Raw genomic sequence first — 72,089 nt, 5'->3', positions numbered from 1 at the left:
ACAATGTTCCCTAGAAATCTGACCTCCTTAAGCCAGAATTCACTCTTACTAAACTTGGCGTAAAACTGCTTGTCTCTCAAGGTTTGTAAAACTGTTCTCAAATGTTTTGCGTGCTCACTCTCATTACGTGAATAAAGCAATACGTCATCGATAAAAAAGACGACGAACTTATCTAGATATGGTCAGAAAATGCGATTCATTATGTCCATAAAAATCGCTAGGCGTTCGTTAAGCCAAAGGGTATGACGAGGAACTCATAGTGCCCGTACCTTGTCCGAAATGCAGTTTTCGGTACATCTTACTTCTTAACCCTTAACTGGTAATATCCTGACCTTAGGTCAATCTTGAAAAATACAGTGGCTCCCTTCAACTGACCGAATAGGTCATTGATCCTTGGCAAAGGATACTTGTTATTCACAGTTACCTTGTTGAGTTGTCTATAGTCGATATATAACCTTATCGACCCGTCTTTCTTTTTTACAAAAAGTACCGGAGCACCCCACAGTGAATAGCTTAGTCTCACAAAGCCCTTATCTGTTAACTCTTGCAACTATACCTTCAACTCTTTCAATTCTATGTGAGCCATCCTATACAGAGCGATCGAGATAGGTGCCGTACCAGGGACCAATTCGATACCAAATTCAACTTCCCTAGCTAGAGGTAATTCAGGCAACTCTTCCAGAAACACATCTATAAACTCACAAACCACTAGCACCGATTCAATCTTCGAGTCAGAAACTTGAGTATTCAGCACAAAAGTGAGATAAGCCTCATATCCTTTCCTCAAATACTTCTCAGCAGTCAAAGATGATATAATCATGGGCAAGTTATCTGATTCATTTGGCCAAATTCGAAGAATATTCTCGTCTTCACATTTTAATTCGATAACTTTTCTCCCACAGTCCACTACAACACTATGAGAAGTCAACCAATCCATCTCAAGAATTACATCAATTTATTAAACTGTAATAATATCAAGTTAGCCAGAAAACAATGACCTATAATTGTCAAAGGACAATTTCTACACACTTGGTCTACTAGAACATGTCTGCCTAAAGGGTTGGATACTTTTATCATAAATTCAGTGGACTCTACTAGCATGTTCATACGGGATATCAATTCCATACAAATATAAAAGTGGGTAGACCCTGGGTCAATTAAAGCAACAACAGACATATCATGGATAAAGAAGGTACCCATGATCACGTCGGGAGACTCTGCCTCTTTACGGGCACGAATAGTGTAAGTCCTTGCAGGCGCTCTGCCCTCAAACCTCACTGTAACATCTTTTGGTGCACCTCTGCTGATAGCCCTGCTTCTAGGGTTCCTTTGTGGTCTACCCCTCAAAGGAGCACTACTTGCTCTCATATCTTGCTTTTTCTCATTGTCATCAAGCTTAGAACAGTCTCGGATGAAGTGGTCCAATGACCCACATTTGAAGCACCCTCTTTCCTTGCCTCGACACTCGCTGAAATGGCGCCTACCACATTGTGGACATTTTGGCCTATTTGGACGAGCACTGCCAACACTCGCGACAGAAGTGGTCTGGGCTTTAGAAGCTATGTTCTGCAGGTTCTTGTTCCTATTCGAGAACCCCACTGAAGCATTCGATCGGGTGTTAAATTCCTTCGATCTCTTAGATGAGGACTAATGTGATTTCCTCATCTATCTTTTCTTTGAATCACGTGACTCAATAGCCGCATTCCTCCTCTTTTTAACAAACTCCTCTGCTTTGCATGCTCTCTCAATGAGTATCACAAATTCCCTTAATTCTAATATGCCAACAAATACTCAGATATCCTTATTTAAACCATCCTCAAACCTTTTACACATGGTAGCTTCAATGGATACGCACTCCATACATACTTGCTGAGTTTCTCAAACTCACATTCATATTCTGCTACTGTCATACGGCCTTGCTTTAACTCTAGAAATTCTTTCCTCTTTTGGTCTATGAACCTCTGGCTAATATACTTCTTTCAAAACTTTTCCTGGAAGAATTCCCAAGTTACTCTTTCTCTCGGTACAACAGACACGATAGTATTCCACCATTGGTAGGCCAAGTCTCGTAGGAGTGACACCACACACTTCACGCACTCTTCAGGCATGCACAACAGTTCATCAAATACCCTGATGGTATTCTCCAACCAAAACTCTGCTCTCTCTGGGTCATCATCTATGTTAGCCCGGAATTCCTCTGCCCCTTACTTTCGTATCTTGTCTACCGGGGGCTTTTCCTTCCTAAACATGTTCGCTCATTGTGGAGCTACAGGAGCATACTAAGTAATCGAAAGAGGTGGGGGAGGTAGAGTGTTTGGATTTGCACGAACAAACTTCGTGTACCAAGCATCCATCATTCAGAGATAGGCTTCTTTAGCCCCTCCGTCTTGGCCCATATTCATGGGCTCCCTCTCAACTGGCACGGTCCTTTCAGTAAGAGCCGCGCGTTACTCTCTATGCCATCCGCCATAGCTCTATCAAGTTCCATTTACTATATGAAAATACAATTTATAATCGTCAGTAGTCGTCACACTATCAATATACAGTTATGGCTTGTATAGCTAGACTTGTACTCATGCTAGGTTAGTTTAGAACCGACTAAATCGTAGCTCTGATACCACTAAATATAACACCCCACACCCATACCCTATGCTCGTGTCCTTTGCCTGTGTGGAATTAATTTCAATTTTGAACCTACAGGGGTTTTCATACGGCCTGGCACACGCCCGTGTCCTTGGTCCGTGTCCCTCACACGGCCATGACATGCCCGTGTTCTAGCCCGTGTGCAAAAACCTAGACATTCTGTTTCTAACGTTAGCAATTCTTAAGGGTCACACGACTAAGGCACACGCCCGTGTGCTAAACCGTGCCCTTCACATAGCTAAGACACACGGTCGTGTCTCTGTCCGTGTGTTTACTATCATACGTACTGACTTGCAATTTTTACGTGTATGAGACACACAGCCAGATCACACTACCTGATCATACTCCCGTGTGCTTACCCGTGTGGGAAAAATGAGGCTATTTACCAAGCCTCTTTGCCACCCTTGCATACATAACCTGTATAAAATCACTCTATGCCAATACAATGATACATCACATAATCAAAATAGCCACCATGGACAACATTTCATTTGTGCAATTTACTTATCCATGAAAATATCATCTTCAATTTATAAATATCAAAATGAGTATTAACCATTATCCATGGCCCTATACAAAATAAAGGGATTTATCCCAAGCCAACACATTTGGCTAATTTCTCAATGACACAAAATATTAAAGTCTAAGCCCTATACATGCCATACGCAAAAACAAGAATTCTAACTATACTGAGTGTTCAGAATGATAGTGTGATCATAACCTCCGATGTCCGATGATTCTCGAGCTATGTAGGTGACACTATAAGAAAATGGAAAAGAGAGGGAGTAAGCATAAAGCTTAGTAATAAGCATTCAAATACATAGCAACAACTTACCATTCATCAACATACTCTTAATATAAAATAGTTATAAGCACAACTTACTCTTCACATCCTACTACACATCATATAATATATTTTGAACTCACGTCTCATACATACCGAATAAGTACATGTACCATTTACAACACGGTTATACTTTTCTCTAAATTTTAAACCATAACTCTCACCGTTGAACCATTCAGAACATTATTGGATATTCAATAAACCTCAACATGGGATAAGATGCCAATGCCATGTCCCAGACATGGTCTTACACTAGCTTAACTCGTAACCGATGCATGTCTCAGACATGTCTTACAATAGCTTACATCTCGAGGCTGATGCATGTCTCAAACATATCTTACACTAGCTCTCGTCTCACTGCCAATGCCATGTCCCGAATATAGTCTTACACTGGCTCTCGTAATGTGGCCGATGCATGTCCCAGACATGTCTTACACTAGCTCACAATGGTTCATACATCATGGCATAAATATCCGATTTATTTCCTATGGTTCAAACGAGAATTCTGCTATCTTAATTAGCATCATGCCTTCTCATTTCCAAAATCAAGTAAATCATGCTAAATTAACTCAGCGCATATAATGACAATGTAGTTGTAATATTTGCATACAACTTACCTCGGTTACAAAATACGGTGTCTAGACGGTTTAATCAATTTGTTTGGCATTCTCCCGGTCTAAGTTCAGATTTGGTATTCCTTGATCTATAATAAAAAAAATTTACAATTTTAGTCACCTTATCGATCTAGGCGCCCAATAATCTATACTTAGGAAAAATGACCATTTTACCCCTACGCCTGAAAATTAATTTTTATCGAATTTCCTCCTATAAAAAGCCTATCCGAACCATTTTTACTCTTATAGCAATCCAAAATTTCCACTATCTTGCACATTTATCATAAAACTTTCAACTTATGCAAAATAGTCCCTACTAGGGTTTTCATGAGAAATCCCTTCACAAAAGTTGTTTATTACACATCTACTACTCATATTCTTTCATAAAATTTCAGAAAACTACACATATAATTTCATGGAAAAACCCTAAACTCTCAACCATTTTGCAAAATAGTCTCCTTAATAGAAAGCTTATGCTTCAAGGGGTCCAAAAATGTAAAAATCATCAACAAAAAGTATACAAATCACTTACTTGCAAGAGGAATAAGTTGCTAAAATTTTTGAAGCTCAAAACCCCTAAAAATGGATGAAAAACCAGTGGGAGAAGTAAGAATTAAAGAAAGAAAAGATGATAGCTAGGTTTATGCATTATTTTATTACACATTATGTCATCCCTTTACCTAATGTTGACTTTTCAACATTTTTTTGTCTCACATGGCCGGCCAAGCTAAGATATAAGGATATTTTTTACCTTTAAAACCCCCCAAGTTGAGATTCATAACAATTTAACACCCTTAGCTATCAATTTAAGACTTTTGCACTTTATGCGATTTAGTCATTTTTTTGCAATTGGGCTCATAAACGTCAAAATTAACTCATCAAATTTTTCGTACACTACTAATAACTTGCTATGACTCCAAAATAATAGTAAAATAATTTTTTTGACTTCATATTTGTGGTCCCGAGACCACCATTTTGATTAGCCCCAAAATCGAGTTGTTACAGTATTCTCCAAACTTAGGAACTTTCACGATTTGTAACACAATTATCTGAAGTTCGAATGGATGACTTAAATGTCATGTTTATCAAAAGAAATTCATTATTTGAGTTGAGAATTATGAACTGACTAGCATTTTTTCAACCAACAAATCCAGTATCAGAATTTGCCAAAGGACGAACCCGCTTGGGAATTGTTCCAAGATCAATCAATAAGGGAATCTAACAAAGGTAAGATTCGTATGTAGATCAATCTAAGAGATCAATTATTATAGGAATTTGTCGAGAGTGGTTTCGATATGAAGATATTCTATGAAATGCATCAGTTTCTATCTCCAAAGAGATTGTGAAATAGATCTGCAATGACAAGTGAATATTGTAGTTCGTCAGACAGGTGGAATAAATGTATGACCAGCAAGTGTAGAAACGAGCGTATATGAATTCTCCAAGAAAAAGGGAAAGTAACCGCCAACATTAGAAAAGAAATTCAGAACTCTTCAAATGGAGAAGATTTAACGAAAAATGTTCAAGGTAATCTTGGTTAAAATTCACTAAGTTCATGCAAACTTATAAACGTCTATTTATGATGTAAGTACCGAGAAACAGGTCAGTTATTCATGAGAGACCAAGCCAAGAATGCGCCATGGAGGCTGCTCAAGTGGCGTTATTATACATACAGAGGACATTGTAGGGATATAGCAAATTGTATTCTATGCCATATTGGAGTCCATCTTTAACAAAGTTTTATATTGGAGTCTATCTTTAACAAAGTTTTAAGTCATAATGAATTGTATACCATATTTAAGTTTCAAGGTATTTAATGAGTACTTCTTTTTAATAGTTGTGAAGAAATAAACAAGAAGTTTGTTGTATTTAAGTTACTCTAGTTTTAAAATATTTATTAAGTGTTTAAGTCTTGTAGCACCCAATATTCGGATCCAATAATTCGGTTCGGGTAAAAGGTGTAACATTGTAACACCCCGATACTTAACCTGATTGTCGGGTCTCAGTTACAAGATGTCACATTCATTGTCGAAGTAAATACGATCAATCACATTCAATTTATACCATTAATGCTTAAATTAGACCAAAATATAAATTTAATACAATATACATTCATCACCGGGTCTTACACAAGGTTATGAAAGCTCAAATAGTGACCTAAAGTTAAAAAAGGACCAAATTGTAAAATTTTCAAAATATAGTGTTGACATCGTGACGTCAACATTTGCACATCATGACGCCGCTAAATAGTTTGTCACATCATGATGTCAGACCACTCGACATCGCAATACCACTTACTGTGTTGGCCTCGTCGAGACGACAGGGTTCCTCATCTCACTATGACATTATAGGTCTTTTCTTGTCACAACGGCATTCAAACGACGTCACAACATAACATAGTGTTTTTGCAATTTATGCAAAACAAAAACTTACAATTATTTCAACCAAGTTTTAACTTATTCAAAACCTATACCAATTAATAAATTCAACATTTTGGCATCAGCTCATGTGTATAATTACCTAATTCATCAATAAGCAAATTTCTTATACCTATAAGGTAACAACCTAAAGTATTACTTTCAAAACATGCACATTCATACCAAAATCATCAAGGCTTTTAATATTATGGCATCCATATATAGTCATACCAATGTAAGTCATTTTACCAACTATATCTAATCAACCAAACTTATACATTAGTCTTTTGAACCATAAATGTATATAAACATAAAGTGTACCAAACTTGACTCAGCCTAGCTATATGCCTTAAAACCAAAAAATGAGATCTATACAAACGTTGTTGAGTTCGGGATCTTGATTGGATACTAAAGTTGATGCTTGGGATCTCACTTTAAACCTAACCTGCGCACGAGATATAAAATCGTACGTTGAGCGACAAAGCTCAATGGTATTCCTATAATTCAAAAAGTAAATGCAAGTTAAATAATTTAAAACACTTAATCAACATGTAATTCAAAAAATTTCCAAACATCATGAAATAAGGTAACATTTGAATAATGTAAATTATTCAATTCACATTTTATCTACTACACTTCGTTGTAACACGTCAAACCCAATCCTTTAGGAGGATCTGAATGTGACGTGTCACTACTCGGAAATCATTTTCTTAAATTGTTTCTGGCGTAAACATTATGAAACCATAGTGTTTGAAATAAACCTTTAGTAAAATATGTAAAATAAAGTATAAGCCAAATGGCGTGTAGGATTTCAGTAATATATATTTTATCAACCTAAAATAAAAGTACTTTTAAATCATTCCATAAATTTTAATGACACTTTATTGATTCGTAACTTTTCAACATCAGTCTTAATTACAATTTCTTTCCAAAATACAATCAAACATCTATTGGAAAAACGAGTTTAGAAGACATAGGGGAAAATAAATTTAGGGAAAAAATAGAGTTTTAATTTTTTTTCCAAAAACAAGATCTTGGTTGTGATATCTCAAGTAATAAACACTTAATCAAAATTATACCTTTTCGATTCATCTAAAATGAGCACTTTGATCGAGTAGTCTTCTCCGCTATCCTCAAGCTCACGTCTATCGAGTTTAAACTAGCTTCGAATCAAAAAAGTTTTCACAAAAATTACCAGTGGGGTAATTTTGCAATTTCTCTAAACTTTTTGCTCAAGTCATAAATTAGAAAAATATCTCTAGAAATTTTCTAGAATAATCTCTTCAGAGCATTTTCTCTCTACAACTTTCTCTTGAATTCAAGTGTGTGTAAATAATTACCCAATGCTCTCTTTTTATATGGAGAGTTTAGAGAGTTCAACAATGATTAAACTTAATCACTTTAATATTTATTAATATAATATTTATCAAGTTAAATATTAGATTAAATTTAATAGTAAATCTTATTAAAATAATAAAATATTTATCTACAAGGTAAACAGTAAATTAAATTTAATATTAAACTATTAAAATAATACTATTTTTGAAATAGTTAATCTAAAATCAAATTCTCTGGTGGAGTCCCAGTAGGAGTGAAAGTTTTCCACTACTCAACCACCAATGACCAAACGCCACCGGCCACCAAGACGCCGCAGCCGCCAGCACCACCGTGTCCGGTGATGTACGTGCTACACCCCCGAGTTGGTTCGACTACCGCCAATTTGGTCCAGGTCAATGACGACCTGACCGATCCGGTCTAGCCGCCAGTTGGACCGTTGGCCCAATTTTACATACAGTGCCTTGTTCGACCATTTTTTGGGTCCTGGTTTCAGTTTTGGGCTCCCGGGCCCAATTTACGATCTTAGGTCTAATTTTCAACTTCACTTACTCATTAGGACAATTCTTTGACTTGAAAATTAACTTCAAAAAATGTCATATTAATTTTAATTTATTTGATTAATTTAATTTCACTTGATCAAAATTAATTTTTCCAAAAATCACTTGGACTTTCCAAATTAATTTTTCAAGAAAATTCTTTAATCAAATTCTCTAGTTGAACAATTCTCGTGACCACCTAATTTAATTCCACATTGAATAAATTGACTTAATTAAATTATTCCCAAAGTCGTAGAATTTTCTTCTGATTCAAATGCAATCCAACTGAGCTTTTGTTGAGCTAGCAAAGAGACCAATCAAACATATACAATTAGGCTCTGGTGATTTCAATTATGTCCAGAAGTATCGTTCCGATAATTCACAATTACTTAGTCATGGAGTTAGTCCAGAAGTACCATGATTGAAAACTCATTATTATATACTCTTTACGAAAGCAATTCATTCAACTGCTTTGTCCAATGACCTCGTCATATGTGTGTTACCCTCATATGATATCCTTGATTCATTTGAGTTAAATCCGTTCACTTAATACAATCTTATTTTATCTAATTGTTACCATTGTGTCTTCTTAATGATTAATATGATCACTGTCAACAAATGGCTATGGTAAATTGATTGTCCAAGAACAAGCAACCCGTGGCCACGTTTCATATTTATCAATCCACACAATGCCAATGAGAGGATATCATTAACTCTTTAATTGAGCTATGAATTCCACTGTTGCTAGTAAAGCCATGCCATACACAAGTCATGTATCCAACATACTGGTTATGGGCTCGATCATCTTTAGAGTAGAAGCCTCCACTTATATCAAAGCACATGAGTTGCATATGCATGGTTAGTGACTATCTCAGGATTTAGGTAAATCACACTATGAATGTCACAAGTAAATTAATTCACAAATAGATTCAGAATTAATTCATCTTGGGTCCAGTCTAATGTATCATTCTACCAATGAATACATCTATGTTTCTACTCGTGGAGTCAACTGCACCGATAGTCAAGACTAGCCATCTGCCCAATTGAAAATTTAGACGACATAATAATCCTTTTTAGTATTTGAATCAAATTATCACTTTGATTGTTTTACAAGATTGTGGACTCATTTAGATTATCTACTGATGTAAGTTTTCTTTCTCGCAAACATTCTTTACAATGCTACTTATCTTCAATTTGAACTTTAAACAATCAATAAGCTAATATTTACTTGTCACAATTTCACTATGCATGAAAAATATAAAAGATAGAAAGTACAAAAGACATAATAGTGAAATGTGAAATTAACTTTATTTATTTATTCATCTTTCAAATAAATAGAAAATAGTTACATGTCTACTACAATATGGGCACATTTCCCAACAACATCACCCTTATCATGCATATACAAAACAACAGAAGTCTTACAGCAGTAGATGTCCTCCGACGTAGTCTAACAGAATGTCTTCTTCAATAGTAAGCTTGAGAAGGAAAAAGGGAAACATTGTAAGTTCAAAAAAACTTAGTGCGTTCCAAAAAAAGTCTTATCAATAACAACTGATACTTCAAACAAATCATTTTAAGAGTCAAACACAATCACACAGTTCACTAGATTGCAAGTACCATACAAAGATGCTATATACGTCATTTTACTATTCCTTTGGTGCATGCACTATGCCCATATGACTATACAGATAAACCTTTCCCATGCCATCAACATACTCAAATCCTCTGTCAGATTCATATCATATATTTCATTTATATTCCTTTGTTTGTATCCTTTATCGTGATTTACCAATATGGTTTGCAACATATATTTGCCCTATCAAAGGCTACACAATTATTTTCATGTATCGCGATCTGCTAGTTCAATGTACATTCTATTGAAGGCATCATCATGATTATTTTCCTTAACATCATTTCCATGATTCAGTCCATATCATTCTTGTCAAAAGCAATAGGTGGTGGCTTAAGCATGAAGAATGGTTCTTACACTTTAATACAGGCGTTACAGACCCAGACTGACAACTCTAAACAACCACTTTTCATATACACACACTTTACCGTTATAGAGCATGAGCACTTACCCTACACGAAATATCCTCATATATTTAAGCACAAATCAAATTATTCCACTAACACTCTTGATTTTCGTGATTAAGTGAACTTATCATCATTTAAGTCCTATCAACTACAGTATCCTAGTTTCATTCTAACCAGTTCTCACTTGGCTAACTAAATAATCTTATTAAAATAATAAACAAATCGATAAACTGCAAACTTAACGAACTAACTTAAACATCTGGGATGGCGTATACTTAACAAAACACCTGGCCATGCAAATTCATCATCAAATGTCCGGGTATTGGAAGATGGCATAGAGTATCCCAGCAAAGATGTTTTTCTTCCTGCACTGAAGGGGTACAGTTTCAAGAACGGCGTAAACTATCACGTCATAAAATCTCATTCGGAGAAATTCAAGGAAAATTATGCAATGTGCGACAAAAGATCAAATGGAAAATCATGGCATCATTTTGGAAGAAGATAGACTTCTGAATGATAAAGAAGTATTCTGGTCTATATACTTGTGTTACAATAAGTACGCGATGTGATCACTCGATTTTGTAACATAATGTAACCTGATTAAGATATTCGTTTTTTCTAAAAACATAAATTCATACGTATACTTTGCATGTGTAAGTCAGGATAATCCAAGGCTAGACTCCGACGTGAAATCTAACATAATTCTACCTATGGTGAAAGCGAGTCCCAAAATTCTCATCCCGATGTTGATTACCAACATTCATAGCCAGTATGATTTCACGTCATCATACTATAAGATGGCGTGAACTATCACGTCACAAAATCCCGTTCAAAAAAATTTGAGGGAAAATGTGCAATGCGTGACGGAAGGTACAAATGGAAAATCATGACATCTTTTTGGAAGAAGACAAGTTTGTGGACAATAAAGAAGTATTTTGGTCACATACTTGTGTTGAAGTAAGTATGCAATGTGATCACCCGATTTTCTAACATAATGTGACCTAACCAAGGTCTTCGTTTTTTCGAATAACATAACTTTATGGGTATACTTCATAGGTGTAAGCCAAGATCATCCGAGGCTAAACTCCAACATGATATCTAACATAATTCTACCTATGGTGAAAACAAGTCCCAAAATTCTCGTCCCGATGTTGATTGCCAACATCTGTAGCTAGTACGATTATATGTCATCGTATTATAAAGCATGGGTCACAAAACAAAAGGCTATGGATAAGTTGCATCATGGTTAGGGCAGGTCGTACAACAATTTGTGGTAATGGTTTCAAGTACTAGATCAGTATGTATCAGGTTTCATAACCGATCTAGAAACGTACCCAACGTACTTCGATGATCGTCTAGTCCCTGGGAAAAGAGTATTCCACCGATTCTTTTGGAACTTTGATTAATGCAGGGAAGTTTTTTGGTACTGCAATCCTTTGGTACAAATTGACGGCACCTGACTGTATGGGAGGTATGAGCACCAGTTATTGATGGTCATTGCCTAGGATGGTAATCGTAAGATTCTGTTGATAGTGTTTGCAATAACTCCATCCAAAAAGGTAGATGATTCAGATTTCTTTCTTAGTCGATTGTCCCATTACGTTTGCCCGCAACCCAACATATTTGTCATATCGATAGGAAACCTGAAAACTTGGTTGCTATTGAACAACATGGTAGCCTTTGGGATCACACACACTATAGGTATTGTATACAACATGTCGACTCCAACTACCATGCAAAATGGCTTTCAAAAATTGAGCAAAATCTATGCATTGACAGAGGTACGTAGCTGCCACTATTTCTACAATCATGTTATAATATATTTCATTCATTATTTGCATTCATGCATATACTTTTCTCAATAGGGTACGAGCTCGTCCAACTTCCTTTTCATGAAATGTTGGATAACTTACACACCATTAACAGCACCGATACGAACTACCCCCAACATGCCCTTTGAATAGTGGACATAATTGTATGACGGGGGTTTACGGTATGGTCACATGACAATGAACCTAGCGAAATGCATCAATTTTGTACTAAAAGGAACATGTCACCAATAACCTTGATTTTCAAAGAAATATACTATCGTCTAGTTGCCTTATTTCCAAAACTGGCGGCAGTATATGCTGGGTAAATAACGGTTTGGTACGAGGATGTCATGAAAGAAATTAGATGAAATGCAAATAGAGCGAACACTATATATGTAGTGTGTCACTCGCGTCCAAACCTGAGATTTCGGGTCATGGAGTACGTTAGGCTCGACCAAGACATGTCAAGGGCATCATACCGTGTTGACCTACCAGAAGGGACTTGCAATTGTGGGAGATTTCAGGTACTTCGATTCCCAAGCACACATGTAATTTCCACATGTGCAAATGTACGAATTGAGTACACACATTATATTAACGAGTGTACAGGCTGGAAGGCATGCACAATGTATAGAGATCTGAATTCTCACATGTCTTAAATGAGAGTATATGGTCACCAGTGTCTAATGCCCCCTTTGAGTTGGCCCCAAACATGAACTTACGTCACATCTCGAAAGGTTGTTCGACTTTCACTTAGATACGCACAATATAGATGTTCAGGAGAAGGACAATCAATAGAGGTTATGTAGGTATTGTAGAAACCCAAGACATACAAAGGAAACATGTTCCATATTTTGGAATACACTAAGGCCTCAATATCGCTAGCATTCATTTTTTTCGATATAAAATTGATTATAATGCTTCTTCTTTTTTTATACAAAATTTGTTCTTTTTTTTATTTCATTTGTATTTACCACTGTCTACTAACATTCATATAGTGGAAAAATTGCTACTTTAAGTACTACTTCAAGTAGCAATTACATTTTCTCTGGCTATTGAACTTTTACCATTTTTATGATTTAGTCCTTGTACCATAATTACTCACTAGTTCGATAAAGGTACTTATCCAAAGTTACATATTTCATATCAAATATTATATATGGAAAATTACGTATAACTTACATTAGAATTTAACAAAAAATATGAGTTATAATAGAAATATAAAAAACTATTTTTTATGTCATTTATATTACATCACAAAAAGTACATGAAAAATACCTCATCGGAGTCATCGGGCCAAATGTGTGCCACAATACGGTGACTAACGGTTGTGCATAGGATTTCTACATACAAGTTGTGGTGTCGACTCCTCTTTTTGATCGTTATCATCATTCTCATCTTCTTCGTCTTCACCTTGACCCTTGTACTCATCTTCATCTCCACCATTGTCTTCATCTTCATCTCTACTATCGGCTTCGTCTTTATCGCCTTCCTCCATGCTTGAGTGCGATGTCATCCTAACCTTCCATCGTGTTTCACTCCACGAGAAAGTGGTTGCACTGATGACCCACCTTGATAAAATAATGACGCGGTGGGCGTTTGTAACACTACTAGCGAATAACCGTACAATGTCACAAAACTCGAACATGTTAAAATTGATGTAGGCATTAATAATTGTATTGGTGTCGCTATCGGGGTCAGTACATGCGTTGCCATTTGAGTCAACATTTGCTTTGACATCAACGTCGACATCATGTAGTATGCTAGGGACGGAGGTGCCTTGAAATACATACCTACAGGAGGTATAGGTTCAGGGTGTTGTGGTGGTGCATAGTGTGGTTCAAAATGTGATGCTAGTGAATAAAACATGAGATTAGTGAAATGAATAGGAACAAATTTAGGGAACTGATCAAGATGTGGTGTAGACATTGGTGGAATTTGTTAGGTTGGAGTCCGGGACGAACCCGTTACGGCACCTCCTTTGGACCTATGCTGTTGGGTGGTCATCATGGCCTATTTTGATAAAGTTGCCTAATCCTCGCCTCCACCGACAGTAGATATAGTTTACCAGCAACTCTGAACTAAGGCATGTACACTAAACAGGTCTTCATGTCCAATAAGATAAAAGGCTCGCAGATGGGTAAGAATTTCATCCTATAACCCAAAATTTCGATGTACTCCTTGTGGTAATCTCACCAATTTTCGTCAGTCTTCCCCCGCAAATCAAGTTTATGCAGTGCTTTCATGTCTCGCGGTGCGGCGAAATTTTTTGTCTCCACCCAAACTGTCGCATCACTCGATCTGATTCGTGAATCTCCACCATCGCGTACACTATCAATGGCACATTCGCATCCTACATACTTTGAATAGCCAAAAATTTGAGTGGGACACATTCTATGATATCCGAATCAGCGTATGGCATCCATTCAAACTACAGTGCACAATTATAAATTATGTTATGTACGAAATTTTAAATTTCAAATCATTGCATAATTATTATAGGTTTGAAAAAAATCAATAACTAACCTCAGCTTTCGAGCGCTGATCTAACAGCAACTGTATATCTTCGAGCTGCTCTGGTAGTCTTACATAACTCCGCCTATGGTTCCACCTATTCAAGTGATATGTTAATTCAAACATATAATAAATAAACAACACTTACTAAATTAACTACATATTATTATCAAATTATTTTTATCTTCTCACCAATGGGAGCGTATAAGGGTCGTTCACTCGGGGATGTAGAAATGGTAGCTACCACCACACCTATGACTGAAGCAAGAGAAGGCAGCCATTGATTGACATCTTATCTAGTTCCATTGGCCGACACAACTCTCGGTACAACGTGACCAACATAGTTGATCCCCAACTTAGTCATTTGCATTTTTTAAAGTCAACTAGGCATAGTACCCACCTTATGTGTACCAAATTTCAAGATTTATCAGGCATTAGAATGCCCTCGATTAACCTCAGGATGAATGTTCGAGCTTTTTTTTTTGACGAATGGCACGTCCTTAGGAAGTTCTTTCAAATTATTCTCCAACCACTTCATATCTATCTGACCACGTTGAAACTTGTTCGATACATTTCCCAAAAAATACCTCACAAAGGTCCTCTTTATCAGGAACAATCATTGACCCTGTAATAATTGGCCTATCCATCGATAAATCGAGTTGTAAAGCTACGTCCTCGAGTGTGATTGTACGCTCACCACATGGAATATGAAAAGTGTGTGTCTTGGGCTTCCATCATTCTACAACACGTTGATGTAACACCCCTTACCCGTATCCAATGCTGGAACAGGGTACGAGGCAATACCGGACATAATTGTAAACACACGTACAAATCCAAGCCATAAAATTTCATTCATTTTAAAAACATTCATACATGTGCAAGATGTCCCTTAAACGGGCCTACGAGGCCCTAAACATACTTTGAGAGTGGTTAGGGACTAAACCAGGTACTTTAGAAGGATTCGGGAAAACTTAGGAAAGTTTTCCAAGAAACAGGGTCATACGCCCGTGTGCCCAGAACACGTCTGTGTCCTCAGGCCGTGTAACTCTCTGACTATGATATTAGCAAACAAAATTTAACACACGGCCAAGCCACACACCCGTGTGCTAGGTCGTGTCTCTGCCCGTGTGGCTAACACTTATGCTATTTTCCAAGCCTTTTTGTTACTATTAATCCCTCACATCTTTACACACATCAAAGTTATACATCATGACATCATTTTAATGATTTAGCATACTTCACTAAGGTGTATTCTTAACTTTAACATGCTATCGTTCACAAGTTTCACATACTCATACAATATCAAGTCTAGACACAATAATCCATATTCTTTAACCTTGTCAAGTGACCTTATTTAAACATTAAGCATTCATGTTCAATCATCATCGTCTTATTTCTATACCATACAATTACTTCATGGCTATAACCATTTTGATTGGTCATGAAGCATTTATCATACACACATGTCTTAACACCAATCATGCATGTCCTACAAGCATAAAAATATCATCGCATCGCAAGCATTAAAACTTATCATGGATAACTAGGCTTACAAGCCACAATCATTATAAGCCACATCTCATGGTTATATATAATGAATCAATATAAGCCAATAAATTGGGCTAATCATAACAACATCTATCATAAAAACTAAGTCCCTATACATGCCACTCACTTGAAGGTGCTTAATACACATATGTCAATACTCCAAAGGAGATGGCTTGATAGTATGATGCTGCCTCCGACGATCTCCAACCCCGAGGTAACCTGACAACACTAAAGAAATGAAAAGGAGGGAGTAAGCTTTACACTTAGTAAGTCCATATGAAAATAATAAGCAATATGCCAACATGTTTCTCAAGGTAATACAACCATAATTACACTTTTACTTATATTCTGGTCATGTTGTTTTCTCGAGTCATAGTTACTAAATTATTTATATCTGGAGCTATGGAACTCTAAATTAATATTTTCTAATTTTCCCTAAAACTACACTCGCATATCTTCTTACCATAAAAACTTCAGAATTTTTGATCAAGCCAATAAGTATATTTTATTCCTTAAAGTTACCCTTTTTTTGCTATCCGATAGTTCCAACCCCTCTTCACTAAAAATTAATTATCTCATAATACGGTATTGGGATGATGTTCTTGTCTATTTCTCTTGAAAATAGACTCATTAAGAATTCTAAGCATATAAATTATAACCCATAACTAGTATTATAAAATTTTCAATGATTTTCTCAAATCAGAATAAGGGATTTCAAAATCGTTCTGACTCTGTTTCACACAAATTCAAATATCTCATAATATGAAATTCCTTTACTTACACTGTTTCCTTTATAAGAAACTAGACTCGATTAGATTTAATTCCATATTTCATTCAATCTTTAACCCTCTTTCCACTATTTTTTGTGTATTTTCCAAGTTTTCTTTAACCCTTTGTTCACTATTTTTTGTGTATTTTCCAAGTTGGACTACTGCAGTTGTCCCAAAACTGTTTAACTCATGTCATGGTCTTCTAAAATATGCATTATTGTTTCAGACTACCCATCTTTTTACCATGAAGAAACGAAATTTTGTTTCCAGACCTGAATATAGACTCGGACATAAATATCTCATTTAACCTTTAGCAAGTAATCCACACAGATTGAACAACCGAATCACCCTCAATCATCAATCATTAATAATTCAAGAAATCCCTTCATACTAATAACAAAATAAGTCAAACATACAGCCCTTTTATGATTCTTTCATAACACTAATCAAAATTCTCTATGAACTGGTTTTGTTTAACTAGACCATATGGTCTCTTGCTAATCCCAATAGAAATCAAAACTACCAGTAAATGAAACTCATTACACAATCTGGACTTGAGCTACCACAATCTACACGCTAGTAAATTTTAACCTTTTTTACAAAACCTAGAAAACGTTACATCAATATCACCTTATTTTCATAATCAGGCTAAAGATATAATCATAATAAACACTTTTAACTCTAACCCAAGAATATCCCATACAATGAACCATGTTCGATACATATTAACAACAGGAATGACCAGAGATTCAAGACATTTACCTTCAAGATATGAAGACATACAGAATTTCTGAAATCATAATCTAGAAGAAATAAATAATAAAGATCTTAATGATCCCCCAGAGAAAAGAAATCTAGAAGAGGATACTACCCAGACTCACTGGAATCAAATGCAACAAAGTCCACATCCTGTTCATACATATGTATCGAGATAGAGTACCATCCAGAATAAACAGAATCATAGCTTCACGCACATTTCCTCATCAACTATTTTTGTCATCACAAATCCCATATTATTCTTTTCACTAAATAAGATCAGTTCTGAGGAGATTTCAATCATTACATTTTCTCGACCTCGTACCTGAGTAATTTGATTTACCAAACTAAATTTCTTGTGCAATACTCAAATAATCTTTTTGTCAACCTAATACTTTTCTAGCTCTGGCATACTTATCAACTCATTCTCAATCTCTAATCATATTTATAGTTATTCCTCCACTGAACTCTTTGGTTTCACACTTGTAAGTTTATTCAATGTAAATCTCACGAAATTCCATCATAAAACACTACTTTGATAAGGGAGTGAGGTCGTAGGGCCTCTAACTTGACTCTCATATACATATCCATATGACACAACTTTCATCATCATAGCGACACCATCACAATCATGTCATTCACTTCAGGAAAATTATCGTTCATATTTTTATTTCACAATTTTTCGATTATCTTATTCACTCAAGTTCCATTATGCACACATTCTATGAACTCTGGATAACTTTTCTCGTCACATTCACTTAATTAAACATATCAAGCACATCATATCATATGAGGGCCAACAAACATGGATGAATATACATTACAATCGAAACTTTGACTTCGCACATCATCATATGCATGCCATTACAATCAATAAATCTATCTGAAAAATTAAACGCATTTACTTAAGCTATACGAGCTTGCCAATCATAATCATTCAAATAATTATACATGAACATTCGTTCTACTTGTATTTTTAGTAAGTTATCTAAACACATGCGTACATTCGAACAAATCAATTATATACACCATGGGATTGTCAATCAACCATAGATAAGCTCATTATGTCATTTACACATTCTATTTCATGTTTCTCATATCACAAATATGTATATATACATTTCATGAATTCTTATTTGTACCTTTCTGAGTTTCAACTCATTATAACTGCACTTTATTTGAATACCTTCGTATCTTTATCTACGTGATCAGGTGTAGCTCGGTTGGAGAGTACCTTGTCTACACAAGATAATTCTCATTCACTTCGGAAGACATCACACTATCACGAATCTGTGGCATGTATAGCTAGACTCTTACACGTGCTAGGTTAGTCCGAGAACCGACTAAACTAAAGCTCTAATACCACTAAATGTAACACCCCTTACACGTATCTAAGACTGGAATATGGTACGAGGCATTACCGGACATAATTTTGAACATACATACAAATCTGAGCCATAAAATTTCATTCTTTTGAAAAAAATTCATACATATGCAAGATGTCCCTTAAACAGGCCTACGAGGCCCTAAACATACTTTGAGAGTAGTTAGGGACTAGACCGGGTACTTTTAAAGGATTCGGGAAAACTTAGGAAAATTTTCCAAGAAATAGGGTCACACGCCTGTGTTCTCAGGCTGTGTAACTCTCGGATTATGACATCAGCAAATAAAATTTAACCACACGGTCAAGCCACACACCCGTGTGCTAGGTCGTGTCTCTGCCCGTGTGGCTAACACTTAGGTTATTTTCCAAGCCTTTTTTTACCATTAATCCCTCACATCTTTACACACATCAAAGTTATACATCATGGCATCATTTTAATGATTTAGCATACTTCACTAAGGTGTATTCTTAACTTTAACATGCTATCGTTCACAAGTTTCACATACTCATATAATGTCAAGTCTAGGCACAATAATCCATATTCATTAACCTTGTCAAGTGGCCTTATTTAAACATTAAGCATTCATGTTCAATCATCATCGTCTTATTTCTATACCATACAATTATTTCATGGCTATAACCATTTTGTTTAGTCATGAAGCATTTATCATACACACATGTCTTAACACCAATCATGCATGTCCCACAAGCATAAAAACATCATCACATCACAAGCATTAGAACTTATCATGGATAACTAGGCTTACAAGCCACAATCATTATAAGCCACATCTCATGGCAATATACAATGAATCAATATAAGCCAATACATTTGGCTAATCATAACAACATCTATCATAAAAACTATGTCCCTATACATGCCACTCACTTGAAGGTGCTTAATACACATATGTCAATACTCCAAAGGTGATGGCTTGATAGTGTGATACTGCCTCTGACGATCTCCAACCCCGAGGTAACCTGACAATACTAAAGAAATGAAAAGGATAGAGTAAGCTTTACGCTTAGTAAGTTCATATGAAAATAATAAGCAATATGCCAACATGCTTCTAAAGGTAATACAACCATAATTACACTTTTACTTATATTCTGGTCATGTTGTTTTCTCGAGTCATAGTTACTAAATTATTTATATCTGGAGCTACAGAACTCCAAATTAAAATTTTCTAATTTTCCCCAAAATAGACTCTCATATCTTCTTACCATAAAATTTTCAGAATTTTTGGTCTAGCCAATAAGTACAATTTATTCCTTAAAGCTACCCTTTTTTGCTGTCCAACAGTTCTGACCCCTCTTCACTAAAAATTAATTAGCTCATAATACGGGACTCAGAAGATGTTCCCGTCTATTTCCCTTGAAAATAGACTCATTAAAAATTCTAAGCATATAAATTATAACCCATAACTAGTTTTTTACAATTTTCAATGATTTTCTCAATCAGAACAGGGGATTTCGAAATCATTCTGACTCTGTTTCACACAAATTCAAATATCTCATAATATGAAATTCTTTTGCTTAAACTGTTTCCTTTATAAGAAACTAGACTCAATTAGCTTTAATTCCATATTTCATTCAATCTTTAACCCTCTTTCCACTATTTTTGGTGTATTTTCCAAGTTGTCTTTAACCCTTATTCCACTATTTTTTGTGCATTTTCCAAGTTGGACTACTGCAGTTGTCCCAAAACTGTTTAGTGTAAAATAATGGTAACTAAGCTTATAACACCTTTACAAACAATTTTAAACATGATGGTAAAAATACATATTGGTACATCATAAGCATAGAACTATAATCAGAAGGTCATCAATATTTCATTCTCATAGGCATAGCTTACTTATTTGTATCCTTACCAAAGATGCATCATTTCATGATCGTAATAGTATTTGAACTTCGAGTACATACCTATACCTTTTTAACATGCTCATATACTTACCTTCTCTCTTTCATCATAAGCTTTGAGCAACCCGTTGAACCACTTGGAATACTACAAGATATTCAATAGGCCTCAAACATAGGGTAAGATACTGATGCCATGTCCCGGACATGGTCTTACATTGCCTCACACATCAAGGTCGATGCCATGTCCCAGACATGGTCTTACACTGACTCTCATATATCGAGGATGATGCCATGTTCTAGACATGGTCTTACACTGGCTCTCATCTGTCGGTGTTGATGCCATGTCCCAGACATGGTCTTACACTAGCTTTCATATCTTGAGGCCGATGCCATGTCCTAGACATGGTCTTACACTGACTCTTATAATGTGGTCGATGTATGTCCCAGACATGTCTTACGCTGCCACACATGTCACCCAAATGTTATGGCATGAATATCCAATCTATTCTCAAAGTTCAGCTGGGAGTTTAACACGTTAAGTCATCATACATTTCTCATAGCCACATTCAAACATTTCATTCAAAATTAACCTCAGTACATAATAACGATAAAGTTGTAATATTTACGCACAGCTTACTCGTTTCAAGGGAATATCATATCCATCAAATTTCTAATGCATTCAATCATCACATAAATGTTATTAACATTTGGCATCACTTTTTCATATACAATATCATCAACATAAAATTCAATACAATCATAGCAAGATAGATTTCAAGTGTATCAACAATAACATGGATATCGTACTTATTTAATCACATGGACTTACCTCGAATGCAATTTTGGCTAATTATGCCATTTTAGTCTATAACCTCGTACTTTCCGATTTAAGCCCGAATCTCGATTCCTTGATCTAAAATGATAAAATTCACTACTTTAATCATTACATTAACCAATACATTCCATAATTTATACTTTGGAAAAATGACCATTTTGCCCCTAGACTTTCACAAAAATTACAATTTTACCCCTATGCTCGTAAATTGATTTTTATCGAATTTCTTCATTAATCAAGCCTAGCCAAATTTATTTTAGGCTTATAGTAGCCCACAATTTCATTCATTTCACACACTTATCACCTTTTTATCAACCTTTACAAAAAGGCCCATTTAGGTGTTTTTCATGAAAATCCTTTCACAAAAGTTATTTATTACACAACCATAACTTATTTTCTTCCATAAAAATTTAACAAACAACATAAATATTCACATGGAAAAACTTTAGACTTTCAACCATTTTGCAAAATAATCTTACCATTAGCTAGATTAAGCTAAAATCATCAAAATCACTTACTTGCAAGGGAACTAAGTGGCTGAAAATTTAAGCTCTCAAAACCCCCATGTTTGCTGCCATTTTCGGTGGAAGAAGAAGAAGAAATGAAAAAGATGACAACTTTTTCTTTATTTTATTTTATTACCGAAACAAGTCACCTAATACCACCAAATGTTGACTTTTTAAATTTTCTTGTCCCTATGGTCATCCATCACTTCCCAAATGGCCTATTTGCACTTTAAAGACCTCCAATTTTGGTTCTCTAGCTATTTAACACATTTGGGTAGTAAAACAAAACTTTTTCCCTTTATGCGATTTAGTCCTTTTTCGCAATTAAGATCACAAACGCTAAAATTAATTCACCAAAATTTTCATGCACTCATATAATCATGCTATAACACAGAAAATAATATTAAAATAATTTTTTGACCTCAAATTTATGGTTTCAAAATTACTATTTCGACTAAGCCCTATTTCGGGATGTTACAGTTGATGAGTGTAGGATCGAGTTTGTAACCCCCGAGCATATGAGACGCATGCAAGAATCTCGCATCTTGCAAGTAAACACGAATTTCAATGTCTAAGCTCTTTGACAAATTATGTATGAACCCCTCCAAAACACGATCATCCTCCTATTTATATTGACAAAATAAAATATTTTAAAAATTAAAAAAATTTAAAGTTAACTTAATCGAAAATAACAAATTTTAAAATTTCTCCTTACCATTATCGCTTGAGCAGCAGAAATGTGTTTGTCGTAGAAACAAATCAGAGAGCTTGTCATTCGTGAAAATTTAATCGAAATGAATATACAAAATAATTAAATAAAATTGTAGTGTTTTTAAACAACTGTATAGGAAAATTTCAAACAAAAGTTGAGAAAATTGAGAGAATTGAAGGAGTTGAGAGAATTGAGAGTTTAAAGAGAATAGAGAATTGAATTTGAGTGAAAAGAATGAAAAATGGTCTAGTATTTATAAGAAAAAAATATTTACAGTTGGCCCTTTAAAAAATCTGACCGTTGCCAACATTTAAAAAGTCGTTGGCTCGCTTTCCTGTCAACTGTACAGAAAGCACTCCCAACTAGATGCGTTTTCACATTCTCTAATTTTCAAAATAAATGGCCTAAAAAGACAATTTAAAAAAAAGCATCACATATGGGTAATTTAGCCAAAATCAAGTCAGATCGAATTTGGTAAAAAAAAAAAAAAACCAACCACATTGGCCCGCACCGTTGTGGTTGCCATCCCCAAGAAATAGAAAGACCGTGAAAACAGCAATGTAGGAATGTTCCTGGATTTCAGGATTTCCCAAAGAAACTGAAATAAAATAACACACAGTAATACTCTCAATCTTTGTCGCTTCATTTTTGTGCGTTTCTAATAAAAGCATTGGCTCCCTTTCGTCTTCTCATTTCGTGTTTCAGAAGGATAAATAGAAATAGAAACACCAACACTCGTATGATCAACTACCCTCAAATGAAATGGCAAAAAATCATCATCCTCAATGGAAGAATAACAATTGCACCAAATTTGTATTGCTTGTCACCTTTGCCTGCCTTGTGGGATTGGCTTGCATTTTAAATCTCGCTTCTTCTTTTTCTTTCTACTCGTCTTATCTTAGCTTCACCTCCAATTGGGTGTCTCACAAACCTCCTTTCTTTGTCGTTCCAAGAGCTGGAGAAGACCCCAAAATTTCTACCAAGGTTTTGTTCCCTTTTAATTTACCCCAATATCCCACTTTTTAACTGTTAACACTTTCCCAAATGTATTTGTAGGTAGGAGAGGGACGTAGTTCTCAGCGATTCATATCAGCAACATTTGCGGACATACCAGCACCTGATTTGCCATGGGAACAAATGCCATCAGCACCGGTTGTACGACTTGATGGATCATCAATACAGATTAACAATCTTTTTTATGTTCTTTCAGGATATGGCACCCTCGACTATGTAAAGATTATTTCTTTTAATTGTTTGGTTTTTTTTCATCTTTGAAGGTTTAAGCATTGTCTTGAATGTTTTTGGGTGTCATGCAGGTGCACTCTCATGTAGATGTGTATAATTTCACAGATAATACATGGTTTGCGAGGTTTGATGCACCGAAATACATGGCGAATTCACATTTAGGAGTGGCCAGTGATGGGAGATACATATATGTGGTGTCAGGTCAGTATGGCCCCCAATGTAGAGGCCCCACTTCTGCAACTTATGTTCTTGATACTCAAACAAGGCAATGGCATGACTTTCCTCCTTTACCTGTCCCTAGGCAAGTCACTCCTCGTTCGTATTTACATGGACTACACCATACTTTATGATTTTCCATAACACTGCAGCTTTCAACAATTGAAAATTTCAGGTACGCTCCTGCAACTCAGTTGTGGAGAGGCCGACTCCATGTGATGGGGGGCAGCAAAGAAAACCGCCATACACCTGGATTGGAGCATTGGAGTATAGCTGTAAAAGATGGCAATGCATTGGAGAAAAACTGGCGGTCCGAGATCCAGATTCCTCGTGGAGGACCACACAGGTCTCGCTACTGCTCTTTCAGAGACATTCTTTCAAGATTCCCTTCCCTTCCCCTCCCCTCTCAACCTCCCTTTTTAACATGATCTAATCATGCAACCCAACGTTTTAACAGAGCTTGTGTTGTGGACAATGATCGGCTGTTCGTAATCGGTGGTCAAGAGGGAGATTTTATGGCAAAACCTGGATCTCCTATCTTCAAATGTTCTCGCAGGAATGAGGTATGTTACAGCTAGTTAATGGAGATTTTATGGTATGTTTTTCTATGTTTGATATTCCATTTTCTGGGCTTTTCTTAACCTATATTCATCATCTTTAGGTGGTGTACGGTGATGTTTACATGCTCGAAGGTGAAATGAAGAAATGGAAAGTCTTATCTCCAATGCCAAAACCAAACTCCCATATAGAATGTTCTTGGGTGATTGTCAACAACTCAATCATAATTACAGGCGGTACAACAGAAAAGCATCCAGTGAACAAGAGGATGATACTTGTTGGGGAGGTTTTTCAGTTTCATTTAGACTCACTGGTATGTGCTTTCTCATACTAAAACATTCCTAGTTCGAATTTCAATAGTTCAAATTTCAATATCTACAATCACTTGCGGTCCAGAATTACAACAAATATCATGCAAACCAACTTAAACAGGGTATATAAATTTGGCAATTGCAGACTTGGTCAGTGATTGGAAAGCTTCCTTACAGGGTGAAGACTACCCTAGCTGCTTTCTGGGATGGATATTTGTATTTTACATCAGGGCAACGAGATAGAGGACCAGATAATCCACAGCCGATGAAGGTCGTTGGAGAGATGTATAGAGCCAAAATTAACGTCTGATTAAATCTTTTCCTATTCAATTTTGATTTATAGCAGTTTATTAACAGAAAAAATGTTAGCATCGTTTATTCATATGTGCATTACATAAAGACTACTACTCAAACACAAGATTGTAGCTAGCCACTTGAAGGGCATAAGAGAAAGAAAATTATATGCAAGAAGGAAGACGCAAACGAAGAGTTTATGCATCTTGAAGAACCACTCATTAAAGGCACATCACGGCATCCAATATCTCGGAATAGAAGAACAAGCATGATTCGTTCTCTTAAAGCCTATTAGATCCACCATCAAACTTCCCCTATTCCATATAGTTCCTAAGAGGTTGCAGATTTTTAAATCTACCTGCAAGAATATGAAGAAAAAAGGCACCATGTAGAACATTAAGTCAGAAAGTCAGTGTAAATGTCTGTGCAATGATAATAAAGTATTCAGCAAGTATTTGGCCAATCACCATTTTTGACAGATTTTCCTAGTTTCTCTACCATCAAGATGATATATTCTCAAAATACACCAATTTGGTTAAAGTAGAGTCAATTCGTAGTTGCTAAGGATTTCTAAGGGCTGGCAGAATCATGAAATGCTAATTAGCCATATGGTAATTGCAAGTTCCTTGAACTGACCTGATATATACTCTCCTATTGACAGGGGAAATTATCCAAGTAGCGCAAAGAACTTCCACTATTTTGCCTAGTTAAAACCAAGACTGGTAATACTGCAGACTGTTCATTGAAATATACATGAAAATGAGTAACAAATATCAAGTTGACAGTACAAATACAAGAGAGGAGAGTGGGTGAGAGAAAATACCTTTTATTTCAACAGGGGGGCATAAGGTGCAGGGCATGGAGACACAGTGTGATCAGGTAACTGGTCAATCAGATCCACTGTTGCCTGCAAACATGCATGGAGAATTTTCTTTTCCAACCTAACAAGCTGAGTGGCAACTCGTTTCTTGGGATTCAAGTTTGGATCTAACAACTAATGTAACAAAAACATGTTTGTTAAAACTCACTTCACCATAAGTTGAGATCTAATCATCAACTTGGTCAAGAGAACCAACATTACCAATGACTCATCTTCATTCAGTGTAGTAGGGTAGCCAGCCAAGCGTCTCTTGAAATAATCAGCAAGCTGGTCTAGCACCGCTCGTTCCATACATGAGCTCACCTATTATGGAAAGTACATTTCACCAGAATTTTAGAAGGAAAAGAAAGGGGGGGGGAGAGAAAAGAAAGAGTTCCACTTAGTTTGACTAAATGATTTTTGGAACTTTAATTGCCTATCAAAGGCACAGCTAGAATCATGGTTATACAAAACATGAGCTACCTGACTCACATTTTGGTCATCTAAGTGAATAAGTTAGGATATCAACTTGTGTAGAACTCTCACAAATCATTTATTGCAAACTTGCAATTAGGATTTAGTCATGCAGTGAATAAATTAGGCAATTAACAATTTGCAATAAATGAACTCACCGGGCAGACTGGACCTTGAGAAGAAAGGACAGATTGCATCTCAGAAGGATCTGAAACATAGCCTAATCGCAAATATGGAAGCATATCCGAGACAGCTTCTTTTTCCTTCCCTGCATAAACCTGCAGCATGTACAAAATAAAGACCAGGAGGACAATATCTTACAATAAGCGAACTTATATCGTGTTTGAGTTCATACAGGAAAAGCTTGTACAGATAGTTTTCCATTTCTTTGAACAACCAGTCTCTTGTCTTGATATTGAGGATCCTCAGTATTCAAAGCTGCCTGAACACAGTAAATAAAACTCTGAACATGGATGACTAACAAAAACACAAAATCTCAATCTCATTGATACCATCATCGTATAAGTCTTGTACTGAATCCTACGCATTGCTTTAATAAGTCCTTATCTCAAAATATATAAGATATTTAAGCATGCAAGACATTTATTCATTAAACAGATAAAACGGATGGCAAAGAAATCCATGAAATTGCAATAAGAGTTGGAAAATCCAGATTTTACCTCAACAACCAGGCGATCATAAGAATTATCATCATCAACAAAACCATAGTTTATAAGCAGTTTCGAATTAGGCTGTGGTCCACACCTAAGAAAAGAAGAATGTACTAATATCAAATTTTGTTTTGGTATATACAAATGAAGCAATAATATAAAAGGCAAAGGTTTCAATGCTTGAGCATGACCGAAATAGAAATCAATGTTAGGAACAATAATAAGACATATTTATACCAGACAACAATAGGTTCCCCAGCCTTATATGGGCGATCAACCACTAGTTCAACAGCACCAGCAACAGCACTTAACATTGCCTTGCAATTGCTCCTGTAAGCTAGCAATGGGGGTCCAAGAGGAACTAATGCAAATCTCCGAGCCAAAGGTACTTTCTGAGTACAAACAAGTTTCAGTTTATCACTCAAACATAACGTTTCAAAATTTCCAGTAAATGAGAACAAGAAAAGAGGGTTTCAGTCTATGCAATGCTATCAACAAGGTTTAGCAAACAAGTTTCTAAATTTTATAAATCACAAACAATAACAGAAGTTGCCATCTGGTGAGTCCTCAAGAGTCGACGATATACTTTTTGGAAATTAGGGAAAAACGGCAAAAGGTTATCATCTAAAGAGAATTTACCTGTAAATGCACCACACAAGACTGAACAGCAACAAAGGCTTGTTTGAAAATCTCAAATGGAAAGGCCTCAGTAGGTATATCATAGGGATATTGCTACAATGCAAAGAAATAAAGAAAAATTTTGCGGTCACACTCTAAACTCTTAAGTTTTGAAAAGGAAAAAGAAAAAAGATGAAAGACAATACCTGAAAGAGAGACCCAGCCATAAACCAAACAGTATCAAGCTCATTATACTCTCTCTTTATTCCTTCAGCCCTTTCAACAATTTCAGCCTAACTTGCAAACAATAGAACTCGGTCATGAAATTGAAGGAACTATAAAACAGTAAATCAGATATTGAAAAATAACAAGGGTAAGGGGATAAAAAGACAATGTGTTTTTGCAGCTACCTTAGTGGGGCTACCCGTTAGGTAAGCCAATTCATCATCTGACCATAGAAGTGGAGATTCCACAGCCAGCTGGCCCCTTCCACGTTGGCGATCAAGCTCTCTAATATATGGATACCAGAATGATTTCTTTCCTTGCTTCTTCTCATACATTAAGTACAAAGCTAAGCATGCCAATTCTGACAACTTGTTTGTTGTCAAAAGTTCCGCTGTATAAATTAGAAAAGGTCAGGGTAATTACACAACTAAATTAAGTGCAAAAAAGACAAAAAAAATTCTGAACATAGATGCTCCATTAAGTGCTGCAAAGAAATGGAATCCTACTCTACATTGCTTATCTCCTCCTCTAATCAGTCAACATTTACCACAACGCTATAGAAGTGTAGGTGGACAAACAAATCTCTACAATATCTAGATTTGCAAGTTAGAAATATACACGGCAGACTAGGAACAAAAATGCAGAGAAACAGCTGTAACTACGGTCTAAACTACTATTTAAGTCCGTAATACCCTTTGCCAATTCGAAGAAAATTACCAAGATATTTCATGTATACACAAAAACTCCTCATATAAATCAAGTTTCGGGTATTGAAAGGAATATCCATTGCTATTTGAAATCTTCAACATCTTATATAATGCACCTTACCAACAGTCTCGTTTCCCAGCACTCTCTCAAGCGTTACAACCAATGAATTCGGCACCGAAAAAGCCACGTCACCCGCCTACATAACCAAGAACAAAGAACCCAAAAAAAAAATGGCAATTTTGACAGGATCCCAGAACAGAATACGCCAAACAGAACCAAATAATTTAAGCCATTTTAATTACCCAAAGATCCTCACAGGCAGCGACGTAATGTATAGGTCTATGCTTCTCATCATAAGAAGGCCTCTCTTTGAGAACAACTTTACAGGGTGGCAAGCCATTTTTGTGCATCCAAGATTTCAAGTCCCCAAATTCAGCATCTTTCTTGCTGCTAACTTCTTTTCCGGAACCAGTCACAAGGGTATCAGAAGTTGAGGCCAGACAAAGATTGTTCCTTTTTCTAGAAAAGAATCTGGGGTTAGGGTTCTTGGAGGATGGAAGTGAAAGGTGAGGCAAAGCAGACAAATTGAATTTGTTATGCAAACAAGTGAGCTCCATTAAGGAAGCTGCTTGAAAGAAACTGGAGAAGCGAGAAGAAGGCTGAGGTTTGTAACTTTTCTTGAAGATATTATTTTTGGGGAAGGGAAGGGATAAGAGAAGAAGAGTGGGGTCTCGACTGGGGTATACTTGGATTGTATTGGCTTAGGGGCAAACAAAAATCAGGGTGTTTTTATGTGAACTACGAAGAAACTATGTGGTATTTTGATCTTGATTTCTACCGATTTCTTAGAGTTGAAAGTTGGTAGCCTCTTTATGCATTTCCTAAGCATGATATTTCCTTTAAACCTATTTTTTCTCTAAATTATTGTAGAATTACTGTAACAACATTGTCAAACTTGTCGATATATTTCTTTTTTATATATGGTTAAGCATCTTTTATTTCCTGTTAGTTTTGAGAATTTGAATTAATCCTTCTTATGATCTTAGTTTACAGCAAGTAGCATACACTATAATTATTTAACCACAAGCATCAACTCAAATCACAAATGCTAATTAGATTTTCGTGAGAAAACTTTTTATCAATAATAAAGCCTCAAGCGTGTTTGTATGAACTGTTGGAATTACTTCAACTTTGGAGACCCTACTCTTTGTAGGTGATTTCTAGTATTCAAACCATTTTCACATCAACAGAGCTGCCTCTTCCTCAGGTTCCTTGTTTTTGTTCTTGTTCTGTTCTTTCCCACTAGCATGAAATTTGTAATTCACTTACTATGAAAATGCTTCATCCTCAGCCTCAGCCTCCGTGAATCGGATGTTGTTCAAACTGTTCCATTGCTACACTTAACTATCTAAACTAGTCTCAACTTCAATTATTAGAAAAATGAGAAAAATACAGCAAGGGCAAGAAGTAGTTATATGGAAATCAATTGAATCTATTCAAGTAATGTGCAAAAGCTAGTCTTCCATCACTCTGTTCAATAATATCTCTTGTAAGAGCAAACACATCCCATAGATTAAGTGAACAAAACTACTTCAGAAAATTTGCCACCTCTTTTAACAACTCAGAGCCATTTGAACATATATTGGTATGTCTAGCATCTTTCTAGTTGTCATTTACCGCTCTCAAATATTAAACCTCTGAGGAACACTGTCAAAGTCATCAAAGTCAAACCTTTGTCGCTCTCTCCCAGCCTGGACACAGAAAGGTATTGTATAGTTACAAATCAATGGTTCTTAAACATATTAACTAAAACAATTTGATGAATGGAAATGGCAGGCTCACTTTTCCTAGATACAATGGATCACATGAAATGAGTTCATCCATGACAGTCAGCTTATTTGAGAGGGTCATCAACCTGTAATGGAACACCAGAAAAAAGGGGGAGAAAATCATTTGATAAAGCTTTGTTTATAATTGAAAGTGCCAAACAAATAATCACCAGTGCCCACTAAATATCTATATGATCAATAACATTATGCGTTGCAACTCTTTCTAATGAACCATTGCTCACCCACTCTGGATTTTTGTTATTGTTAGGACATTTTGTTAATTCCCTGAGTAGGTATCACTTGAATCAAGAACTCAAATCCTATCAGGATTTTTGTATTGTAGATTGTTATAAATTATACTAAATGCCAATCTTGAAAAAGTACTATTTCTAAACAAGTATGTTCATAGGCAATAGAAAATTATCTATTCAAGCAAAACAAGATAGCAGTGTCTATTCTATAGAGTGTACCTTTGGATCGATAAGTCAATATGCTCTATCATTTCACAGGTCTTATATAGTTCAGGATCCTCTACGAATCTAACCATCCCATCCTTCTGGTTGATTGTTGCATATATCTCACCATCTTGGATCTGAAGTTTGACATGAACATGTCAACAGTGGAAATATGAAACAGATGATATGAAGCTTTACCCTTAATTAACTAAAACAGAAGATCCAACATTACCATTTGAAGGACATGCATTTCTGCCTCCTTGGGGCTATTCAGTTGCACCGTGTTAGCTATGTCCTGAAGTGAGAGCGTTAAATATGTCTGGGTCAACCTCTGGATGTTTCGCTTGTATATAGATGATACAACCTGCTTCACCAAACCTAGATTGTTGTCCTGGTAAAAGCACAAAACTTCTTTCAGAGCATCAAATAAATAAAGCACAGGAGTATGCATAAATTATTTGATACAGCACTTACACTTCCAAATTTCTCCATGTTTGCCTGTACATAAGTCTCTAAGTCTGCAATTTTCCCATTGTTATAACTATTTGCCAGTTCCATATATGACTACCCAAGGAACAAAAGAAAAATGTTAATCAGTAAACTCAACAAAAGATAACTATTGAAGTAGAGGGATATTTCTTTTTATATATGTACAAAACATTCAACATCATTAGTCTGAGAATTTAAATGTACCAGACATAAGCTCTTCAAGTTTCTCTGAGCAACTCCTGAAGCATACTTGGGGAGACTGGTAGAAAGCTGTAACCAAGGGAATGGAAGAATCTAAGGAAATTTCACCATTAAGAGATGAAGAGCAAAAGACCAAGTTGCAAATGTATATGTGGTCTAAATGGTCAAACGATTCACTTTTTCAAGCCACAGCCTCCAAATTGGGAACTAATCTGTCCATACCTTCTTTTTTCATTTTTAAAGGATTCGTCCATACATTCTAAATACATAAAACAATGTCAAATAAATAACATACCTGTCCATGGTGAATAAGAGAGACCAATATATATTTTTTGTAAGCCTCAACAGCTATAGCGTTGATGGTAGACATTGGAGCAGTCACAACCTAGACAATTACCATAAAGCACATAAAAATAGGATAATTTGTTCTAGTAGCTGGCAAGAAGTGAATAAAAGAGCTGTAAAGAAAGTGCATACATTGTGTAGAAGCTCCAATGCTTTCCGAAAACACTTTTGTCCAATGCATATCATTCCCCTGACGCCATGTCAAACCAGAAACCTATCAGTGATTCCCCTCAATGATGCTAAATTAGTGGAACAAGCAAATCAAGGAGAATAATGTCAAATTTAAGATTGGAGATGAGTAAATCATTATTTAAAGGATATATCTTTCACTTTCAGTAGGTAACAACATTTTGCTGCTTGGTTCTTGTAAAAAATGAATTCATAATGAAAAAGGAAAAAGTTAGATGTAACATGTGGCTATTGAAGGAAGCAAATTTCCTTAAGAGATTAAATGTGTTAAAGGAAAGGATAAGAGCTCCTAATAACTAAGCATCTGAATACACAAAGATTAAATGTAAAATCTGAGATGCAAATTGGACAGTTTTAGAAGCAATGGACCTATAACAGACAAAGATTAAATGTGAAATTCAGATGCAAATGGAATAGTTTGAAGCAACTGACCCATAGTAGCAATAGAGATAAAGGTCCCTTGGCTGATCAACCTCAAAAATATCTTCCTCCAGAATGGAAAGACCGGTTTTGTAACACTTCGCTAACAAACAAAGTAAAAGAAACTCAGGATGTAAAGTAGTCAAATGTTCAGTCGAAGACTGAAGCTTCCGAACAGCAGTTAGCATCGGAGCCACGCCACGCAAGGGTTCCTCAAGCAACAGAACTTGGTCCTTGAACCTCTTACAAACAGATATAACTGCCAAGCACATTAAAATCAACAAGAACATATCAAGTATCAATAACTGACAAGCAAAAACTTTGCCAATCTCGATAACAATCTGATCCAAAGTAAGAGTAACATACACTTATCAGGAGCCAAGCGTATTTGCTCAGCAACACATGAACTGATAAATCTGGCAATGATTAACACAAATGAACTAGCTGATTCTGTTGTAACTGGACCAGCAGTGCAAGCCTCTCTGTTGAATCATTAATAAGATTCATAAATATTACTTTTCCTCCTAAATACAAGCAAACCCCATGCGAAATCACAAAGATTTAGTAAGTTTACACAAAACCCAGATTTTATATTCAGCAAAAACTCTAGACATCAACAAAAACACTCAAGATTCAATGTTCAATTAAACATCAAATTCTAGACAATGCCCAGATCATCTTTTTAAGGGAAAAACAGAAAGAAATCTTCACGAAATTCGACATCGAAAATTTGATTATTTTGAAGACCCAATTTGAAAAGGAACTCACAGGAAATAGAGGTAACCCAGAGAGTGTTTGGAAGGGTCGAGTTGGTCGAGAAAAGGCAACAACCGAGTGGACTCGGCATGGAGGGACTCATCAGCTTGTTTAAGCACATTTTGTAGGGATAAAACATCGGAGGCGGTGCTTGATAGCCCCCGGATTTGAGTCAGTAAACCTTCCACTGAATTCATCCTTGTCTCGCGGCCGAGATAGATGATCCAATCAAAAACCAAAACTGCATTATCCAGCTGCCGGACTTAGTGTATTTAAACCTTTTTTGCCCTTTTGGTCCAAAAGGTCTAGCTATATATAAACTTCATTTGCATTTGGTTAAACCCAATTTAATTCATCATCGTAGGGCTTCTTTTAATGGAATCAAATCTAATATTTAAGGATTTTTTATTTTAATAATTTAACTAATTTTTTTTATAACTATACAATTTTAAAATACTATGGAAAAATACTCAAATCGAGTTTAGATTATTTTTAGTTCAATTTAAATATAAAAAAATCATACTTAGATTTTTTCAAAAATGGATTGAAAAGTTAAACTATTTGATCTTGATTTCGTGTACATTCTTGTCGGCCAAATATTACACATGCAAAAATATATGTAATATGATAAAATCATCCCTATGAAGGGCTGTTTCTAATTATAATGCCAATCATCAATTATTATTTTTATCCAAAAAATAATTTTAATAATTTTTTTAAAAAAAAACTAAATAAGATTAAGAAAAAGTAATTAAGCTCTTCTGCAAAGAAAGCACCTAATTAATTCTTTTTAATATCAGCTTTTGTCATTTACCATTCATTAACTTTTGATTAGTCAACGGTTGTGATGTTAACATGATGATTCATGTCAATAATGGCTTTAAATCTATATCAACCCTTTTAGTAATTCAACTAATTTTTTATTATATTTTTATAACTATGCAGTTTTAAATTTCTTTCGAAAACTATTTATATTAAATTAGAAGTTTATATTCGAGTTTAGATTTAGTTAAATTTAAATATAAAAGTTTGTATTCAAGTCTTTTATAAATCCAAATATGCTTCACTTCCTACTTCCTTCTTCTCTTCAATCATAGTTGTTTACATTTTATTATTCTCGAATGTCGTTTTCTTCTTCAGAAATAGATTGAAAAGTCGAAGTATTTATCTCGATTTCACTTGCATTCTTGTTGGCCAAAAATTACACATGTAAATATATCTATCATGATCATCCCTACGAGTGTCAATCACTAAATATTACTTTTATCCAAATAAATAATTAATAGATTTTTTTATAAACTAAATAAATCGAATAAAATTATCCTGACTTAAGAAAAAGTATTTAAGTTCTTATAAACAATGCACCTAATTAAGCCCTTTTAGTAACAATTTTTGTCATTAACCATTACCTTTTTTATATGGTCATTAACTTTTACTAAGTCAACCATTGTGATGTTAACATAACGATTCATGCCAATAACAGTTGTTAACAAAAATAAAATTCAAATCTAGAAAGAATTTGGACAAATAAACATTCAAATTTATTTAAATCTAGATATCATTTTGTTAAGGCTCATTTTAAATGTAGTTTTTTAAATTATAAAAATTTTAAAATAAATTAAAAATAGTGGGTATCGTTGAATTAAATATAATTGGAGCCTCTTAATTACACTCTTTAATTATCAAGAAAAAATGTGAGAATTGCAGTAATTACACGAGTAATCACAAATAATCACACTAAAATCTAATTACTTTATAGTTATTTAAATGTATCTGTACTTGATTTAAATTTAAGAAATTATTTTTATATAATAACAATAGAATTTTTATTTTGTAGCATATATTCTATTTTTAAAATATAATTATATATTATTTTATTATTACCGTCTAAATATTCTAAAAATTTTATTTGCTTGAGATAATTTTCCACACAGTTTGACCTACTAAATATTCAACTAAATTAAATAGTATTTATTATTTATCATTTATACTTGACCAAATACCAAAATGATAACAATGAATATATGTTTAATATTATAGAGGGAATGCCTAACAAATATCAAATGCTAAAGTAATTAGATAAACTTGCATAAGATGTTTATTTTTCTTGTTAAATTTATTGGTAACCATAATGCAGAATACTCTTTTGGAATAACATATTTCATAAGATAATTTGATTTGTTTAGATTTTTTTTCAGGTATTATTGATAATTTTTATAAAAGTTAATATTCTTTTCTCTTTTTTTTTTTAGAATTCAAAACTACATAGTTGTGTAATTACAATTTATACTACAAAACATGAAAAAGAGAATTTCAATATAATTATACTTTGTTAACTAAACACGTCTAGAAAATTAGAATTACTTGTACTTACAAGGGAGTGTAATTCCTATCAAGTTGATTGTTTTTTCATCCTTTTACTCTGTAGTGTTCAAACACATCCTAAAAGTCAAAAATACTTAAATCTAACGTTTTAAGGGGCATTTAATTCACGAAATCTTATATCATAAATGAAAATAAAAAATTGAGGAACTACATTTGGATTTCGAATTGTTATACATTAGTAATCACCTACCAGCGACCTGCTAGATGGATGAATTTGAGGCGAACAACGAAAGGATAGCAAAGGGGTTTGCGATCTCTGTTCGAATGTACCCAAATAGCTCGCAAGATGGAGACAGCGTACTCTAGCAAGCGACCCAGAATGGAACACGTGTCCAGCATGCCCGAGGTCTACTCAGAGGGTTAGTCTTAAGAATAGTGGAGTGAAGTCATGAACAATAGGGCCATGTCATGAACAATGATAATATGTATAAATATTCGAATGTTCCCATTAATATGATATAAGACAAAATTACTTAACAATTGGTGCGATGAGCATGGACAAACTTCCAATTGTTAGATTTTTCAGTTTTTCCAGTTTTCTTCAATTTGGAAGTTGAAGATGGTCTATCCAAATGAGAACTTTCTTTTCTATTTTTCGTCAGGATAGGCTGGAGTATCAGACTCACACAGCCAACCTAATGAGCAGACTTGTTTGCAGGATAGTTCATTGATAGCCCAGAAAACTTCGGCAACGCAGCTTATCAAAGAGTTTCTAGTCCGTTGGACCTCAACGTGCCCATTGGTCAAGGGTTACAACTTCCCCTAAACTAGGAAACACCTCAGTAGCAGTTCTTCACTCTTTAAGATCAGATGAGGCTGATGAAAGAGCAAATGGTTGCACAGAATGCGGGGATGGAGCAACAGCAAGCTCTCCAGCGGGATTTATTAAAGTAAAATGACAAGGTCAAAAGAAAGGTACAATTTGATAACTCTGATTTTCATGACCATCTGACCATACAAGAGGAAGCTCCAAGTTCGTAGGCAAGGAAGTGGGAAGACAAGATGGATGCATTACGACGGGACGTGAGGGCATTGAATCTTGAAAATTGAGACATGGATTGACTTTTCTACTCCAACAACCCTTTGGCCCCAGAATTGGCTACAGTGCGTTTACAACATGGTTTTAAGGTTTTGAGGGACATGTTTGAAGGTAGGAGGGACCTGTGAGTCCACCTGATGCAATATAACGATTATATGAATGTGTTGGGAGCTTTGAACTCAGTGAAGGCAAAGCTTTTTCTACGACACTCAAAGGGAGTGCAAAGGACCAATACTTATCCCTTCTCTAAGGTTCCATTTGAAGTTTTCCTTAGTTGGGTCAGATGTTCTTGGGAAGATTCAGAGCTCACAAGGAAATAATAAGTACTTATATGAGATTGATGTCTGTAAAATAGAGATAAGGTAAGTCACTCCACGATTATGTGAAGCGGTTTCATACAACAACTCTCAACACAAAGAACCTTAAAGACCAATGGACCATCAACGCTTTTTTTATGAGGCTGCAGAATGAGCATATGCAGTACTCATTCACTGATAATAGGCCCCAAAGCCTAGCAGACTTGTATAAGCGAGCTCATAAGTTTGTAGAAGTAAAAGAGATTAATAGAGCAATGCGTAACATGTTTTGGAGAAATGACCGATGGTATAGAGAAATAGAATGAGCTCGTGGTAGGAAAAGATTGCAAGCATCGAGAAATTCTCCTAGTACCACTTAGGAATCTCCACCCAGGCAAACCAAAAGGTATGTCCCACAAGGAAAATTTGAAACCTACACACCATTGAATGCTACTCGTACATATATTTTGAATCAGGAAAAGAGCTCAGGCATATTACCCCTTCCATCCCTATGAGGCGCAGTGAGAGGAAATTGAGCTCGACAGATAGATGTGCTTTCCATAATGATGTAGAGCATTAAAAAGGGGAATGTATTACTTTGAAGGATAGTATCGAAAAGGAAATCAGAGACAGTGAAATCACCAAGTATGTAGATCAGACTACTCCTTAGTAGGCACAAGATTTGAGTGATGACCCCAAAGGCAAATAAAAGGTTAAAGGTATTATACACTGAGATGGAATGTTCATTACCTCAAAAAATACTACAAAAACTCTTAAGTTTTAATAAAAGCATCCTTTTGTTATTATATTCGTATCATGATGTGCCTTCAAATAGTTAGCGAGAGTTAAAAGCTCCCACCTGTAATTTCAAGGCTCGCTGATTTCATATTGCGGCCTCCAAATAGTTACCAATAGTTAAAAGCTCACAGTTGTAATTTCAAGGCTCATTAATTTCATATCGCGACCTCCAAACAAAGGTTTAGCGATAGTTAAAAGCTCTCAACTATAATTTCAAGGCTCGCTGATTTCATATCGCGGCCTCTAGATAGTTAGCTAGAGTTAAAACCTCACAGTTGTAATTTCAAAGCTTGTTGATTTCATATTGTGACCTCCAAACAGTTAACGAGAGTTAAAAGCTCTCAACTATAATTTCAAAGCTTGCTGATTTCATATCGTGGCCTCCAAACAGTTAGTGAGAGTTAAAAGCTCTCAGCTATAATTTCAAGGCTCACTGATTTCATATCACAACCTCCAAACAGTTAGCAAAAGTTAAAAGCTTCTAGTTGTAACTTCAAGGCTCGCTAATTTCATATTGTGGCCTCCAAACAGTTAGCGAAAGCTAAATGCTCCTAGCTGTAATTTCAAGACTCGTTGATTTCATATCGAGCCTCTAAACAGTTAGCAATAGTTAAAAGCTCTCGGTTGTAATTCCAACACTTGCTGATTTCATGTTGAAATCTCTAAACTACTAATGATAGTTAAAAGCTCCCAACTGTAATTGCAAAGCTCGCTGATTTCATATCGTGGCCTCCAAACAGTTAGCGAGAATTAAAAGCTCCCACCTGTAATTTTAAGGCTTGTTGATTCCATATCGCTGCCTCCAAACGGCTCACGGATTTATATTCCCAACTAATTATTTTAGAGAATATGTTTAATTTTAGAACAACTTGTGGATTTATATTCCCAGTTGATGATTTTGGAAAATTCGTTTAAGTTTAGAATAGCTCTCAGATTTATATTCTTAGTTGATTATTTTAGAAAATATGCTTAAGTTCAAAACAGCTTGTGGATTTATATTCCCAACTAATAATTTCTTGAAAATTTGTTGAAGTTCATAACAGCTTGCAGATTTATATTCCCAACTAATTATTTTAAAAAATATGCTTAAGTTCAAAACAGCTCGTAGATTTATATTCCTAGCTGATTATTTTGGAAAATTTGCTTAAGTTTAAAACAGCTTGCAGACTCACAACTGATTATTTTCAGAAATTTGTTTACGTTAAATCTTTGATGATAGCGATGTAGTCATATGATAAATATGATAAATTTGTAGAAACTATAATTTTATAACAATAATTAATAAAGGCAAATTTCATCTAAAATCAAACTCCATTTCATAGAAAAAGAGTATACGAAACACTAAGTAGCTAAAGAACATTGTCTTCCTCTTCTCCCCTATCAGCGGCTTGATCTACATGGCTATTATCAACAAGAGGGGTGCTAGTCTTAGCTGGGTTTTCGTCTACGTAAAATTCTCTTGAGCTTTTCCAGCTTGACGCGAACTTGTCTCATGTAGCACCCGAAGGAAAGCACACATCAAACCCCAGTTTATCCATATCCACATCACAGAGAGCATTAAAATCAACTCTGCGAACATCAAAAGTTCCACCCACAACTTGAGCATGCAATAATATATTCATTTTCAATTGAGAAATGGAGTTATACATGTTCTGAATAGTCTCATAACTTTTTTAAGGCCTCATATTGTTTTTGCTCCGACCTTGTCATTTCAGAGTGGCACTTTTTAATGATCCTATCCACTGTAGCCATATGCTCCGTGGTAAAATTTTCATTTCAACTTGCATGGCCTCTTTACTATCTCTCTCAACGGCCACCTCGCATGATAGCTCATTGATCTTAACCTCAGTAGCCCCCAAACGCTCTGCGAGGTCCCCATTCTACTTGCTGATGACTTTATTTTCCTCCATCATTTTGAGGTACAACTCATAAACTCTTTTCAGTTCTACTTTAGTTTCCGCGAGCTCACTTTGGCACACCTCACCAAGATCTAACCCAACCATATTACCTTAAACAAGCAAAAACTGTAAAAGTAAAGTGAAACTTGACACTGAGGGTTTTTGTGTACTGTTTGATGATTCTGTGATATGCATATCCTTCCTCGTAACTTCTGGTAAAGAAGTCTTCCATTTTTGGGCCATATTAGCAAAATCATAATGATACTCTTGTGTGTCTAGATGACTACACCACGAAAATGAATATATGTTTACCTTTAAATGATGTTTCTTTAGTAGCAGGCAAAAATGGAGAAATGTAAGGACCAGCATGAGGATCCTCCTCAACAGTAATCGACAAGATGAAAAGGGTCACTGATTGTGAGCTCGCCAAGGGAGAAACTAGGGTGTCAATTACTGTAGCTATGGGACCAATAGGGTCCATTCTTCTTTTACGATGCTACTCCAAATGCCCATTATTTCTCTCTTCCTCATTGGTAGAAACAATATTCATAGCCCTCGCGGTTGTCTTGTATTTTTTGCGTACATTCCTTATCAAATATTGAATGTTCATAGCCTCGTTTATTTCGTAAGGTATGTTATTAGTCTTTGTTGAATCATTTTCGGAGCTACGGTCGATACCTGCATCAGCAATGACTCTAAGATCAGTGGAGGTGGTTAATAAGTTAATATTCTGCCTATCATTTTCCCTTCGCAAAGAAGCAGCAAAGGTTCATAGGTGAGGACTCCACTACAAGAAAATAGGGCTTTAGTGGCGTTTTTAGTGGTGTTTTATGAAAAACGCCACAAAAATCATACATGAGCGGCGTTTTTGGCAAAGCGCCGCTAAAACCAGAGCAATAGCTGCGTTTTTGTCAAAGCGCCGCTAAAAACTAGAGCAATAGCGGCGTTTTTGGCAAAGTGCCACTAAAAACCAGAGTAATAGCGGCGTTTTTGGTAAAACGCCGCTAAAAGTCATATAATTATGATTTAGGGTTTTATGGTTTAAGGTTTAATGGCCATGGGTAGTATCTTAATCTCAAGTGAATCATATTCAATTAAATCTTAAACCCTATAATTAATATATATTTAGGGGCATAAGTAGGGGGTTGAAAGGGGCTTTGCCCTTCTAAAATGAAAAATTTTTCATTTCGATTTTTTGAAATTTTTAAAAATTTTAAAGGTAAAATTACACTTCATCCCTTTGAATAATGTAAAATTTTTGATTTAATCGTTTCAAAATTATAAAAATATATGCTAAAATTTAATCGTTTAAAGTTTAGATGATGAGGGTAAAAGTTTAGGGTTTATGTTTTATGACTTAAGGTTAAGAGTTAAGGGTTTAGATTAATGCTTTTATTTTCAAAAATATTTAATTTAAACTATTTGATATATTTAAGTATTAGATTTAAAAAAAACATTGATAAATAAATAAAAACATTAATAATAAATAAAAATGAAATATAAAAATAAAAATATATAAAATAAAAATTAGCGCCGTAAAAAATAAACAATAGTGAAAAAACCCCTCAAATAATATTTTACTTAAAAAAAATGGAGCCTTTTTATTACCAAATTCCTTCTCCTTTCGAAACCCTAAAATTTCCCCCTAAAATTGGTATCCTCAAAACTCCCTTTTCACACGCGCCGTTTTCATCGGTTTACCTTGGAACCCATACGATCCCTTCCCCTTTCCCTTTCCCTTTCAGTTTCCCTTTGGTTTTGAAAAAAACCCAATTTTTATATTCATTATTCTGTTCTTAATTTCGGTTTTCATTTTTCTATGTTCTTTCTTCAATACATTATAGAAGCATTTGGTCATCTCGTCTACTTGTCTCTCCAAACTATTGTTGGTAACTTGGTATGGAGAGTGGAGAGTGGAGAATCGGAGATGGCTCTTTAGGGCTTGGGCTAAGGTGAATCGCCATGCTTTAAACATGCTTTCACAGTTTCACTCGCACCCGAAACCCCTCTCTTGATTTTTTAGACTCTCTGCAAATTTTTAGACTCTCTGAGGTAAGGTCCTGTTGAGCATTTACATGATTCTCCCTTTTATTAAAATTTATCTTTAATTATCCCTATCAAATGGAAAGCTAAAATGTAAAGCAACAAGTTTAGCCAAAACCCAAACCAGCCCTTGTGTCTATCTTCTTCATTCATTTTTAATATTAATAACCAATTTTTATAAGTCCTTTCCCATCTGCAAACTGAAAGCAGAAAAAGGGAAAATAATCAAATATTATTAGTAAAATCGCCAAATTTGTCACAGTTCTCCATGCTGCAGTCTCTATCCATAACTTTCGGTGGTGGTGTTTTTCCATATTCTAATTTTCCTTCAATTCTCTTTATTCCAACTGATTCTTTGCCTTCTCCCTTTCGTTTCCTTTCCTTTCTCTCGGAATGTGTTTTGCTGCGTAATAAATTTCCCTTTCCGCTTTTGTATTTTTTTTGTACTTATTATCTTCACACTTTCGGATTGTTCTCTTTCATCATTGAATCTGCTCGTTATCTATGAATGATTTTTTTTTCTCTTTTGATAAAGTTATTTTAGTTCATTTTTATTTTACTCATGCTGAATATGTGATTCGATCGAATTTGCCCCTTTTTTTTCTCTGCTTGTTTTAGGAAGTTGGTGAGTTTTGATGTTTTAAAGTTTAGTTTTACTCTCCATTTTAGCAATTAGGCAATTTGATTTATGTTATGTAAAAATTACTGTGAAATAGATAATTTGGTATGGTTTAAACTGCATTATTTTGATTACTTATATAGTACAAATTCACTAACTTTTAAGGTATTTCATGTCTCAGTTAAAGGAGCCTTTGATCCTGACTGGTGAAGGGCCATAAGAGGTTGTTAGTTACAAACTTACAAGTAATTTTTTGTGCCCTTTACTATCTTTAGGAAATTGTTGCTTGGAACTTTTTCTTTTTTCTGTTAGATGATTGCAATGATGTTGTTATTGTCAATGTTTGATGTTAGCCATCTTGTTTATATCATGTTACCGGTGATTTTGTGACTTATGGCAGTAGTTTGCTTGCTTTTTAGGAAATTTATGGGTTTAGGCATTTCATGGGAGTAGCCGAAGATAGTGAACCACCCTTGAAACGTGTGAAAGGGCCCTTGGAAGAATCCAAGAGCTTGCCGGAGGATCATTCAACCACAAAATCTGTTTCTTGCTCTTTGGGAGATCAGATGGCTAGGCCTCTAACCTCCCAAGGGGATGGGGAAACAATTGGTTCACAAGGTGTTATAAGAAAAGCAGAATTTATTAAAATTATAACTAGGGCATTGTACTCGCTTGGTTATGACAAAAGTGGTGCCCTTCTAGAGGAGGAATCGGGAATACCATTGCATTCTTCGGTGGTTAATCTATTTATGGGGCAAGTGACCAATGGGAAATGGGATGATAGTGTGGCCACATTGCAAACGATTGGTCTCTCGGATGAAATAATGAAGTCAGCATCCTTCTTGATTTTGGAACAGAAGTTCCTTGAACTTCTTAAAATGGAAAAAGTTGCTGTTGCATTGGATACACTAAGGAATGAGATCGTTCCTCTTCATGTCAATCTCGACCGTGTTCATAAGCTTGCTTCCTGTATCATCTCTCCTTCGCAATGCATAAGACTTGGTATTTCTGGTCAAGATACTGAGGGTACAAAGGGATAATTTTCATTTTGTTGGTGACAATGTTAAGAACCTTAAACCAGAACTGGCAAAGGGTGCAAAGCTGAAGTGCAGCAGATGTGGACTAAAGGGTGCTGCACTTGGCTGTTAGGGAAGAGTCTGCCTGGCATTTGCTGATGAGGTACTGTGATATTTTTTAATAATTATATCTGTGGCTGCCTCAGCCCATTGACGATCAAAAGAAGGGAAGTCAGCTTCTGGAAGTATATGCAATTGAAATTCAAATGTATACCAAGACAAAGAACAACAAAAAGCTCAAGGTAATTTAACTTCCTTTTTAAGATACAATGTATAAATCTACAATCGGCCAAGCAGTTGCTACCTCTCTTTGAGAGGATTGAGGTTTAAGGTCTTCTCTGCTAGGTTTTCTCTATATGTACCTAAAAAGTCAAAATCTGACATTAAGTATTTTAAATTGAGCTGGTAAGATGAAGAACTCTTTATTGATGAGGAAGGAATGATTCTATGATTCTATTACATGTCAAATATGATTACTTACAAGTGGCAATTCAGGAGGGGTACATAAGCAGTCATAATTCTCTTGTAAAGGTCTATTACTGAAAGCTAGTTTATATTGTTTCTGCTGTCACCATTTATCTACCATTTAATAAAAATACATGGTAGAATATGTACCCAATTTTCTGCTTTGCGGATATCAAGTATGCTTCCTTCTGGAATTCAAGGGAAGCAATGTTAAACTAAGATATGAAATATGTAGAACTTTAGGCGTGAAAGTTCACCTGTGTCCTGATTTTGCTATTTTTTAGAATTCTAGCAACTCTCAAATTTAAACTACTAAAGTATATTCACTTGTAGTCTGGATTGTTTATCTGGATCCTGGTCAATGACATTGTTACATTAGCATGAAGCACTATTAGTTAAACCTTAATACTGAAATCGAGAAGTTTTCACTGTTGTTTAGTCTCAATTGCATGTGGTCACTACTTCTCTTCCTGACTGATACTTGTAACTTTGTTCTATTTTATATTATAGCTGAAAAACCAACCTTGGTTCTGTCTGATAATTGTTTTACAAAGTTATACAGTTATGTCCTGGTTTGGTCTTTATATAATGGTTTAGCCGTGACTGAGATATTGGTTTTAATGCAGTAATTATACCAGAAAGCACTTGCTGTCAAGTCTGCAATACCACATCCTAGGATCATGGGAATAATTCGTGAATGTGGTGGCAAGATGCATATGACTGAGTGTCGATGGGCTGAGGCAGCCACAGTTATCTTTTTTAATAATTATATCTTTGACTTGCGTATGTGTTTTATTGTGCTGAAAGGTAAACTCGTATACTGATGATATTTTTGCAAGTACTGAAATTTCTCGTTAATTGATTCTTTTTGGTGTTAAAAGTTTCATGATTGATGAAATTAGTCTTGACAACCATGGGTGTTGTGATGGTCCTAAAACTGGCAGACTCAGGGTATTGGATAATGTGAGTCTTACTCTTTTGAGCTCAAGTGTGCTAGTTTTTCAAGTTGTTAATGTTACTTTTGCAAATAATTAACTTCTTTCTCTTGCAGGCACCAAAGCTCTTTGATTATTTGGCAGAGGGTTAGTGAAGCACAGGATATAGCCACAAAATTAGGTGGACAAGTCATTGGTCACACATGGCTTTTAGAATCAATTGCAGCATGTAAGTTGCAGCCTTTTGTCAACTAACTAAATAATGATGATTGAATTTTTTTAGGTAAAGAATGACCAATAACTTAATAGACTAGTCCTGTTATAGAAGGTAGAACTTGCTCTTTCTCTGTATATCTGTATTGTAATAGTCATATGAGCTCTTTTGAGTTTGGCAGCAACTAATTGAACTTGGATGGGGCATTTTCATCATTACATGAGCAAAGTTATTTTTGACTTGTACAATACCATTATAACAGCCATGAACTGGAATTACATGTGATATTAGTAACTTGTACCAGCCCTTAAGGCTTCGACTTTACTTAAAACAGGAATTACATGTGGTCTTTGGCAATTTTGCCCAGTAGAATTAAGCTAATTTTATAGTTCTATCTTTAATTAATGCAGGACTGAGCAATGCTTCCTTTACAGGTCAGTTTCCTGTTTCTTTGTCATGGATGGATGTATTTATTGGAATATGGGACTAAGTAACTTAATACAAAGAAATTTTACATTTGTTTTTCTATGCCTTTTAGATCACCTCTAATTTTAGCATGACAACAACCCTCTCTGCTGGGTTTTTTGACCATTGTTGCTGCTATCGCTTTCATTTAGGTGTCAACTTTATTTTAACAGATGTTATGCCTTATATCATTTAGGTGTCAACTTTATTTTAACAGATGTTATGCCTTATATGATGCTATAGGAGACAAATATATTCCATAGTTTTTCTTATCCTTCTGTTTTTGTGCCGTTATACTCTCTAATCACATGATTTCCCTAAGCCAACCGCGTCAATAATGATTGATTGCTGATGTAACAATGTTTGATTGCTAATCACATGATTTTCACTTTTGTTTGTCTGCTGTTAAGTTTATAGTGAGCCACTTGACTGCATTTCTTTTTTCATTTTTTACAACTTTTTCTGACCAACAATTTATTTGTTACATATATGTTTTAGATCTGGCCAGTCTATTTAGATGAGAACTTCATTAAAATTGTTTGTACCTTGATAAATTTCAGATCTGGGAGGCTTCTTTCAGCTGTCCATCATGGTTTTCATCTGGTGCTAGGAATTTGATTAAGCGTATTCTTGATCCAAGCCCTCTTACCGTAAGCTTCAAATTCAATTCATCCTATGAAAATTTGTGATTACATGCAATCTTTGATCACAGTATAAGCTTTAGCGGGTGCATTTTGGTTGAAATTCTGCATGTTCTTTTTGGCAGCGTATAACTATTCCTGAAATTCTACAAGATGAATGGTTCAAGAAAAGGTACAAGCCACCAAAATTTGAGCAAGATGAGGATGTAAATCTTGATGATAATATCTTATATTTTACATGGTTATGATTTAAGTCCTTATTTCATTGATATCTTTATATTTAATCTAATTTTTATTATTTATTTTAGTTTTGATTCTAAATTTTTATTTTTATTTTAATATTTTTAGTTAAAATTTTAATAGAAAATTTAATTTGATAATGAATTTTAATAGAAAATTTTTATATTTATATCATGGATATTATTCTTCTCAATATTTTGATAATGAATTTTAAATTTTTTAAAATTTTTTATGATTTTTATAATATATTTTTTAAAATTTTATTACTTTTAGCGGCGTTTTTGGGTAAAGCACCGCTAAAGGTGTTTTTTGCGGCGTTTGTAAAAACGCCGCAAATAGTTTTAGCGGCGCTTTTAAAGCCATTAAAAAATGTCGCTTAAAGTCAATTTTGCTGCAGTGCTCATCCCACATAAATTGTAAAAGAAATTCATTAGTTCCTCTTTGTAGCCCCGTAGTATTAAACCCAACTCACCTATAGATTTGTAAGGTCACGTATTGCTTTTAGGCTGTGCACCAATGGACTGGGTGACCTCCTTATTATCACCACGTTTTCACCCATGGGGCTGAAGCCCTCCAAACAATATCGAAACATGTTCATTACCGTTACAAAGTCTTCCAGAATTAGTAAACGACTGCTGTGAAGCCTATGAAATTGAGTTAGGGTATCATCGTTGTGGAGAGGGATCGCTGAAATGAGTACATGTCTCAGCTCAGTGAAGACCACTCAGTTGGAAATCAAAACCATCACCAAGTTTACTTTGGACTCGTATATACTTCCCTCGATTCAGGTGAATATTGCAACACAGATTTGAAATAATGGTCTATACCTTTTTGCGTAGAGAAAAGTAGTAAAACACCGATGGGTTCTCCCGGCTGTAGCTTTTTAATTGGTACAGCTGCTTGAAAATAGCGAGCAGGGGAACCTCGTTGTGCTAGCAGCAATCAATGAAGTATGCTACCACATTCCACTAGGAGAAACCCAAAAGTTGACCAGGGGCAATTTTGTAGTCCCTGAGCAGGCTGTAGAAGAAAGGGTGCAACGACAGATAGAACCCAGCCTTGAGTGCGTGAAGGGGAGTAGGAAGTTATCCTCGATGGTTACACTTAGCCTGTAGGGACCCTCTGGAATGGAAAATTCATATGCGGAGTGGGGAATCTTTATCCCTCGTATGACCAAAACTCACTGCATTTCCTCCATTTTCGTAATGCAGGTATAGAAGTTAACTGTCACCAAAACCTTAGGTGATCGTTCTCGCTGTAGATGGCTTTGGATTATTCGGTTACCGATTCCCCTCATTCTCATCATGATTTGAGTAAAAGAAGAAAATGAAAATTTACGAAGCAAAAGTAAGTTCTCCGAAGTTACCTTGAATCTGATTGTTGAAAATACTAGAAGTGAGGGGCTTAAGGCTCTGTAGATCCCCTTTTTAGAAGGGGTTTCTCTTCCCACATTTTGACGTTTTACATGATCATGAAAGATCAATGATTCAGATGCAAGCAAACGGAAACGGTTCAAATGCCAACGGTCAGATGCAAGTAGACAAAACTTATTCGTACATGCGGCAGAACATGCGTTGCGCATCACAGCTCGTAGCATACCCAACAAGCTGCATTTAAACTTGATGTAATACATCTAATAAGCGTCACTTTGTAACCCTCCTGAGGCCCACTGGGGGATTAGATTGTTATACATTAGTAATCACCGACCCGAATTCCAGTTAAGATCCGGGTCACCTATCAGCAACCCACCAGATGGATTAATTTGAGGCGAACAACGAAAGAATAGCAATGGGGCTTACGGTCTTTGTTCGCATGTTACCAAGGAGCTCGTAGGATGAAAATTGCATGCTCTAGCCGGCGACCCAGAATGGAACACATGTCCAGCATGCCCAAGGTCCGCTCAGAGGGTCGGTCCTAAGAATAGTGGGGTTAGGTCATAAACAGTAAGATCATGTCATGAACAGTAATAGTATGTATAAATATTCGAATATTCTTATTAATAAGATATGAGACAAAATTACTCAACATAAATATTACTCAACATAGGAATTTAACATTCTAAACAATGCTAAAATTTGGTACTATAGAAGTAATCTTACAACCACAGTTAGATAATGTAAGATTCTCAAAGTAATATTAATTTTATCACAATTTTACTATTTCTTTTTATAAGTTTTATTTAATTAAATAAAATAGATTGGCTTTAATTATATTAATATTTATATATTTAAATTTGATCTGCTTTAATTATACAAAACTTTATTCATGACTTTACATTTGAATTGAGAATATGCATATTTATTATATATATTTTTAAATATTCATAAATGCAATTGATTTTTTTAGAAAAAATAAATATATTTTAAAAGATATATGCTATTTTATTAATCTTATTATAAAATTCAGAAATTTATCACAAATATTTTGCATGCTAATAATGTCTAAAATTATTTCAGTTATTTTACTTATACATGGAAAAAATATTATAATAAAGGCAATCTAGTAGTATATTTTCAAGTAATCTAACATTAAAATCTTAAGTTCCCACCACGTTAATAAAATAAGATAATGTAATTTATCCTAATTAATTTTATATTTTAACAATCTCATTATCATTTTGTCATAAGTAATTTTTTATTTAAAAAATTCAAAAAAATTGAAAAATATTTTATAAAATTCAAAGATGAATGTATGTAAGAGGTCCCTATAGTCAAATTAATCCCTCTACTATTACATGAATCAAATTGATCTCTATACTATTAAAAAAAATCAAATAAAGTTAAATTGAAATAAATTTAATATTTATAAAAATTTTATGGTAAATGAACTTCTTTTTAATTGAACAGAACTTGAAAATTTTAGAGATATTTGTATGCTGTAAATGTTAATTCTATTATACTTTCGACTTATTTGAATCTTTTTAATAGAAGAGGGACTAAATTCATCAAAAACATAATTTCGGCCTTATGGTTTATTACCGGGCCTTCCTACTTAGGCCTGACTTGATCTATTAGCAACCTCTCGATCGTTGTTCTCCTTTTCAATTTTTCTTCTTTCCTTTGTGTTCGTACTAGAGGCAGAGATCCAAAGAGGAAGCTCCGATTGCTGTAAAACAATGGCGGATTACCATTTCGTTTACAAAGACGTCGAAGGAGCTTCCACTCAATGGGATGATATTCAAAGAAAGCTTGGGAATTTACCCCCAAAGCCACCAGCTTTCAAGCCTGACCCTTTTGAACCCGCACCTGACCCGGATTCCGTCCCTAAGGACAAGTCTTGGATCGATGAAAAGACTGAAGAAGAGCTTGAAGAAATCGAAGATGATGTCGATGATGATAGATTCCTTGAAGAATACAGGTTTACTCTTTTAACTCTTTTTTTTTTGTTCAGATTTAATTTCGAGGATTAAGACTTTATTGATTCTTTTTAATTGAATTAATAGATGCTTTCGTTCATTTAGATAAACTTTTTAAATATATCAGTTGAAAGGATAGTTTTCATATTCTATAGCTTGTAAAATGGATGAAAAATAAAGAGTTAGTTTTTATTTAACTTAAAAGATGATACCAGGTTGATTATTAATTTTGTAACAGATTTATGATTGATTGAACTTTTTCCTAGTGATTGAATTCATTGGAATCTGGGTTTTCATTGATATCTATGTTTCTGAAGTTCAATTGACAAAATGGTGTTGTTTTGATAGAAAGAAGAGGCTGGCTGAGATGAGGAAAGCTGTTAAGATTTCAAAGTATGGATCGGTTATGCCAATTTCCGGATCCGATTTTGTACGGGAGGTTTCGCAAGCTCCTCAGGATGTCTGGGTTGTTGTCATTCTCTACAAAGAAGGGTATTAACATTTGAAACAGTTGGATCTCTTTTTATGCTAACATTAGTTATTAAAATTGTAACAATTATGTTTCTTTGTATGCATCGAAATAGGCATCATAGAATCTTTATGCTCATCATAATATATTATTCCTCTTCTTGTTCCGGTTTTCCGTTATTGATGGGCTTTATTTGCTTAGTGCAATGTTTGGTGCTTTCTGCATCTTCAAGTGTTGGTCATTCTAACCAAGTCATTCCCCTTTTCTTTGCTCGATATTATATGGATGTCAATGAAATTCAATAGGAACTGTGTACTGGTTTATAAATGCGAATAAATCCACGACTTGTGAACCATGAAATTTATAAATGATCTTTCTTCCATAACTTTTGCATCGATGTTGCACATTTCCCTTGTCTTTGCTCTATATTCTATAGTTATCTTCAAAATTCAATAAACTTAGAATGAAAACTGAGACTTGGAACCATGAAATGTATGGATGCTCATGCTCATATAAAATTGGTGTTAATGCCATGCTGTTAAGTTTAAGAGAGTTGACAGGTTCCTTGCATTGACTGATTTTCTTCTTTACCGACATCTCTTATAGATTTCCAGAGTGTGGGCTGCTCTTGCAGTGTTTGGAAGAATTGGCAGTTAAATACCCTGCAACAAAGTTTGTCAAGATAATATCTACAGATTGCATTCCTAACTACCCAGATCGTAATCTTCCCACACTCTTGGTGTATAACAACGGAGCGGTGAAAGCAAATTATGTAGGCTTGCATAGTTTTGGCCGCAGATGCACGCCTGAAGGTTTGCTATATGTGAAGGAAATCACTTGTTTTTTAAATAAATTATGTTTACTGCTCTTCGATCCTTGTTTTGCACATTTCTTCGTCTTTCTTTTGCTTTTCAGCCATTTTAATTGAAATTCCATATCTCAATCCGATTTCAACATAATTTTGTTCCTCATTTGTATGTGATATAGGTGTGGCCTTAGTTCTTTGTCAATCAGATCCTGTACTGAATGATGGTCAAAGTGGGAGCAATGCATCTGTTCTCGAAGGAGTTCGAAAGAGGTTCATAGAGAAAGTTGTTACGGAGCATGAAGATCATGATGATGACGGGTCTTCAAGTGATTGAATGTTTGGTCAGTTGATTTTATTTCTTTTGATTGGTAAAAGAATGATTACCATTGACAGAGAGTGGCTTCTTTGCTGCTTCAGGAACAAATGGTATTGTATTTGTTATAACATCTTTATCATGTTTCCAACAAATTGGGATGCAATTCTTAGCTCCAATTCTCAATTTCGCATTGAAAACCGATACCGTAAATCAGGCAGGGCATTGACTTTGCAACCCAGTATCAAGCGTTCAAACTACGTCAAGACAAAGAAGTAAAGCTCTACAAGCATCTATACAAATACAATTCTATCAATTCTCTCTAGTTCATCTCTATTTATCTATCTTTCTGGTTGTTTGCCGAATATAGCCTCCCTTGTTACAAGCTTAATTCCTCGCACCCATAGCTCTGCCATTTCTAACCCACCTTCGCACATAAAATGGACCTCTTTGTTCTTAGTGGTCACTACTCGAAACACTCCGGGCTCATTAGCGTTGCCCTTTCCACTCCTGTTTCTTTCAAAGGCTTGGCTCGGCCCTAGTTCTGCCTCTCGGCATATCACATTCCGTTTTCTTGACTTTCCCCATTGCAGCACCCCAGTAGTTCCCACCATTTTCATTTGTTTCCCATGTGGATTTCCTTTTCCTCCCTTGGTATGCTTCATTACAGAGGTGCCTTCAAGAACGAGCGTGCGAGCAAGTGAGTCCAGAATCACGCGTTCTGCATCGTTTTTCAGGCCTACGATTTTTCTGGCAAGAGAGAGTGCGGTTTCCCCTTCAGCATTCTTGAAATAACAATTTGCGCCATGTGAGATTAAGAGCTCACACATGGAACCGTGACCTTCCCTAGCTGCTAACATAAGTGGAGTATAGCCATTTCCATCAGGGACGTTTACATCATAGCCTCTGCTTGTCAACAATTGAACAGCATCCAATACTCCATGCCGTGCTGCACAATGCAAAGCATAGAAGCCTCCGGCATTGCGATTGCCCTTTTCAAGTGCAAATTCAAGCATCACCTTCTCAAAGAGGTGACGGTTCTGATTCAGTTCGGACAACGTAAAAGCGGTCTCACCAGATTTGTTTAACAGCTTAACATCAGCCCCGGCATAGACTAGCAAACGGAATGCTTCAACGTGACCTTTCAAGGCTGCAACCATTACTGCCGAAAAACCTTTATCATCCTGATAATCAATATTAGCTTCTCCACTTCCTATCAGAGCTTTTAGAGCCTGAACATCGCCTGCTTGAGCGACAAACATTAAAGGAGAAAAAACTGAAACGTTGCTTGACTTGGGGATCTTTCCAACCTTGATTGCATCAAGGACTGCTTGCTGAAAACTGAGGGACCACTGGTTTGATCTAGCGATTGAACCAGCTGACTGACCACAGACGTTAACTAAGCCAAAGTCAGCACCAGCCATTGTCAGCACTTCAACGCATTCTTCATGCTTGAATTTTGCACAAACCATCAAAGCTGTGTCACCAGAATCTGTCTTGGAGTTCAGATCACAACCAGCATCAATGAGGGATTGAAGGGCTGCTGACAAGCCAAGACGGGCAGCCATGTGAATTGGACAGAACTCGGTTTTCAGGGTTTTAACTGGACATTCTACATTTGCACCACAGTCCAAGAGAACTTTCACTGCTCCTGCATTGCAACAAAGAATTGCATGGTGGAGGAGGGTTCTTCCATGATGAAGTGTCTCAAGGGGAAGGTGCTGAAGGAGCATCCGTAATATGGCACCACTATCTTCAAAATATTCTACAGCACACCAACTGATGGCATAGGGCTCAGCCAATCCTGCACCCACTCGAAACTCTTCACCGGTAGTCGTATCCCATGACCATGCTCCCAGACTTACTTTAATATCGATTTGTGTCCCAGCCTGTTTCAAGATTTTGGATAAATAAGATAACGAGTCTAAGTAGTTTACAAGGCAAGAAATAACAGTAGAGGACTGCTTAACCAATACAACTCTTTAAACTCTCTTGTCAATTAATCCGGGGAATTGTAAACTATCTTGCTAAAATGAACTATTCTTAATTGAAACAGACTACAAGAAAGTTTGACTAGATCCAGATGGATCCAATTATTTGAATATGCAAATGTAAAATTAGGAAAAAGTCTAAAAAGCTTTCTGATTTATCAGAAGGACAATAAGTGGCACGAACCCACTTAACCATGTAGTGGTTAATTATGTAAAAGCATTTATTTCAGAGTTCGAGAAAGTTGTGTAAATCATACAGCACACTAAATTATTAGATCACCTGTAGAAGCAAGCGAACAACGGAGGCCTGCCTACTAACCACAGCAGCAACAAGTGCTGTGCAGTCAACATTTGTGTGCAAGGAAGGTTTAGACGACCGGAGGAGCTGTCTATGACTTGCACTTGCATCAACACCAAACTGTTATAGAGCAGAAGAGCCATTAGATTATCATATAAAATTTAAATCAAAGAGCTAGGTAATATTCCCGGTCTTTGTCCCCTTGGAGGATCAACTAAATAACACCAGAAATCTGTTAGCTAAATCAGCAATAAGGGCATTCATGCCAATCACCCAACTTATAGTCAATTTTATTACAGGACGATAAAATGTCCTGGTCCCGGCATCTCCTATTTGTTTTGACATCTGGTATTGCCATAAAAATTGTTGGAACTTCCCCCATCACACTTCTATTTTAGTGAGTTTTAGAGCTCATGAAGTTGCAGTAAAGTGATGCGCATGATTCAGCGAGAATGACGGTTTTACCTTCATGAGAGTGTTGACCACTTCCGCAAACCCCCTGCAGCATGCTGTGATGAGAGCCTGAACTGCAACACGTGGTCGAATTAAATCAGAGCCCATGAGCAATTCTGCTAGCCTTGCTTGCCCATGGCAGCTTGCCTCCAGAAGAGCTTCCTCGCACGCTGGCTGAGAAGCCCCAGTTTTAAGTAATATTTCCAGAATCTCAAGTCGGCCCTCCCTCACGGCTACTGTTGTTGCAAAGCCCTTGAAGAGTTTATGATTCACATCAGCTCCTATGCTCTGTCATCCAAAAGTGTACAAAATTTTAGTCCATAATACAAACGGTTTTTTTTGTTTTCATTTTGATATTTTTAAGGAATTTAAACGGAAGACTTCTTTTTGGAGTTAAAGTTTACAATCATTCTTGTACTTTACCACTAGCATGGTAAGTATTTTTCAATCTTCATAAAAATAAAATAAAATAATTAATACACTGCCACAAACAAACAAAAACTGGGAAAGAAAAAGAAGGGAACAACACTGATTCATAGACAGAGAATCATGGAACGTTCTTCAAGAAATGCACAAAGAATTCATTCAAAGAGGGGATGGGGGATGCATCGTGTACTGTTTTGTACTTCAAACTCAAGCCAATAGTCAGTGACAACTCAGTATGGGGCTCACAGAGCATATTTCTCGTCCCGGGGAATCAATAAAACTATCCCTCTTGCTTATTTTCGAGTGCTACATTAATTTACATCTTCCTAGTATAAGAAATAAAAAATTTTCCAACTTAATGCAAAATAAAATATCACAAATTATAACTGTCTTTCTAAAAAAAAAAAATCTCTACTGAATTTACTTCTGAAAAGAAAAACCATGTTGATGAAGAGAAAACGGGACACCTCTGAATCTAGTTGAACACTAAGGGTGAGTTTGGATGGGCAGTGCGTTTAGCTGCGGTTAGTGTAAAAACAGCGGTGGCGGTGAGATTAGATACTGTAGCGATACTGTAGCGTGAGACAAAAAGTAAGCTAAACGCACCTCACCGCAGTCAATCGCCCATCCAAACGAAGCCTAAATATCTTGGACTGATTGCCCTTCAATCCATAAGAGAAACGCATAATTATCAAACCAATAAGCAATGGAAATGACAGGCGAAAACAAAAAACTGGATCTAGGACAGCCTATCTTCGCACTGCCAATCCAGATAGCAACTTCTTTGACGCAACTTCCACATCAAAGTCCAGAAACAGGTTCATCTGATTTAACAAAAGATAAGCTGAAAATGAACTGAAATGCTTGAATCGCCTAGTCAGAGTTCTCTTGACAAAAGAGATTAGCAGCTACCCAGAAAAGAAGCTACTACGATGCAGCAATCTCAAATTTACCAAGACATTATTCAGTTTCAGCCATAAGCAATGAGGTGTTATTACAAGAATTTCTACAATTCATCAACGCATTTATTGTTTATAAATAAAATATAAAAGACATGCGTATCACAAACATTTACTTCATGTATTCAAATCAAGGGAATAGTTTATTGCCCATATCCGGAATTCTCGGTAAAGATTCAAGGAAAAATAAGTGGAATTACCACCGTGAATTAAGGAAGCTTACTTAAATCTATAAATTTTCATTTCATTATTTTACGGTAATCTCGTAATTAGGCATTGTTAATGTAACTTGTGACGATTTAAATTTTGGGACCGGAGCAGGAGAAAAGCAATAAAGCGAGCAAGACAATTTTTTTGAATAAGATGTAACCTTAGCTTCCTCAATTTGAGAAAATCAAAAAATGGAAAAAGCGTCAGAATATAATTATATCAAAGAATCTAAGGAAAGGAAATTACGAGCAATTTAAATATTAAATTCTTTTAGCAGTTCGAAAAAGATTAGGAAATCACCAAACTACCATTCGATTGAAATTTGAATTTGAAAATTTTGTTTCGAAGTGAGTATCATATCCACTCCAACTTTTTTTCTAGTCGCAAAGCATGGAGTTTCAGAGAGTGGATGTGAAACGCTTCAAAATCAGTAAATCACCACATCACTCCTTGATACCGTTGGTGTATTACTACTAAACTTTCGACAATGCTGTCAAAATTAGGGACTTTAGAAGCAGCGATCTAACTCTCGTGACAAGTTACTGATTTCCAAAACATTTAAAAAAATTCAACAAAACCTTTTTAAAAATAATTGAATCTTCAAAATTAGTTAAAGTTTTTTTTGTGAAACCCAACTCAAGATAACCGAAAGGCAGAAGAGGTTAAAACGCTTGAGAATCCCAAGCAAAACGACAAGGGAAATAAGACAGGTGAAAATTCTGAAATTTAAAGTGAAAAAGAGAAAAACGGTAAGATTTCAAATTTGATCATCAAAACGAGAAAAACATCACAGAAAAAACGCGACGTGGGTAAAACAGTTTGAATTACATCCCGATCGACAAAAAGAGAAAAGAAAAACGAAAGTTTTCTACTGCATTACCAATAGTTTCTTAACGAGAGCGAGATTTCCAACATGAACAGCGAGGAAAAGAGCGGTGACATCAGTTTTAAACTCTTCATACTCGAAGCGGACCTCAGCCGCGGATTCTTCTCTCAAAACGACTTCGGTCTTCCTCGTTTTCAAGCAAACGGTACCAACGAAGTTGACATCGACGAAAGGATCGGCGAGACATTCAAGAGCGGACTTCAGATCGCCAGATAACGAAGCGTCGAGGAGACGCTGAGAAACTTCACCCTCGTAGTCGACGGGAACCACCTGTCTACTGCCGGAAAACACCGTCATTGTTTACAAGCTTCGGTTTCTTTAAGGTAACACCGAGAAGTCGATGTAAGTTTCAGGTGTGAGATGGCATACGAGGATATAAACGCTAAGCTCGAGAGAGACACTGAATGGGTTTAAAATATTAACAAAAAAGAAAAAAAAATTAAAAGAAGTGAGCGCCAGAGACTGACGCGAGGAAGGCAGCTTATTTATTTACTTATTATGCTTTTTTTAGCGCATTAAATGGTAAAAATATAAGAATGAACTGTTTGAATACCGATTATAGTAGAAACTTTAATGGTAGTTGTGAGGTAGGCCCTGGTTTCTTACGTGGGCATTTTTCTAAATCCATCCACATATTTATAAAAGATAAATAATTAAACTTAATTATAAAATATTTTAACTCTAATTATATATATATATGTCTAATCGCTCCCCGCCGGCTCACTAAAATCACAAACGAATTACATTTAGAATTAAATGAACAAAAATAGATAAAAATAATAAAGTTAGATAAATGGGTTACATCTGATGATTCTCACTAAGTATAGAAATGACCTTAATTTTTTTAAATTATTTTTTAATAATTGAAGTTTGAAAATAGAATTAGATTAATTGGTCATTGTGAATCCATTAAATATAAAAATTAAATATATTCTCATAAATTTTTTTACAAAAAAGTTATCATGACTTTAACGAAATTAGAATTAGATTGAAAATTTTATTTAATTGAAAATTTAATTTAATAAATAATATTTATTTTGGGAAATAAAAAAAGATATTCGATTAAATTATAAAATGTTAGGTTAAAAGTTAAGAAGCATGTATAATGTGTATAAGGGACAACAATCATTAACTAGGGTTAGCCACACCTCTCTCCTAATAGAACTAGGTGACTTATCTTTCTCTTAGATAAATATTATTTGTATTGCACTAATTCAACTAAGATTCTTCAATCTCTCCCTATAAATAGATTGTATTGGTAAGGCTAAAAAAACACATACAAAATTTTGAGATATTGTTATTCTGCTCGAAAATATTCAAAATTTATTTTCTAAGTATAAATTCAATTTTTTGGAAATAACAATTCTACCTATTTCTATAGAGAGATTTACTTTCCTCCTAAAAGTAAGAAAATTATTTTTGATTTTGTGTTTGATTCGTGATTGTTTGAGCTCACACTCAAACTAATTCGTGGTACGAGAATAGTGGAGAAGGTCGTTTGGTTGAAATCCATGAATGTCTAGTATTGTCTCACACAAAGCACAATACTCTTCAAGAAAATTTTATTGCTCTAAATATCACAAACCGACTCGGTTTTCAAATTTTTAATTTCCCCTGTGACAAAAAACCATTTTTAAATCGGATTTTTTCCAATATTTACATATAAAATAGGATTGTAATGGCTTCCGAGCTTAGTTTGAGAGTTGGATGCTCCACTGCAAAATTTCTTTAGCTTTATCCGAGACCTATGCACAAAACCAAATAAATTTGTACGCTGAGTAATGATTACTCAGTGGTGTTAACATAATTCGAATTCAAATATAAACATAACAAAACCAAATTAACATAAATAACATGATAATTCAAGATAACCAACTAATCATTTCATATTAATATCATAGATACATATATATACCAATAGTTTACTTATCGTTTCATTTTATTCACAATAATGCTTTAGTCAATTTTTAGATATAATTTCCAACCTTAGAGTATTTGCATCTAGTTTAACATATCAAAATCATATCTCATGTTACCTTCGATATCTCATACCAGTACAATACATGTTCAATATATCATTGTTACATTATAGTCCCTATTACCCAAATCAGATATAATAAAAATACTCAGAACAATTCACTATCACACCAAATACGCATAAAAATGCTAACCGGTCACAAGTGCACCTATCCCACCAACCACACCAGAATACACTCGTACCTCAAGGTATTAGAAACTACCACAATTACCCGATCAAATTTAAATCCGGCTTGATAAATATAATACAAGGGCCTCTTATAACCATTATTCATTTTCAACCCTCAAAGTTTATATCCTTTACAATTTAGTCCTTACTGATACCAAAATTAAATATTTAGTCTAAGTTTAATTCAAGTTCAATTTAACACTTATGCTTACAATAGTAACATATTTCCACATAAACTAGCTAGTGTTACTCATGCATTATTTTTAAGCTTAAACATTCAAATTTCATTTGAACTTTCAACAATGGTAATTTATTCTAAAACTGAATTTTACGACACTATTGAAAACTGAGTCACTACAACAGCATCCTTAGGGTCAAGAAAATGGATTCCAATGAGAACACCTCCCGTAGTACACTCACATCCTGAAATAATCACATAACTTCTCCTATTTAGGTCTGTAAGGGTAATATATATCCAAACCACACCTATTCAAATATAATATACTTGAAGACACTTCTCAAAGAAATCTCAAGAGGGACCACCAATATCTCCTTGTAGTTAATTATCTTGAAATAATGAGAACCACTAGGAATATTTTGTAAGCGCAGACGGTAATAGCAAGTCCTAGTAAAGGGGCGAATCCATTTGATAAGAAAACCAAATCTCCTTCTGAACTTTAGTTCTATGAAAATGTACTTACTATAATCAACTGGTATTGTCACATTCTCGTCGTAGAATAAATTCTTCATCTAGGAAGAAGATGTTTGAGGCTTAAACTCGAACAACCTAGGGAATTAGTCTTCGTTCCACTTTCTCAAGAAAACATATATCAAAACAACTAATCGAAGGGATATATTCCTTTCTTAAGATACATGGTGAAAAGAAAAATAAAAAGTAACCACTAGGAGAAACCCGTCACTTGATATAGTGCCATGTGGAAGTCGTACTGAATGTCCTAAGTGAAATTTAGGAAGGGAATAGTAAAACTCGCTTCATGTAGGAACAATGAAAGATAGAATCTTGGCCTCCCACTAATAAAGTATGAGCTGAACACTTCGCTACCATGATGTTACCCTTTTAGGATACTAAATTCGTACTTGTGAAGCTTCATGAGTAAACCGTGGGATAATAGTAAGTTTTTCATCTTTTGATGGATCGTGAAACACTAATAACTAAGACTGACAGCAGGCTTATCATTACCCTTTCCGAACCTCATTGCAACAGCTTTATCAGACTTCACTGTAATTATTTCCTGCATCTTTGTCGCTTTTATAAATAGAGCACAACCAGTATGACCATCACATTTTTCTTAAGTTTTGCTAGATCGTTTGTCTCCCCTAACCATTTGTTAAGCAAATTTTTAACAAATTATTGAAAATAATTCTTATAACATCAAAGAACAAGAACTGTGAAGTGAGTCGAAAAAAAATCTAAAAATATAGAAATCATTCCAAAAAACCAATAAAGACTAGTAAATTGCCAACAACAGTTGCAGAAATTTTAAACAAAAAAAGGATGCAAAATAATTTTGAAAAAGAAATGCACTATTCTAAAGGACAACCAACATCCAATGGAAATTCATCACCTGTCCCAAAAGGTTGTTGTTCATAATAATCACGACTCCCTAAGAACACGATCCTTAGAGTACATTTGTGGCAGAATCTCAAACTTTTGGATATAACATTTTATCATAAAATAAAGCCACCATCCGGACCAACACGAGTTATCATATCAGAATTTCACAAGGAAGCCACTTTGTAACCCTCCTCTCGGTGCAAAAGGGAATATTGTTATACCCCCACTCATGTTATGTGTAACAACCCGATTTTCAATGGTTCAGGACCACAATTTTTTCTCGTATCGACTTGTAAATATTATTTTTAGAATATTTATAGAGTCATTAGAGTTGTATTAAAATTTTATTTAGAAATATTAACGTCTAGATAGTTAATTAAGAGAAAATGGCTAAATTGAAAAAGGTGCAAAACTTGTTAATTAATGCAATTAGGTGATTAAATGGTTTAATTAATAATTAAAAAAGGACTTAAGTGATAATTAAGCCCTAATTAATATAGTGGGATGACAAATTAATGGAAAATGACAAAATAATGTGATTTGGATGGCAATTTTGTAAATTAGTGAAAGTTTAATCAAAATTAAACAAAATTAAAGAATGGATAAACGAATTCATTTTCATTTTCTTCTTCAAATGGCCGAAAGCCATAGCAAGGTTAAGGAAAATTTTTGATTGCCTAATTTCTTTGCATGTAAGTCCATTTTGATTCTGTTTCTTGTAATTTTTATGTTTTTGAGATCGTTGCAACTAGGTCTAGCTAGTCTGTACCTTTATTTTTATTTTGTTAAAATTTTTTGAAGTTTTCATTGATGAATTTTGAATTTTATGATGAATACCATGTATTTGGAGCTTTGATTGTGTTGTTTGATGGTTTTGTAAAGTGATTTTTGTTAGATTTTGATTTTAGGATTAAATTAAGAAAATGTCAAAATTTTAGGGTTTGATGGTGAATTAATGTTTATTAAGGATTTTTTACGGGCCTAGTATATTGGGGTGGAACATTGAAATGAGAAAAAAATGGTTAATTTGATGAATTTCGAGTTAAGTGACTAAATTGTATAAATTGTAAAAGTTTAGGGTAATTGTGTAAATTTGAAAAATAAAAGGGCATTAATTGTAAAGTGGATTGAAATGTGAAATGTAAGTTGATAATTTAGAAATTTTATATTTTAGATCAAGAGTCTGTAGATATTCGTGAAAAAGAAAAAATTACGAAATAGTCCCTGAACTTCTGCAAGTACTAAAATGCAGTCCAGGTAAGTTCTTACGTTTTAAAATTTAACATCTATATGAATTGTTGAATAGTATAACATGATACAATATATATATTCAATTGTTGATAATAAATGATTATTTGAGATGTGTTATTGAATTTGATGTTCGGATTGGATTGAACGCAGGGCAGAGTACAGTCGTGATATGGTGTGTTGTGGGGGATTGGAGTAAAGATGGTTTTGGAGGGATGTATATATATATATTTTTTGAGTAAACCAAGGTTTAGTATTTGTTGCGAACTCTCGCGTTATACTCTCTGTTTGGCGTGTTTCAGTCGGACTAACTCTTATGAGCATTGGCGTGTTTCAGTTGATTAGCTTGTAACGACCCAATAGACACGAGTGTTAGAAAATGCATTTTTGAGACTCTGTTTTCGTTGTGTGGTTAATTAGGTTTTGGTTAGGTGAATTTGCATGAATTAAGAGTAATTAGATAAAAGGAATGGATTATATATAAGGTAAAAATTGAATTATAGATTAAAGAAAAATTAAATAGACCAGAGAAGCAATTATCCCAATATATTTAAATAAGGTGGCATAAGGATGAAAATATTATAAAATTTTAAGTTAAAAAATATATATTATAATATATTTACCTTAAGAATTAAGTATTTATTATATTATATTATATTATAATAAAACAAATAAATAAAGAATGAATAAATAAGAAAAAGAAATAGAAAAAAAACAAAGCCAACGAAACAGAAAGAAAAGAAAAAGAGAAAGAAAGAAGGAGAAAGACACAAAGCTAGGGTTTCAAATTGTTCAAAACTCAATTGATTAGTCAATTTAATTCTTTTTCTTATAATTTTTATGTTTTTGGAATTTCGATATTAAATACTACTCGACCCATGTCAAAATTTTAGAAATTATTGAGTTTTAAGTGTTGTCTATGTTGAATAATTTTAGTATTAGGGATTAAATTGATAGATTTTTAGGCTAGAAATGAAAAAGGATTAAATTGTAGAACAAATAGTAAATTCTGTGTAATAGGGACTATATTGTGAAAAAATTTGAAATTTAGAAATTTATGTGAAAATAGGGAGTTGAATTTAGTCTAAAGTGGAATTTGCATGAAAATAAAGAACTAAATGTGAAGAATAAAAGTTAGTATTGGTTTAGGGAATAAATTGAAATTTAGGCAATATTTGAGTAAAATTTGAAATATTCAATATGAAACTGAATAGTGTTGTATTGATGATTTTTAATTGTTTTAATTTCGTAGCTAACGTCGTACCGGAACCTTCGACTAAAAGGGGGAAAGATAAAGTCGACGAGGAATAACTTGGAATTTCTGGTTTGTATTTCTATAATCTAAATTTAGTTGTTAATTATTATAATTCAATTTAATGTATATGGTAAGTGTTGAGGTGAGAATTATTGTGTTTTGTAATTGAAATGGGTTGATTTAGTATATGATGAATTTATTGAATTTATATTGATTGAATTGGTATATATCTATATATATTGAATATATTGATTATTTAAATTGATATGAATATCGGTTGTACTTGAAAAGTGAAATTAAACCCTATTAACTATATCAGACTCAGTAGGATATAGATGGCATGCCATAGGATTGGAAGAGTTCAGGGATTTCTTCGACTTCGAGTCGATGAGACACTAGATGTCAATTTGCTACTTCGGATTAATTCAATGAGGCACTGGGTGCCAATTTACTTCGGTTTAACTGATGAGACACTGGGTGTCAAATTATTACTTCGAATTATTCGATGAGGCACTGGGTGCCAAACTGGTGTATTTTGGTCGGATCTATGTATCCGTCCGAGTCCGGATATTGTTAATAGGGGTAAATAAATAATAAATAAGTTTTATAATTGATACTGAAATAGCATGGTATGAGAAATGGACGTGAAATAGTGAATTGAAAATAGAATGTGAAATATGTTGCAAATATATGGAATATATGAGTTATATACTCATGAAATGAATAAGGAATGGATAATGCAATTGTATAATGAAATGTGAAATAAATTGTGAAAAACTATTTATATAGCAAGTATGGGAATTGAGATATTTGTGAAGCAAATGAAATATGATATGGTTGTTGTAATATTTAAATATTAATATATGTTTATATTTCAATTGTATATTTGTAATTTCTTATCTTTAAATATTCGGATTATAGAAATACCGCTGAGTTTTACTCATCGTACGGTTTTATTTTCTGTGCATAGGTTAGGCACTTAATTTTGATCGCCGATTCAGCATCCAACAACGATTCCGAACTCAAACGTGGTGATGTTTATCTTTTGTGTTAGCATGTACCCAGGGTGTCTAAATAATAGTTATTTTGTGGTTTGATTGTAAATGAGGTTAAAAGTTTAATATTGGTTTGGTATATACATATGAATATGTGTTTGTGTTTGAAGCTATATCCTGGTATGGTAAATTGAACCAAATCTAGATAGGTGCACGTGAATTTAATTTTATATTTAAGTGCTCATGAATTGGGCAAAATGGATTGAATTTGGTATGTTTATAATTTGAATTTGAATGATGTTTTGATAATATAATTCGATGAAATAATTGTGGTACCAATGAGGGTATATTGGTTAAACACCGAGAATGATTCTTTTGAAATTTTGGATGCGTTTGATCGTGTTTTGAATAGGTTAAACGAATTATTTTTTAAGTGCTTAATGTCCAAGCTTACAGGGAAAGGTAAACTTGCCGTTTAAGGTACATTCTGAGTCCACACGGCCGTGTGAGCCCTGTAGCTATGAAAATTTTTAATATTTTTTTTGAAAAATTACCTGAGTTTCTGAATTAGTCCCGACTTGCTTCTAACGCGTATTTTGGGTCTCGAGGGCTCGAATAAGGGACAGTATGTATGAGTTTAATTGGTTTAGACCTGAATTATATGATACGGAATGGCTGAAATTTATGTCTGTTTGATCGGTAAACTCCGGTAATGCTTTGTAACCCGGTTCCGACAAAGGATACAGGTTGGGGGTGTTACATAGCTCTTGTGAGCAATTGGTGTTTTTTAGAGGGATTGGCTCGTAAGAGCATCTAGCGTGTTCTTCGAATTGAAAATCTCGGTAAAGTAATTTGTTTAATGAATTTGATGGATTTGCTATACATTTGAGTATTAAATTGAACGTATGTGATTTATCGGTTGAGATTATGGATGACAGGAAACCTTCGTGGTTGAATAGTTAATGTTTGAATTGTTGTAATTATTTCGATAAGATTTATCTTTTAAATATGTCGAACTTACTAAGCTTCATTGAGCTTACTTGTGTTATTTAATGTTCTTGTAGATACTTGAAAGGCTGGACGATCAGATTGGCACTCAAGTCATAATTTCAGTAGTTTTTAGAACGTTCTTTTCGATTTCTATGGCATGTATTAAATGTATATGTCATTATAAATGTTTTGGATGTGTATAATGTTAAATATAACTTATGTGCATATTGTTAAACTATAAGATACATGTGAATGAGTTAGATGTTTCAATGCAAATAGAAATGGTATGTGTTAATGATATGTATATTTGAGGTACCTATGATAGGTACATTGGTTAGGTGTTGATTTGATGAATTGATAAGTTGTGTTTGAGATTTTATTTTGATCTTCAATTGTATATATTTGTGGTACCAATGAGGGTATATTGGTTAGGAACTTAATAGGTTGATTTGGTATGTTTTTGGATTGATTAATGTCACTTTGAAGAGGTATTTTGGTCGGTAAATGGTTTACTTAGGATCTAAGTAAGCTTGAAATGGTAAACTTGTTGTTTAAGGTTCATTTTAAGTCCACATGACCTGAGACACGGGCGTGTGAGTCAACCGTGTGTGACACATGGCCATGCGACATGGTTTGTGTCCCTTGTAGGTTTAAGGCTCACAAGTCAGGCAATTACACGGCTTAGCACATGACCTGGCACATAGGTACGTAAGGCTATTTTGAGTGTTACACGACCTAGCACACGAGCGTATGGCTTGGCCGTGTGACCCAACTTAGAGAGTTACATAGGCGAGGACACAGCCGTATGTCCTTATTTTGAAGGTTACGTGACTTGAGACACGGGCATGTGTCTAAGCCATGTGAGGCACACGACCGTGTGACCCCTGCAGTCCAAATTTTCTAACTTTTTCTTAAACTTTTCATATGTTTTCAATTTAGTCCCGGATTGTTTCTAAAGTATTTTTAGGGCCTCGAGGGCTCGATTAAGGGACGTTATCAGTGTATTGTATGTAATTAGATTATGTTGGCATTAATGTATAAATTGTATAATTTAAAGTTCTGTTTTAATAGTAATGCTTCGTAACCCTATTTCGACAACGGATACGAGTTAGGGGTGTTACATTAGGAAACTGGACACGTGGCAAGCCAAAAAAATGCCTAAGCAGTAAGCCAGCCACCAACAAGCTAAGATGTTGCTTGCAAGCTCACCCTTCCTAGATGACCACTTGGGCAACGGATGGTCTAATCTTCATTGGGGACATAAATTTGTTGGCATGAAACATCACATAGGCTCAATTGCTTTGTCTCATCAAGTCAGAATGAATGAAATAATTTGTCTTGTCACAGACATCTTCGTCCTATCAAAGACATTCCCCTAACGCGCTTCGTAATAATGACCAGATGTCTAGTCTAACACGTTAACATCATCTTTCACCTATAAACACTTCCAGAAACAATGAAGAAAGTATCGACTCTTGAAGAAGACCAAGCCAATATTCTATCAGCATACCTTCAGTTCCCAATCTTAGAACTCTCTTCACCTTCATTCTCCATAATCTCTAGCTCTCCATCCCAATTTGGTGAACCAACCTTCGTAACAACCACCTCTACGTCCTATACTCCCTCCTTGTTCTACATTTTATCAACTAACTTGTAAAAAAAACCACTCAACAAGTTTCTAATTTAAGACCCTTTTTATAACACTTAAGCCAAAGATTAGCTTTCGAACAATTAATTCAAGTTTGACAGAAAAATAAGTAACAAAAAGATAATACAACAACTTTATTTGTTCATAAAAGTTTGGTACCAAATACTTGTCGCAATCACTAACCGTGGCCATTAATAATAATGGTTACATTAAGAATGTTTTAACTAATTGATGTTGAGGTAAGACAATTCCTTTATCTTTAAAGTTCTTTTTCAACAAATTTGCGTATTTAATTCAAGCTTAGTTTTTAAACAATTCCAAGCATTTATATGATATAACCACAGCTCAACTCCCTCTGCTTCAACATATTATATGTTATAATTTAATTAATAGAAAAATATTTGTATTCAAATTAAGTATAAATACATTTTTTGATAAATATTTTAAATATATAAAATTAAATATTCCCCCCCCCAAAAAAAGGAGTTTTTCTTCTATGTCATACCATCTATAGAAGTCATTAATGAGGTAATTAGAACCGTTGCTCGAAAAAGAATATTTGTTAGGAGGCCATTTTCAAAGCTATATTTGTTTTTAAGATAGCATTTTATTTATAATATTTTAAATGGTAAATTCGAAAATATCCACTATTTATTTAGTTGGATTAAATTAATCCAGCTATTTGTATAATGTATAGCATAGGATTCTTGAAGTGAAAAATAAAATTATTAGAGGTGGGGTGTGTGATTGGCGGACCAATCCGAAACAGGGATGCATGAGAGCATCAACATAAAGCCAAATTGCAAGAGCAAGCAGCTGCTTACTTAGCAACATTCCCATCACTCCATGACATGCTGCATGCTTTCAACACATGTGCCTGTCGCCCTTCCTTTTGTTTTTTCTTCTTTGCTTGACCGGAAAATGTAGTATTTTAAGTAAAATGTTTGATCTCAAGACTTCATCCAAAAATGGAAAAAAAAAGATTCTGTTTAATTATTTTAAAAATAATGAAATAATTTATATATAAAAAATTATAATGACGGTTTAAAAAAATTAAATTGATTAATGAGATTAAATTAAGAAAATGGCAAAAGTATATTGAACTTGGCATATATATGTAAATTGTAGGGTGTAGGGTTCAAAATAAAATGATGGGGACCTTTGATCCAAATACAGTAAGTAGTGAATAGCAGTCAGCGACAAGCAACCTTGTCTCCTTTGAATTAGATTGACAGTCACTGATACAGCTTTCACTTTAGTCATCTCATCCTGTGGTCATGAACCCAAATATCTAAAGATTCCGTCCTTTGACTGCTTCTTGATCTGATGGTATAGTGAAATTTTTTACCAAGGAACAAGATCCCAGGGGATCTTCTTGGCCCCACTCGATTGCGCAACGTATTTTGTTGATTTATACAAGTCAGGTCATTTTTTCTCGCCCCACAATTGCATAACACATTCATTGTAATATTTTCCTTTTTAATTTTTTCCAATTTAATTATTTCTTTTTTAGCCTTTAAAAAACTGATGAAAATTTTAATATTTTTAACTTTATTGATGTGACGATGATACATCAAATTTAATTATTTTTTAAAATTTAAAATTTTTAAAAAAATTATAGTTCATAAATCCCAAAATTTAAACTTGAAAATACAGTATATCTTAACAGACCAAGCATTGATTTGGAGTAAGTGGTTGAAAAAGGTAGAAAAGAAGTATAGGGGGTGGGCAGGCCATACGTGTAACTGGAAACATGCTCCTCCAACTCCGTCTTATATTAGCTAACAGTGACAGAGGTGAACAGCAACAGCAATTCAAGTCATGTGGACGTAATTAATAGCCACATTTCGAATTTCCAAGTTCAAAGCCACCATCTTTCCTATATCAGGACTAAGGTACGGAGTCGGACACCGATACTGCTTCAGATTTAATGATGCATGCCTTTTTTCTTAAATGCAAAATTCATCCTTAAATTATAACGATTTTCAATAATATTTAAATTATTTTAATAATAATGTGACATTATACATATCTTAAATAAAATACTATTGATTAATATTTAAACGAGAAAATTTATATAAATTACTTTTAAATTTCATTTTTCTCATGCATATATGGGTTGGCCGGTAGTCACACCATTACTGTTCTACCCTATAAGCTATGAATTCATAGGAATAGGCTGGATGCTGAAAACAACAGGGGGAATTCCTAAAACTAAGATGTTGATAACCTCTTGAAAAGTCGAATATAATATTCTTTTCAACACTTAATTTGTTAGTTTATCAAAAAAATTTAATCCATTTATTTATAATTCTAGTGATAAACTAAAAATGATTTATTAATAATTCTAGTCCTTCTATACTTATATTTAAAATTTAATCCATTTACTTTAATTTAATATAATTTAATTCAATTAATACTATGATTAATTTAACATGAAATTTTTGTTTTTTGCTGTATTAATAGTGAGACTAAAATCACAATAGTCCCCCCCCCCAAAAAAATAATGAATTTAATTGAAAATTATAGCTAGCAACGTCCAACTATACAAATTCTCATTTATTTTTTTCCCAAGATTTTTTTCAGAAATAAAAGTGTTGACACCATTTTTTTGGATGAAAACGGGGTCGACTTAGATTTTGAAAATAAAACGAAAAATGGGAGTCGCCACCAATCCTTTTTTATGAGGTGTGATCGGGTCACCTCGTAAAACGGTTGTTTTTAATAAACGATTTAGATTTTATTAAAACAACGATTTTTGTCTACGAAATTCAGAAAAATGGGTTCGGGAGTCGGTTACGCACGAGGAAGGATTAGCACCCTCGATGCGCCCAAAATTGGTACCTAGTTGATTAATTAGTGTCTTAGTGTCGAAAATTGAAAATTTGAAGAGTTTTTTTAAAAAATACGATCCTTAAAAGAAAATCTGATATCGTGAATTGAAACATAAGATTCTCTTGTTCCGAAGGAATATCACATCCAGCACGTTAGGACACGATACTCTAAACCATCGAAACCAAGATCACCTTATAGTTTAATGAAACCATACCTTGAAGCTTTAAGAGGATATTTGGCTATTTAGTCAAACGAGAAATCGAAACCCAGCATGTTAGGGCACGTTTTCTCGAGTTTCCAAACGCGAAATATTGCCTTAATTTAAAACTTTTCTTTTTTTGAATAGTTGCGAGTACAATACTCGAACGAGATGGATTTGTTTTATTTAGAAAAAAAATGATAAAGCAATCTAAGTTGGATAACTATGTTGATGCTTAATTTACAATACAAGGACGTGAACTAACAATGCAATAATAATCGCAGAGTAATGATACATGAATAAGATTACACCAATGGCACACACAATGAAAATAATCACTCAACATACATTATTTAAACATTGGTATTAATAAACAAAGATGAATAAATTAAATAACATATATGTAACTTCAAAATGAGTAGTATAAAGTAAATTAGAATAAATAAATGTAAGATAATTTTTTAAAAGATAATAAATGAGTCTTAAATAAATAAAAGAAATTTTGAAAAGAAAAAAAAATCAATCATATACAAAACAATTTAAAAATATTATATATGAAAAATTTTAAGATAAATAATAATATATATGCACATATGAAAGCATAAAAAGAATATATAAGAATTCTTGGAATGGATAATAAATAAATTAAGACAAATAGCAAAGTCGAATAAAAGATACCAAACAATTTTAAAATGATTAACATATAATACATCTTAAAGGAGATAGTATATATATAAAAAATATGGAATGTCATATAGAAAAGAAATTTTAAGATAATACACATAAACAAAAATGGTTTAATATAAATAATACGTAAAAATAAAATGAAATAAAACTATTTAAATGAAATAATATATATAAAAATTACACAGTTTAGAAAGCAAATAAAAATGAAATCAAAACAAACAAAACTAATAATAATAAACAAAAGCAATTTAAAAGAAAAAAAAAAGAAATTAAAGAACCAAGGATGAAACTGGAAACGAACAAAAATCTGAGGGGTCGAAACTGTAAATAAATGAAACAGGCTGCAAGGGACTGAACTGAAACACGCTCGAAGCGTGAGGGATCTATAGGGAAATATTCCCCAGACCTAAACGCAGTGAGAGTCTGCGCATGGTCTAAGGACCAGATTGAAACAGACACAGAATTCGCAGCCCCAAATTAAAAAAATAAAAGGTCAGATTGCGCTTCAGTGCAAGATGGAGGGACCAAATTCGCAAATTACCCTTAGGGCAAGAATGCGCAGATCTCTTCCCCTAAACGGCGCCGTTTTGTTTTTATTATTTAAACAAAGAAAAATTTAGAAACCCTCATTTGCAGCCCCTGTTACAAAAGAAAAAGAAACTGAAAGCCCTCTCAGCCCCCTCCATTATCCGGCCATGGTCATTGCCGACGAACGGTCGCGCCGCCGCCGAGGCCAAAGGCCGGTGATGAAAAGATGGCCTTTTAGGCCCTCGCTTCGCGGTGTATTCAAGGGTTGGGCTTTCTTGACCCGAGGATCCGAAAGAAAATGGTTCAATCCCCTCCTTTGAACGCGAATCCGACGACGGTGAAGGACTACCGACGACGGGGCTGCGAATCTCCCTCAGGTAAGTTTTGCTTTCCTTTTTTATTTTCGTTTTTTTTAAAAAGAAAAATAATAATAATAAAAAGAAAGAAAAGAAAGATTATAAACAGTTTCTGCTTTTTTATTTCTATTCGTAAAAATCGGGAACCAAAATACAATCGTTTGATTCGGCCTTTTATAGCCGATTTAAAAAAGAACTTAAATTTCTTCTTTTGTCGTTTTGTTGTTTGGACTGTTGTTTGTTCTTGCAGGAGGTCTGACACGCGTGAAGGGCCAGTGATGGGCGAACGGTGG

The 72,089-nt window shown here is 34.6% G+C and overlaps 5 protein-coding genes and 1 long non-coding RNA gene across 14 annotated transcripts; 3 read left to right on the top strand and 3 right to left on the bottom strand.

The window, feature by feature from the left end:
- Positions 1-23,768: 23,768 nt before the first annotated feature.
- LOC107957013 (kelch repeat-containing protein At3g27220) lies at positions 23,769-26,215 on the top strand. Its single transcript, XM_041112562.1, has 7 exons — positions 23,769-24,112; positions 24,185-24,358; positions 24,445-24,674; positions 24,765-24,935; positions 25,047-25,152; positions 25,251-25,460; positions 25,604-26,215. The coding sequence occupies exons 1-7, from the start codon at positions 23,891-23,893 to the stop codon at positions 25,766-25,768; spliced, it is 1,278 nt and encodes a 425-aa protein (XP_040968496.1). The 5' UTR covers positions 23,769-23,890; the 3' UTR covers positions 25,769-26,215.
- LOC107957011 (uncharacterized) lies at positions 25,766-30,247 on the bottom strand. 2 transcript variants are annotated; one of them, XR_001700328.2, is made up of 13 exons: positions 29,610-30,247; positions 29,428-29,503; positions 28,785-28,990; positions 28,581-28,667; positions 28,396-28,488; positions 27,994-28,148; positions 27,766-27,850; positions 27,441-27,527; positions 27,244-27,363; positions 26,834-26,935; positions 26,576-26,746; positions 26,389-26,487; positions 25,766-26,110 (listed from the first exon to the last, which is right to left on the bottom strand). XR_001700328.2 is itself a non-coding variant. In XM_016892438.2 (12 exons), exons 1-11 carry the CDS (start codon positions 29,922-29,924, stop codon positions 26,579-26,581), a joined length of 1,494 nt encoding a protein of 497 aa, XP_016747927.2. In that variant the 5' UTR covers positions 29,925-30,247; the 3' UTR covers positions 25,766-26,110; positions 26,576-26,578. The 2 variants fall into 2 exon arrangements, 1 of the variants encoding a protein (XP_016747927.2); XM_016892438.2 differs by lacking the exon at positions 26,389-26,487.
- Positions 30,248-30,778: 531 nt separating this feature from the next.
- On the bottom strand, positions 30,779-34,330 carry LOC107957012 (COP9 signalosome complex subunit 3). Its single transcript, XM_016892439.2, has 11 exons — positions 34,004-34,330; positions 33,602-33,717; positions 33,248-33,494; positions 32,759-32,816; positions 32,577-32,666; positions 32,285-32,350; positions 32,066-32,155; positions 31,824-31,982; positions 31,607-31,728; positions 31,150-31,222; positions 30,779-31,058 (listed from the first exon to the last, which is right to left on the bottom strand). The coding sequence occupies exons 1-11, from the start codon at positions 34,186-34,188 to the stop codon at positions 30,990-30,992; spliced, it is 1,275 nt and encodes a 424-aa protein (XP_016747928.1). The 5' UTR covers positions 34,189-34,330; the 3' UTR covers positions 30,779-30,989.
- Positions 34,331-41,974: 7,644 nt separating this feature from the next.
- Positions 41,975-49,126, top strand: LOC107957009 (uncharacterized). Of its 7 annotated transcripts, XR_005926770.1 has the most exons (11): positions 42,030-42,459; positions 43,251-43,314; positions 43,489-44,387; positions 45,237-45,417; positions 45,492-45,573; positions 45,662-45,774; positions 46,170-46,193; positions 46,785-46,874; positions 46,991-47,893; positions 48,317-48,452; positions 48,597-49,123. It is a non-coding gene; the product is annotated as an uncharacterized lncRNA (long non-coding RNA). The 7 variants fall into 7 exon arrangements; XR_005926775.1 differs by having other exon boundaries at positions 41,975-42,459; positions 45,237-45,573; positions 48,584-49,123; XR_005926771.1 differs by having other exon boundaries at positions 42,005-42,359; positions 45,237-45,573; positions 48,584-49,123.
- A 916-nt stretch (positions 49,127-50,042) lies between these two features.
- LOC107957008 (phosducin-like protein 3) lies at positions 50,043-52,222 on the top strand. Its single transcript, XM_016892436.2, has 4 exons — positions 50,043-50,462; positions 50,809-50,952; positions 51,536-51,741; positions 51,917-52,222. The coding sequence occupies exons 1-4, from the start codon at positions 50,221-50,223 to the stop codon at positions 52,069-52,071; spliced, it is 747 nt and encodes a 248-aa protein (XP_016747925.2). The 5' UTR covers positions 50,043-50,220; the 3' UTR covers positions 52,072-52,222.
- On the bottom strand, positions 52,150-57,769 carry LOC107957007 (ankyrin-3). 2 transcript variants are annotated; one of them, XM_016892435.2, is made up of 4 exons: positions 57,268-57,769; positions 54,805-55,080; positions 54,322-54,459; positions 52,150-53,939 (listed from the first exon to the last, which is right to left on the bottom strand). In XM_016892435.2, exons 1-4 carry the CDS (start codon positions 57,568-57,570, stop codon positions 52,392-52,394), a joined length of 2,265 nt encoding a protein of 754 aa, XP_016747924.2. In that variant the 5' UTR covers positions 57,571-57,769; the 3' UTR covers positions 52,150-52,391. The 2 variants fall into 2 exon arrangements, with proteins under 2 accessions (XP_016747924.2, XP_040968495.1); XM_041112561.1 differs by lacking the exon at positions 57,268-57,769 and adding an exon at positions 55,825-57,237.
- Between the last annotated feature and the right edge of the window lie 14,320 nt (positions 57,770-72,089).

This window comes from Gossypium hirsutum, chromosome A05, assembly GCF_007990345.1.
Source record: "Gossypium hirsutum isolate 1008001.06 chromosome A05, Gossypium_hirsutum_v2.1, whole genome shotgun sequence".
NCBI classification, from domain to species: Eukaryota; Viridiplantae; Streptophyta; class Magnoliopsida; order Malvales; family Malvaceae; genus Gossypium; species Gossypium hirsutum.
Note: the sequence above shows the minus strand (reverse complement) of the source record. Positions and strands in the feature narration are given on the sequence as shown.

Bases quoted from the DNA above. Each gene is read 5' to 3' on its own strand.
- LOC107957013 (XM_041112562.1), top strand. From the start codon at position 23,891: ATGGCAAAAAATCATCATCCTCAATGGAAGAATAACAATTGCACCAAA. The intron at 24,359-24,444 runs GTAAAGATTATT...GGTGTCATGCAG, and splicing joins GATATGGCACCCTCGACTAT to GTGCACTCTCATGTAGATGT. The intron at 25,153-25,250 runs GTATGTTACAGC...CATCATCTTTAG, and splicing joins AATGTTCTCGCAGGAATGAG to GTGGTGTACGGTGATGTTTA.
- LOC107957012 (XM_016892439.2), bottom strand. From the start codon at position 34,188: ATGAATTCAGTGGAAGGTTTACTGACTCAAATCCGGGGGCTATCAAGC. The intron at 32,156-32,284 runs GTACATTTAAAT...TTCCTTGGGTAG, and splicing joins ACTTGAAGAGCTTATGTCTG to TCATATATGGAACTGGCAAA. The intron at 31,983-32,065 runs GTAAGTGCTGTA...TGCTTTTACCAG, and splicing joins ACATGGAGAAATTTGGAAGT to GACAACAATCTAGGTTTGGT.
- LOC107957008 (XM_016892436.2), top strand. From the start codon at position 50,221: ATGGCGGATTACCATTTCGTTTACAAAGACGTCGAAGGAGCTTCCACT. The intron at 50,953-51,535 runs GTATTAACATTT...CATCTCTTATAG, and splicing joins GTCATTCTCTACAAAGAAGG to ATTTCCAGAGTGTGGGCTGC. The intron at 51,742-51,916 runs GTTTGCTATATG...TATGTGATATAG, and splicing joins CCGCAGATGCACGCCTGAAG to GTGTGGCCTTAGTTCTTTGT.
- LOC107957011 (XM_016892438.2), bottom strand. From the start codon at position 29,924: ATGGAGCTCACTTGTTTGCATAACAAATTCAATTTGTCTGCTTTGCCT. The intron at 28,668-28,784 runs GTAGCTGCAAAA...TTTGCAAGTTAG, and splicing joins TAACGGGTAGCCCCACTAAG to GCTGAAATTGTTGAAAGGGC. The intron at 27,851-27,993 runs GTATAAATATGT...TTCTTTTCTTAG, and splicing joins GGGGAACCTATTGTTGTCTG to GTGTGGACCACAGCCTAATT.
- LOC107957007 (XM_016892435.2), bottom strand. From the start codon at position 57,570: ATGACGGTGTTTTCCGGCAGTAGACAGGTGGTTCCCGTCGACTACGAG. The intron at 55,081-57,267 runs GTAATGCAGTAG...TTTGGATGACAG, and splicing joins CTCTCGTTAAGAAACTATTG to AGCATAGGAGCTGATGTGAA. The intron at 53,940-54,321 runs GTGATCTAATAA...ATCTTGAAACAG, and splicing joins TTGTTCGCTTGCTTCTACAG to GCTGGGACACAAATCGATAT.